General features: G+C 39.3%; 2 protein-coding genes across 3 annotated transcripts; both read left to right on the top strand.

The window, feature by feature from the left end:
• Positions 1–14,565: 14,565 nt before the first annotated feature.
• LOC147623138 (uncharacterized) lies at positions 14,566–25,236 on the top strand. Its single transcript, XM_086821737.1, has 4 exons — positions 14,566–15,367; positions 19,164–19,357; positions 19,441–19,503; positions 25,129–25,236. Exons 1-4 carry the CDS (start codon positions 14,566–14,568, stop codon positions 25,234–25,236), a joined length of 1,167 nt encoding a protein of 388 aa, XP_086677863.1.
• Positions 25,237–38,395: 13,159 nt separating this feature from the next.
• LOC147623137 (BURP domain-containing protein 16-like) lies at positions 38,396–40,244 on the top strand. Of its 2 annotated transcripts, XR_015269406.1 has the most exons (3): positions 38,396–38,656; positions 38,752–39,994; positions 40,135–40,244. XR_015269406.1 is itself a non-coding variant. In XM_086821819.1 (2 exons), the coding sequence occupies exons 1-2, from the start codon at positions 38,570–38,572 to the stop codon at positions 39,721–39,723; spliced, it is 1,059 nt and encodes a 352-aa protein (XP_086677945.1). In that variant the 5' UTR covers positions 38,396–38,569; the 3' UTR covers positions 39,724–40,020. The 2 variants fall into 2 exon arrangements, 1 of the variants encoding a protein (XP_086677945.1); XM_086821819.1 differs by lacking the exon at positions 40,135–40,244 and having other exon boundaries at positions 38,752–40,020.
• The last annotated feature ends 31,845 nt before the right edge of the window (positions 40,245–72,089 follow it).

The following is a 72,089-nucleotide window of genomic DNA, read 5'->3' as shown; positions in this document are numbered from 1 at the left end:
TGTCCTCATCTCGCAACTTGTGATAATTTCGCAAGATTCACGAATATGAGACTTAGAGAAAAATTTTAATCAAGATTAACCACCAAGATAAGTCTTAAAGAGAGCAAGATTCAAAATACGAACAAGATTTAAACTTTATTCATTCTCGGAACTTATACAGTAAAGATAGAGGAACTCTTTACACTTCCATAAGCCCGTCCATCATATGGTCACAAAAGCAGTCCTCACAAGCTGCACAAGTATAAGGTAACTCATCTATGGGAATGATTCTGTGGGTTATTGCTGCGCCTATCTCAGTGGTATGAGGTGTTCTAACAAAAGGACCTCTGAGAGGCAAGCCAAAAACGGGGTAAAGGCATATCTTCTCATGAGGAAGAAAACACGCCAGTAAGAAGACCCGCTCAGAAAACCCAGGATGCCTTGATCTCATGATGCAGTAGTATCGGGGACCCAAACCCAAAGCTTCAATAACCATGGCCAAGCGGACATTGTTACGAAAGTGCTGCTGACCCCAGGGTGTTACCCTAGTTATGTTTTGATAGGTCCGCCATTTTGTCTGCGCTACAGAAGTTCCCAAGTGAGGGAAAAGTGAGCGCTCATACTGCTCTATAAAATCTTTCTTCACAGACTCCCTTGCGTCTTGAAGGTGAGAAATCATCATGGATAAAACTAGTTCTTGTTGCCAAGCCATGAAGGAGATTAAGAAAGAAAGGAGATCGATGGAAGTAAGATTACTGTGAGCGACAAGTAAAAGTTACGACTTATATAAAGGAAGGAGCTAGCGTAACTTAGAAGCCAACGGTAACTTGCCACTGAAGTTTTACCGTCTTTCCATGATTTGGGTTTGGCACAATTTTCTATAGAAGGCATTAAGAACTTTGAGATGAGGAGATAAAAGAAGTTCGTAAGTTAAATCACCTACTTTCTTTGGTCCAATATCTGGGAGATAACTTCTTCCCAAGAGATAAAGAACTCCTTTTGGGCCGTACTCGAGACCAAAACCTTGATATCCAAAACATCGATTCTCACTTCTGAATCCTTAAAACAGGTGGGACTCTTGAGAAGTATCCAGGAAAAGGTTCTTCCTTTTTTAAACAGAATCTTTCTTTTATTTTAGAGATAGAATAATTATAAGATCAGAAAGGGAGATTCTTACTCCTGTATACCTCTAAGGCTGGGGGAGAATCTTACATTCTACCCCACTTAAAAAGTGCGAGATGTCCTCATCTCATAAAGTAGAGGACAACTCTTTTTCTTAAGATCCAATTTTATTCTGGGGTTCCTTATATTCTGGTCAACCCAACAGAATACTGGGATAAATATCCCTTAGAACTCATCATTAAATAACAATTCATTCAGATCATATCATTCATATCTTTAACATGATAAAGGTCCATTAGACCGAAAAATTTCCTTCTGAGCATTCCTCCACGGGAATTTCAGTCAAGTAAGTTCTCAATTTGTCATCCCTTAACTTGATCTAACGGTCAAGTGTTAACAGTAGCAATTTGACAGCACAATCCACTAATCTCATAGTGATTTGCTGAATCATTTTCATCATTTATCATTACAGGGACTCGTCCCATTCATCCTCATTGCGGTTTTGCTCAAGTTATTATATTTCAACTAAATTTCAAAAATCATCATTTTTCAATCAGAATCCCAATCAATTCATCAGTTCCCAAACAGAATTAAAAATCATATCAACCACATTCAAATTCATCATCTGGATAGCATTAACGCTTATAATTTCAAGTCTTAGATTTACTCGTATATACTGTCAGTAAAGAGCTGCAGTTATACTCTCGGTATATACGGATAGTCACGGCCCTTGGAATTATAAGGTAAATACCATCATGTCTAGGCCTCAAGCAAGTCAAGGATTCTATATAATTGCGGTACTTCCATCTGAAGACCCAATTACCAAATTACGAATTTCAATTTGAATATCAAATTGTATGAATTATATCACACAATTACAACCTTTTTGTGTTTCTTGATAAATTTCTGACCTATTTGTCTTCTCAATTGATCTTTATTAACCAAATGCTCTGATACCAACTGTGAGATCCCCCTGTACCCACCGAGCAACGGATTCGGGTACTAGCAGCGGAAGTAGCACTTCTCGCACGGGACAGGGGTCCCACATTCGGGGCCTCGTCCACGGATATCCGGACAAGAGACTAATCCGTCGGTTTTTCCAAAACCGAACCCGAAAAAAACTTCCCTTACCCGGAAAGCACGGGCGATTCCACCAGGATAATTTTTTACTCTAACGTAGTCAAGATCATTACTGATCACGCTGATCCAACTGCACCTATAAAGATACTCGGTCGGATCAAGGAAGAAACTTGCACTTGGATCATTGGGATCAACGCTTTTTTCCCCATCAAGAGGCACAGCCGTTGATTCCTATCCATAGAACAATTACTATCCGGGACTTACTTCATCTATCGTAATAACAGAAATTGAGTCTCGGTTTACGGATCCATCAGTCCAGCCTAACCCCATCCGATCCCATGGGTTAGCCAACCGCCCAACCACTGTAGTGATGGGATCCAATTTGGAATTTGGTTAAGTTTTGTCCCGGGTACCAAGGAAGAGAGTTCCAAGGCCCCCTAGCCGGAAGTTCATGCAACATAAAATTAGGCACACCACTTACACACCCAATATGAAATTGCCTTTTTCTTATCATTAGTTAACTTTAAAACAATCCTTTAATGAAACCATAGTACCACTGATCACAGTCTTCCAATTTATCCGGTTGATCCTTAAATTTCCCATCATTCCTTCATCAGAGTATCTATGGCATCATTGGCAACTAGAACGCTCACCACCTGTCCACTCAGAGGCCGTTTCCATAGTTCCTAGCCCATAATACTCGGCAATATAATCACTTATCAAGATGGACTCTCGTTGAAGATCAGCAAGATCAACCAACAGATCCATATAAAAGAGCCATGGACTCATCCGTTGAGGACCAGCAAGGTCAGTCAACCAGATCCATGCCCGGTTTCACAAAACAACTCTTACTCCTTGTTCCAATATCTTCCTCGACGCACGCGTGGGTATCCTGGGCGACCCAGAGCCCGAGCACCGTATGGTCAGCACCCTCTAGGATCCTTCGCAGGTGACCTAGCGCTTCACTCATAGGCCGCTTCCTTGGTCCCTCATCCACCGTACCGGAAGCTCACCATTTTAATCGAACCGAGGCTGGTCAAGACCTCGGTCGACCTTGCTACGCGAGACGTCCTCCATTGACTCTCCGTCAGCAGTTGCAACTTTATCAGTTAGGTCTCCACGACCTTAATCACAAGACGGTCAAAATGCTTCCCCAGCATTCTTGACATAAAACAGCCATTTACAAACAGCATTTACAAACAGTTTACAAATACAGTTTCTATATTAACTCTCATTTTTCCACATTATCCCTCATTAATCCACATTACTTATTCCACATTCCATGTATATGTGTACTCATCCAATCACCTCCTTTTCCATCTCTTCACTTCAGATTCCTTCACATCACATATCATATATTCACATCCATATCCACATCCATACATCCACATCCACATCCACATTCACATCCATACATCCACATCTACATGCTTATCTCCATTTTCACATCCTCATTTATACATCCACATCCCATATCCACATTCATACATACACATCCATATATCCACATCTACATCCACATACATACATACATCCACATCCACATTCCACATTCACATCTATACATCCACATCTACATTCACATTCACATACATCCACATCCACATTCCCATACATCCACATCTATACATCCACATTCCACATTCACATCTACATTCACATTCACATACATCCACATCTACATTCACATTCACATACATCCACATCCCCATTCCCATTCACATCTATACATCCACATCTACATCCACATTTACATCTATGCATATACATCTTCATGCATATATCCATTTTCATGTTCATACATCCACACTCCCATCTCCATATCCACACATCCACATACATACATCCATTTTCACATTCCCATTTATATAACCCCATATACTTTCACATCTAATCTTTTACATCACATCCATTCTCGCCCTATCACAACTCATATACATCTTATCCTATCACATACACTTCTTACCTCATCCCCCCATACACATCTTAATTCATCTTATCACATCCTAACTTATTTCATAAGCATCTTATCACCTCTTATCACACCTCTTATCACATCCTATCACTTTCCATACGCATCTTATCAATTCTTATCACATCTCATACACCTCTTATCACATCTTATCACATTTCATATCTTTTTTTTTTTTTAAGAGAATTCTTTTATTTGATATAAGATTTCTCTACACATTTATTTATACATAAATTCCATTTAAGGAGACTAACACTTTCGAAATTAAAATCAATCTTTTATACATCTTCTTATGCATGATTTCAATTTGGTAGGGAATTATACTTTTAGAATAAAAGAATTTCTCTTATGCATCTAAGTTAAGCATAAAATCCATTTATGAGGAAAATCATACTTTTAGTATAAAAAGAATATCTTTGATTCATACCTATATGCATGAAATCCAATATGATAAAAGTAACACTTTTGATATAAAATTTTTTCCTTTATGCATACTTCTATGCATGAAAATTAAAAATGATAAAAGTAACACTTTTGATATAAAAATTTTCCTTTATGCATACTTCTATGCATGAAAATTAAAAATGATAAAAGTGACACTTTTGATATAAAAATTTTCTTTTATGCATACTTTTATGTATGAAATAAAAATGATAAAAGTAACACTTTTGATATAAAAATTTATCCATTATGCATACTTCTATGCATGAAAATAAAAATGGTAAAAATAACACTTTTGATATAAAAATTTATCCTTTATGCATACTTCTATGCATGAAAGTAAAAATGATAAAAGTAACACTTTTGATATAAAAATTTATCCATTATGCATACTTCTATGCATGAAAATAAAAATGGTAAAAATAACACTTTTGATATAAAAAATTATCCTTTATGCATAATATTAAAATTCAATTTCTCCATGATTATAATGAAATTCTTTCAATTAATCTAGGATGATGATTCCTAGAATATGGTAGGAAGTCCTCTTTTTATGCTTTGAATGAAAATTTTTTATGCATAATTTTTATAAAAATTTTGCCATAGCTCCGCTGCTATGACTGATAAATCTCAATTTTTCTAAGGGATAAAGCTTATCATTAAGGAAATAATTAAAATGATTCTCTAATTGGATCCTTAATCCATAATGGATTGAATCATCAATATACATAAACTAAAAGCATAAGAAAAAGCTATTAATTTGGCCTCAAGCATAGCTTTATCTTGGGTTAAGGAAAAGCTTTATGAAAAGCTTGATTTGGATTGAGAATGGGTCATGAGTATGACCATTTCTTACAACTTGCTTGATTCTTTGTTCACGGTAGAGGCCCCCAACCAATCAATTGGTTAAGTATGTTGATGGAGCCACTAAACGGGATTGAAGAAAGAGGGAAGCTCCAAAAACTAGTGAATTATTAAATGAATTCACAGTTCTTGACTTAGGTGGAGTAGAGTAACGATGCATAAACACTATATATTTTTCAACAAGGGTGAGGCTTCTATTTATAGGAAAAATTGAGCTCCTAACCAAACAAACTGATTCTAGAATTTTCTAAATCAGTTTGGTCAATATTTGACCATTTTTAGGTCAGTTAAGCTAACTTTTTGGAACTAGACTTGAATGAGGAGAGAGGAGAGATGAAATATCTCAATTTTTATGAGTTTAAAACTCATTCAAGCATGTGAAATATGCACCTCCTTTAAAGAACTCCCCTTCCTTACATATGTCATATTTTTAATATTGCTCATAGTTTTTTTACTAATAAACCTTGTACATTTTCAACTCTTCATCTTATGTGAAATATGCACCTCCTTTAAAGAACTCCCCTTCCTTACATATGTCATACTTTTAATATTGCTCATAATTTTTTATTAATAAACCTTGTACATTTTCAACTCTTCACCTTATGTGAAATATGCACCTCCTTTAAAGAACTCCTCTTCCTTACATATGTCATACTTTTAATATTGCTCATAATTTTTTACTAATAAACCTTGTACATTTTCAACTCTTCATCTTATGTGAAATATGCACCTCCTTTAAAGAACTCCTCTTCCTTACATATGTCATACTTTTAATATTGCTCATAGTTTTTTTACTAATAAACCTTGTACATTTTCAACTCTTCACCTCATGTGAGCATTTACTCATTTTTGGGTATTTTCTTTTTACAAGTTGGATTTATCTCCTCCCTACACATGGATTGATGCTATTGGTCCATAGGAACCTTAATTGGACCATAGTCTAAAGATTTCTGAAAATCTAGACCCTTAGGCTAAGGTTCTTTATAGCTATTTTCAATTAATTCCAATTGCACATTGGAAAATTCTTTTTGAATTTCTGTTTCAGGGGAACTCATCTGAATTAGAAGAGATATTTTTCTATCCAAAAATATTCAAAATCTGAATATTCTCTCTCTAGAATATTTTCTCTCTCTAGGTTAAAACAGTTAGAAACAAGTCTTTTATATTTCTGAAGAGGGATTGATTACAGGGGAAGATACTAGACATCAAAAAGGGTTTGGGGGAGGAATCTTACACCTTTAGGATATATGAGATATACGATTTTTCTAAATCGTATGAAGAGATAATGTATTAAAAGAAATAAAAAAAACAAACCACTTATCTGAAGGTTTACAAGTGTAATTTTTCTTGGCTTTATTTCACTAATCTCGAAAGCCGCTTCGCTGCAGACTGTTCGATGAAGGAAGCGTAGAAACCAAAAAGCATCTCCTATTATAGTACTCAAAACCCTCTTCAAATCTAACACCTACAAGCCATGTACAGTAGGTATATTCTTGTAATGAAATTCTCTGGTCGATTGGGCACTGGTTCCCTCTGTTTTCTGCAGACCCCCCACTCTCTGATATGCGCCGCTTATACTCTGGTTTTTCTCTTCCCTTTCCCGCAAGGAATGCGGCGGCCTCACCACCTTTTGCAGCTTATGATTCGGAATTCCCTTTTTTAAAAAAGCTGCGCTCGTTTATATTTTTCCTAACATCCAGAAATTTCCCAAAAAAAGCTGCGCTCGTTTAAATTCCCTTTTTATACACATATGCTGCCACCCGCCAATCGTGAACTCCTTAGACATAGATCTAAGGTCTCCTTCAATGACCTCATCGCATGAACCTAGCACGTAGTCGCTTGGACTCCTCTACTGATTACGATTGAGATTGAACAGAGTAATCAAAGCGCATTCCATGTGTATATTAATATATCCATCCACTCCCACAGAATATTCTGGTGGTGATTTATCATGTCCATAAATGGCATAAGCACATACGAAGCATACTCGTCATCATCGTCCACAAGCAGTGTAAAAGCTCGACTGTGCACCATTGCAACTGCCCACTTATATAGTCAAAATCTGCCCATGCCAGCTCTGGACCAACAAGCTGAGAGAAGCTCTTTTTGATGGCTCGACGGACTTGGATGAGTTCTCGCAACACTGGCTCCCACTGAATTTCTTTTAACTCATCTGGCATCAAACCTTTGCATTTCCATACATGTTAAGAAGGTTGTTCCCTACTACAAGGTCCACCATATGCATAAAACTCCATAATTCACACCACACTCATGTACAGAGGCTTGGCTCAGCCTCAGCTCATCTTATTGAACCTCAATTACAATATGAACATATGTACTCAGGCATCATATAATGACTCATCATGGCACTTAACCCATGCATCTGGATTTGCATTTGATGGCCTCACATGCATAGTTTCACACCATAGACGTGCCATGGCACGACATCCACCCCCTCTAAACCTGCACATCCTCTGGAATGTGCCAAATCATCATCATCAAGATCCACATATAACTGGATGTCGTCTTCATCTTCTGCATTACCAGGAAGATCATCCTCTTCCTCTTCAACCATATCCATACTACCACTGTCAAACCTCTCATCCTGAGTCTCCTGTGAGTCAAAAGGATCACTATCATGCCTTCTTTTAAATATCTTGATTCTTTTGTCTGCAAGATTCTTTATCTCTGTTCCATCAAGCTCACACAGAGTATACGTGGCATTTCCACGCACATGCTTGACAATGTAAGGGCCAAACCATCTTTTTGCAAATTTTCTTTGAACAGTGAATTGGTTGTCAAGGCTACTATCATACATTAGAACCCAATCACCTTCTTCAATAGGTTTTGGCCGGAGTCTGTGTCTTCTATCAAATCTTTCTTTATTTTTCAACCTTGCATCTTTTAAGCGAGCTTTAGCAAGCTCTACATCTTCAGGCCTCCTTTCCAACTGTCTTATTCGCAATGCAAGGAGGTCATCTCTGCTCAATCCTTCCACCCAGGGCAATACATTCCAAGTTAGAACTACTTCTTCAACTGGCATCACTGGCTTCTGACCATACATTAATTCTGCAGGCATGTATCCTGTCACTGAGCTATGAGTTGTACGGTCAGCCCACAAGGCATATGGTAGCAGCTTTGGCCACTCTCGCATTCTTTCTCTGCATGCCTTAGCCAAAGCTTTAATGATTGGAGGATGTCCTCGCTCACTTTTCCCATTGCCCTTAGGATTGTAAGCACATGTTAGGGACAGTTTGATACCAATTCTAGAGAAGAATCCCTTGCTTCTTCAACATCTAGCTCACCCCTATCAGCTGTTATTTTCCCAACACAACCATACCGGGCAGATCACATCTTCCAAGAGAAATTTGCATACTGCTTCCGTACTCTTTGTTCTAAGAGCACGCCCCTCTACCTGATTTGTCAAATCTTCTCTTGCAAGTGCTATATACCGCATCTGCCAAATTCCCAAAGGCATTGTAACTAGATCCACTACCCATTTATAGTGCATGGCAGGTGGGTAGGTTGGTTGCAAGCCATCACGATGCCTCACATTTGAGTACATTTGGCATACCATGCATGTTTCCACATATTGGGAAATATCCTTGTACATTCCTTTCCACCAATATTTTTCCTTTATTTTGGTAAAGGTGGCCCACACACTTCTATGTCCAGCCCAGAGACTCTCATGGAATTCTTTCACAAGCTTTCCTTGAGTCTCTTTATCACATATGACTCTCTGTGGCATAGCATTCCTCTGCTTAGGATGCTTCCAGAGGTACCCATCCTTTAGGAAATAACCATATGCTTTTCTGCGGATCCTCTTAAATTCTGAGTCAGACCAATTTTCTTGCCTTGTCAGAGTACTCAAATATTGACCAATAAGCAACCAATCTCCTTCATACATTTCCTCAGTAAAAGACTCAAGTGCATTTGATAGGCAAATATGGTCCCCCTTTGCATATGCAGTAGTGTAGAACCTTGTACCCACATCATCAATGTCACTAATCATCTCTTTCTCATCTTCATACCTGGCTCTTGATAGCATATCTGCAACTGAATTATCTTTTCCTGCAATATGCTCAAACTCAGGATTTAGTGACTTGATATAAGCAATCCATCTAAGCATAGCAATATCTGGAGTGGTACAACTTGCTATCATCCCAAGAAGTGGCAAGTAATCAGTTTCCACAAGTACAGATGCCCCAATAAGATATTCTTTTTCACATTTTAGAGCAGTGACTATTCCCCATAACTCTCTCTTGATCTGTGGATACTTTCGTTGCCGAAAGCTTAATACCTTTGCTCCAAATCTAATTACATACCTATGATCATCCTCATCATCTTGTCCTACTGCCCATCCTATCCCAGTAGGACTAGTATCAACTGTAACAATCACAGGTCTGCCACACTCATAATCTGCCTTTCTCAGAGTAGGTGATGATTGGAGCAAACATTTCAGCTTCCGCATAGCTTTAATATGTACTGCACTCCACAGAAATTTTTGATTTTTCCTCAAAAGTTGATAAAGAGGATCTGCTACATGTGCATAATGTGGGATCCAAATAACATAAAAGACACATGCTCCAAGAAATCTCCTCAGCTCTGTAACATTAATGCATGTCTCTTTCATTCTTTGTATTGCATCTATCTTGGCTGGACAAGGTCGGCGTCCACTAGTACTACAAAGATGTCCCACTATTAGCACTTCACCAACTCCAAACACTGATTTCAGCCCAGATAAAGTAAGATTCAATTCTTCAAGCCTGGATAGAATCATATCACAATCCTTTATATGATTCGCCACAAACGAAAAGCTATTTACATTGATTGAGTCCTGCGAGAACTCATTTTCCCTTGTACCATTGGAATCCCGCTTTACAATGGCACCTGGCCAAAATCCCTCATCTCCCTGTAATTCATGAATTCTCTATTTATCTTTGGGAGTGACTGTGCTCGAAGAGACTCACGATTCCTTTCATGGTTAATGCAAACTGTCAAAAATTGAACAGCTTTTTTGCCATCTTTACTCCTTATTCTTGCATATGCCGAGCCATCATCCAAAACCTTTGTTTCCATCCTCACAGCTGTAATGTAGGGTTGCCTAAGGATAAGGGGATACGATGACATCTCCTGAACAAAGAAGTTCTGATCATCTTTCACATCCCCTATAGTTACCCTTACATTTGGGCATGCTGCATAAAGCTCTCCAGATGAGTTATTAGCTGCTTTAATCATCCACCCATGATTCACATCCATTGGCCACTTACATTTGTTGTAGAGATTTTTAGCCATAAGATTTATTTCAGACCCATGATCAATTAGAGCGACATATGGCTCTTCCAAATCACCTATCTTGACAAGGGTTTCAGTGGTTGCTCTTGCCCAATGGCTCCTGGAGTAATGACTCTTTGTAAGAACTTCTTTTTCATCATCCTCTTCCACAAAGCGCACTTGTCGTGCCCCATCAGCAGAGTGATTACATTCCACCACATTTTCTCTCTCTTCCTTTTTCTGTACCTGTACTCCATGAGTCTTGGAAGTGCTTGCCTCCCCTTGCGATGGAATAGATTCAATTATGGACTGCCTTTTTCTTCGTATAATATCAATTATCTCATCATGAAATTCGTTCTTTGCAATCCCCAAGACTTCCCCTAGTGTAAATTCCACCCTGCTGTTTAGAATCCTCTCTTCAAGCACCTTTTTGAGATCTGTTGCAGCTTCAATATCAGATTGAAGCTTGTAGAGTGGACTTTTCCCTTTACCCTTCTCCTTCATTTTTGCTGGCACCTCTTCCATTGAAACTTCCTGTGGAGGTCTGCTATGCTGTGGAGGCATATGTGATGGCCCAGGATCCTTCTTTTCACTTCTACGTGTAACTCTTTTTGATGGCCCTCCTTCCTCATTTTCCCTTTTTCGCTTCTCCTCTACCTGTGCCTCATTATTCTGGCATTTAGCAATGTAGGCATGAACAGATAAAGAATCCACAGGCTCCTCCCAGCCAGTCTCAAGACGTATACAGTCACCTGCCTCATGCAAAGCTTGCTTAGACACCTTCTTTGACGCAATTAATTCCATTGTTGATGGCCAAAAATCCTCATTCTCATAATCCTCATCATTCTCAAATCCCTGCTTTAATTGACCAACCTTTAATCCATAGGTTGCTGCTTCAACCATAGAAATGGCATGACTAGCAGCCATATCCTCAACCAGCTTTTTCATCCCTCCTTTCCCAAAGTTTGTACTCAATGGAAGACCAGTCTCTGTAAGATGGATTTTCCCATCTTTGAAAAACACAAGTTGATTTTTAAGAGCTTCTTTATAGCTAGCACAATCCTTCTTTGCATGTTCTGGGTCATCACACCATATGCATCTGTATGTAAACCCTTCTTTGCTTTGAGGCCTTTGCATAGAAGCCTGCCCCAATGGTAGACCCTTTTCTTCAATCCTGGACATCTTCAATTTTAGATCACGCATACCTTTAATAAGCTCATCCATCGGCCCATCTACCTTTGGAATTGTAGCAGCTGGTTTTGGTAGATTCTCAGGGGTAACAGCAGTTATGGGGGTTGCAGAGCCCATCACCATTTTATCCCTCCTCCGCTGCCGCTTTGCTAACATGGTGACTGCATCCTCAACATCATTCCAATCACTCTTTAATCCCTGCTCTGTATCCTTATTCTCAAGGAGGATTTCCAATTTTTCTTGGAGATCTTTCCCAGCTGCTTGTAGGAAGAGCTCTGTTTTTTCTCTGTCCAAAGTTGTACGCTCTATCCTTGACAGCTGGGCATAGCGCTTCTCAAACTCTCTTAGCAATTCTGTGGCAGAAATTCCCATTTTAGGTTTTGTGACCCATTCCAAGAAAGTTCGTTTGGTCACTCGCTCAGAATCCTCCATGAAATATTCATCCTTTAAAGCAAGCTTGAACTCCTCCCAATTTCTGCCACCATGTGCTGTCTGCAATCCTCTTATGCGCTCTCTTATTTTAGGAACACATACCAGCTCGAAACTTCGAACCATATCCTCCTCAGTCACCCTGTTTAGCTCCATCTCCTTTATATAATTGCGCAGGTACTTTGTGATGTCCTTCCCATCAAATTGATCCACCTTTTTCACAATTGATTGTAATGCTTTGGTCGTGGAAATTTGTCCCCTTTCAGCAGCTTGTTGCTGTTGCATGTACATGGTAAACATCTGAAACATCTGCATAACTCCGGGGTCAAAATGAACCCCCTGACCCTCAGAATTCTCAGCCATAGCTTCCCTGTATACTTCACCACACTCTCACCCCAGCAGTTTCACGTCGGGTTCACCAAAGCTGTCGTGACGTGAGCGGTATAGCCAGGAAAGTACGTGACTTCTAGCTGTGAGAGTAGGTGCCAAATTTAACAAGGAAACTCGCACACAAAATTTCCCCAAGGAGCATAGGACATATCCATTTCTAACGTCATTTACATGTGTCAATTCACTTTAATACATCCTTGAAATCATCCTGATGACTGCACAAAATTGTGTACCAAGTGCTTGTTCCTTTCCAAGCATAGATTCACTGGCTCCCTTTTCCAAATCCCTCGAACTAATCACATGTAGGCATAACATAACCTTCAATTTTTTCCCAACATACATGTGACCATTTACATTCTATACATCCGCCAGTGCCTTCAAATCCATCATTCCAAGATGTCCTTTATCACCTGAAAGCCTGCTTTTAAATTCTAACATTTCACAAACAAAAGATAGCATACGGCATAACTATAACATGCTCATGAATTCCAAAATTGGATCGAGTGAAGTGAATCCAACTTCCCACAGCTTGAAAGTATTTTTGATATCCTTTTTCCGCAATTCTACAAGTTCCAAACCTTTAATTTTTTCTCCAAAGCATTTTACTCGTTTCCAAATCCCTTTAGGATATATGAGATATACGATTTTTCTAAATCGTATGAAGAGATAGTGTATTAAAAGAAATAAAAAAAATAAACCACTTATCTGAAGGTTTACAAGTGTAATTTTTCTTGGCTTTATTTCACTAATCTCGAAAGCCGCTTCGCTGCAGACTGTTCGATGAAGGAAGCGTAGAAACCAAAAAGCATCTCCTATTATAGTACTCAAAACCCTCTTCAAATCTAACACCTACAAGCCATGTACAGTAGGTATATTCTTGTAATGAAATTCTCTGGTCGATTGGGCACTGGTTCCCTCCGTTTTCTGCAGACCCCCCACTCTCTGATATGCGCCGCTTATACTCTGGTTTTTCTCTTCCCTTTCCCGCAAGGAATGCGGCGGCCTCACCACCTTTTGCAGCTTATGATTCGGAATTCCCTTTTTTAAAAAAGCTGCGCTCGTTTATATTTTTCCTAACATCCAGAAATTTCCCAAAAAAAAAAGCTGCGCTCATTTATATTCCCTTTTTATACACATATGCTGCCACCCGCCAATCGTGAACTCCTTAGACATAGATCTAAGGTCTCCTTCAATGACCTCATTGCATGAACCTAGCACGTAGTCGCTTGGACTCCTCTACTGATTACGATTGAGATTGAACAGAGTAATCAAAGCGCATTCCATGTGTATATTAATATATCCATCCACTCCCACATAATAGTCTGGTGGTGATTTATCATGTCCATAAATGGCATAAGCACATACGAAGCATACTCGTCATCATCGTCCACAGGCAGTGTAAAAGCTCGACTGTGCAACATTGCAACTGCCCACTTATATAGTCAAAATCTGCCCATGCCAGCTCTGGACCAACAAGCTGAGAGAAGCTCTTTTTGATGGCTCGACGGACTTGGATGAGTTCTCGCAACACTGGCTCCCACTGAATTTCTTTTAACTCATCTGGCATCAAACCTTTGCATTTCCATACATGTTAAGAAGGTTTTTCCCTACTACAAGGTCCACCATATGCATAAAACTCCATAATTCACACCACACTCATGTACAGAGGCTTGGCTCAGCCTCAGCTCATCTTATTGAACCTCAATTACAATATGAACATATGTACTCAGGCATCATATAATGACTCATCATGGCACTTAACCCATGCATTTGGATTTGCATTTGATGGCCTCACATGCATAGTTTCACACCATAGACGTGCCATGGCACGACAGCGTGGTATGCGTCAATATGTACAAAATGTACAAAAAAGTTTTGAACAGTGTGGTCTTTTGGAGAAGGATGAGTTTATATCAGGTGTCCTTGATGAGGTGTCATTTGTGGATACTATGGGTGAGCTTTGTGCCATGGAAAGTTCATGCTTGCAGGGTGGGAATGAGATGGTGAAAGTATCGTCTGTGGGTATGTATGATGTAATCAAGGAATTTGAAGAAGTGGAATGCAAAGGTATGTATTGTGGTATAGATGTTGGAGTTGATACAAAGTATAAAACGGTTGCAAAGAAGGTGAAACCAGTTGCCTTGCCCCTGCCACAAGAAAGCAAGGAGAAGATAGATGAAGCCTCTATGCAACCGAATCTCAGAGATCCAAAGAAAATTGGGCATAAGTTTACACAGGAAACCCTAAAAGAGCTGAAGATCGGTGACAAGGATTTCTTGTTACCAGTTGAAAAGGAATGCTTTGAGGAGATGCTTGTAAAACATGGGAAGGCCTTTGCTTTTCAGCCGCATGAGATAGGCTGTGTTGATCCAAGCGTAATAGCGCCAATGGTGATCTTCACTGTTCCACATGTGCCCTGGAACCTACGGCCGATTCCAGTACCAAAAGCTCTCTTGCCAAAGCTGATGGAATTACTAAAAGAAAAGATCAAGATGGGAATTTTGGAGCCATCATGCGCTCCATATTCCAACAGATGGTTTACCATGCTAAAGAAAAATGGAGCATTGTGCTTCATTCAAGACATGCAACCTGTAAACAAGGTCACAATCAGGAATGTGGGAGCAGGTCTGATTGTGGACGAGTTTGCAGAAGCATTTGCAGGGAAAGCTATATACTCTATGGGTGATATGTATTCGGGATATGATCAGTTCCAATTGGATATACAAAGCAGGGACATGACCACAATGAAAACTCCTTTGGGTGTGGTAAGGATGTGCACCTTACCACAGGGAGCCACCAACTCAGTGGCGCATATGATGAATGGAATGAATAAAGTCTTACGAGACTTCATACCACAAATAACTATGCCTTTTCTGGATGATGTGCCCATAAAAGGCTGTGATGAAAAAGATAAAGATGGGGATTTGGATTCAAAAGGGTGCCACAAGTTTGTGGCGAATCATATAAAGGATTGTGATAAAATTCTATCCAGGCTTGAAGAGGTGAATCTTACTTTGTCTGGATTGAAATCAGTGTTTGGGGTTGGTGAAATACTAATCGTGGGGCATCTTTGTAGTACTAATGGGCGCAGACCATGTCCAGCCAAGATAGATGCGATACAAAGAATGAAAGAGATATGCATTAATGTTATAGAGGTGAGGAGATTTCTTGGTGCATGTGTCTTTTATGTTATATGGATCCCACATTATGCACATGTAGCAGATCCTCTCTACCAACTTTTGAGGAAAAATCAGAGATTTTTATGGAATGCTGCACATATTAAAGCTATGCGGAAGCTGAAATGTCTGCTCCAATCATCACCTACTCTAAGGAAGGTAGATTATGAGTGTGGCAGGCCTGTGATTGTAACAGTTGATACTAGTCCTACTGGGATAGGATGGGCAGTAGGGCAAGATGACGAGGATGATCACAGGTATGTAATCAGGTTTGGAGCAAAGGTACTGAGCATTCGCCAGCGAAATTATCCGCAGATCAAGAGAGAGTTATTGGGAGTAGTCATTGCTCTAAAATGTGAAAAAGAATATCTTATTGGAGCATCCGTGCTTGTGGAAACTGACTGCTTGCCACTCCTTGCGATGATTGCAAGCTGCACCACTCCAGATATCGCTATGCTCAGGTGGATTGCCTATATCAAGTCACTAAATCCTGAGTTTAAGAATATTGCAGGGAAGGATAACCCAGTTGCAGATATGCTATCAAGAGCCAGGTATGAAGATGAAGAAGGGATGATTAGTGACATTGATGATGTAGCCTGCACAAAGTTCTATACTACTGCACATGCAAAAGGGGACCATGCTTGCTTATCAAATGCACTTGAGTCTTTTACTGAGGAAATGTATGAAGGAGATTGGTTGCTTATTGGCCAATACTTGAGTACCTTGACAAGGCAGGAAAATTGGTCTGACTTAGAATTCAAGAGGATCCGCAGAAAGGCATATGGGTATTTTCTAAAGAATGGGTACCTGTGGAAGCATCCTAAGCAGAGGAATGCTATGCCACAGAGAGTTATATGTGATAAAGAGACTCAAGGGGAGCTCATGAAAGAATTCCATGAGAGTCTCTGGGCTGGACATCGAAGTGTGTGGGCCACCTTTACCAAAATAAAGGAAAGATATTGGTGGAAAGGAATGTACAAGGATGTATCCCAATATGTGGAAACATGCATGGTATGTCAAATGTACTCGAATGTGCGACATCGTGATGGCCTACAACCAACCTACCAACCTGCCATGCACTACAAATGGGTAGTGGATCTAGTTACAATGCCCTTGGGAATCTGGCAGATGCGGTACGTAGTACTTGCAAGAGAAGACCTGACAAATCAGGTGGAAGGGCGTGCTCTTAGAACAAAGAGCACGGAAAAAGTATGTAAATTTCTCTTGGAAGATGTGATTTGCCGGTATGGTTGTGTTGGGAAAATAACAGCTGACATGGGTGAGCTAGATGCTGAAGAAGCAAGGGAATTCTTTTCTAGAATTGGCATCAAATTGGCCCTAACATGTGCTTACAACCCTGAGGGCAATGGTAAAAGCGAGCGAGGACATCCTCAAATCATTAAAGCTTTGGCTAAGGCATGCAGAGGAAGAATGCGGGAGTGGCCAAGGCTGCTACCATATGCTTTATGGGCTAACTGTACAACTCATAGCTGAGTGACAGGATACATGCCTGCAGAATTAATGTATGGTCAGAAGCCGGTAATGCCAGTTGAAGATGTAGTCCCAACTTGGAATGTATTACCCTGGGTGGAAGAATTGAACAGGGAAGACCTCCTTGCATTGCGAATGAGGCAGTTGGAGAGAAGGCCTGAAGATGTAGAGCTTGCTAAAGCTCGTTTGAAAGATGCAAGGTTGAAAAATAAAGAAAGATTTGATAGAAGACACAGACTCCGGCCAAAACCCATTGAAGAAGGTGATTGGGTCCTAATGTATGATAGTAGTCTTGACAACCAGTTCACTGTGCAAAGGAAGTTTGCAAAAAGATGGTTTGGCCCTTACATTGTCAAGCATGTGCATGGAAATGCCACGTATACCCTGTGTGAGCTTGATGGAACAGAGATAAAGAATCTTGTAGCAGGCAAAAGGATCAAGATGTTTAAAAGAAGGCATGATAGTGATCCTTTTGATTCGCAGGGGACTCAAGATGAGAGGCTTGATAGTGATAGCATGGATATGGTTGAAGAGGAAGAGGATGATCTTCCTGGTAATGTAGAAGATGAAGATAACATCCAGATATATGTGGATCTTGATGAAGACTTGGCACATACCGGAGGATGTGCAGGTTTAGAGGGGGTGGATGTCGTGCCATGGCACGTCTATGGTGTGAAACCATGCATGTGAGGCCATTAAATACAAATTCAGATGCATGGGATTAAGTGCCATGACTTAAGTCATTATATGATGCCCATGTACATATGTTCATATTGTAAATGAGGTTCAATAAGATGAGCTGAAGCTAAGCCAGGTCTCGAAGCCTCAGTACATGAGTGTGGTGTGCGGGTGGTTGCTAAATGCAGGGCACTAATCTAGAATGGCCGTGTCTTGGTAATAATGATGCTGATGATTATGGCCGGGGGCAGCATTGTATTGGGAAGTCGTGGGCGCGGCGTGATGATCCGAAGCATAAGGAAGGAGGGGCTCTTTTAGCATTAGTGTGTGGCCATTATTGAGGCCTGAGAAAAATAAATGAAATATATGATACAAGTGGCCAATAATATAAAGAGCCACATGGAGGCTTTGTTAGCGGCCAACGTAGCCGCCAGCACGTGAAGAGAACTGGCTAGAAGGTTGGCGAGCTGGTGCACAGGCGTGGAGGGGGGGGCGTGTTTATTTTTGGGGTCTGTATAGCTGCTACAGAGCTGAGGGATATGGGTTCTTGTTGAGTACACCTCTAAGCGCAGAGTTTTGATGCTTGTTTGTATAGCTGTCGTAGAGCTAGTGTTTGTGTGTTGTTTTGTTTGTTTGTTGCCGTGTTCTCTCTACTGAGTGAGCCTTTGGCCGTTGATAGAGGGAGATGCTGCTGAAGCTTGTACGAGAATGGAGAGAGAAAAAAAAACCGGCAGCTAAACCAGTTAGGAGAGCGCTTTTGTGCATGAGAGCATTCGGGTTGGGAGTTTGTTACAGTGCTGAGGCGAGGAAGGGCCGCCTTGTAGCTCTAGAGTGATGCTGTGGTGACCCTCCAACCAGCGAGACAGAGAAGGGAGAGAGGAGCCACCTTGTGTGAGTAAAGCGCCAGGGAGGGAGAAAGAAAAACCGCTGGGGACTGAAAGGCACACACAGAAAAACCTGGACGATGTTTTGAAGGAGAGGAAGTCGAATTCTTTGCTGCACTGTGAATACTCATGAGAGAGAGAGAGAGAGATTCGTTTGTCCCCATCACTCCTACTACTGAGGGCTAATGCCAGGCTCTTCCCTGGAGATAGGCGACCATCTTCTTGACGACAGATTTGCTGGATTTTACTGTTCTGGACAGCTTTGCTGCATTCTCCTACAGTCGCCTTCTCTTTGGAGCTGCCTTGGATCTTGGGCCCTTGCCCCTATTGCTGGAGTATACTGGATGAAAATTCCGCCTGTTTCTGGAATTAAATGCTGCTTGAAGGTATTTTGTCTATTATCTATCAGTTCTGTGGCTGCTGGAGGCTACCCGAGTATTTATTTGTTGTTTTAAAGGTGATCCTGAAGGTAATTTCAGAGCAGGCTGGGCGTGTTTATGGTTCATATTGCCCCAGATTGGTGGTTGACCTGGTTTGACCACTCCTATCTGGTGTTTATTGCAAGTTGGTTGCTGCGTGAAGGAGTTCTCCCTAATTATGATATATCTGGTGACTGGTTTTATTGAATTCAGCAAGTATGTGGTGATATTCTTACACTACTGAGTGGCCATTGAGAGGACAGGTACACCGGTAGGTGGTCCTTCTCATTTGGATAGTTGTGTAAGGTTGGTTTGGCTGAATCTAGCAAGGATGCTGTGGATTCTTACACTGTTGAGTGGCCAGTGAGACGATAGAGCACCTGCAAGTTAGCTCTACTCACCTTGGACAGCTGTGAAGTCTTTTGCTGGTGGTGCCCTTTGAAGAGATATATGTTTTGTTTCCTTGCTGGAACTAGAAACGACTCTCACAGCCAGAAGTCTTGCACTTTCCCAGCGATACCGCCCACGTCACGACACCGCACAACTATTGGTGAATTGTCCCAGCTAGTGGCATGCACCGGAACCTCCCACATGCCGGGTGCTACCTAAGCACGCTAATAGTTACTGGCATGCGCACTAGAAGCATCCAATGCATGCCAGGAGCTACCTAAGCATTACAAATGCTTTTGGCATGCAATGAGACCTCCCAATGCATATTAGGTGCTACCTAAGCATGCCGATAGCTACCAGCATGCACTCAAAGCTCTCAATGCATGCCAAGAGGAGCTACTAGCATGCATTGGGAGTTCCCAGTGCATGCCATTAGCTCCTGAGTGTTACTGATGCTTGCCACCACTAGCATGCGCTAGGAGCTCCCAATGTATGCAGGGCCCTGCCTAAGCATGCTAGTACAACTTGAGCATGCACTCGGAGCTCCCAATACATGCGGGGTCTTACCGAAGCAACTTGACCATGCCGAAAGATACCTAAGAATGTCGGGTGCCTCAAGCATGCAACTAGAGTTGTCAATGCATGACGGTAGCTCTCCTAATGCATGCTTTAATACTAAAAAGAAACATATATCACTTAAGTATGCCGGTAGCTACCGGCATGCACCGGGACCTCCCAATGCATATCACGTGCTACCTAAGCATGCCGATCACTATCGGCAAGCGTCACTAGCACTTGGGAGCTAATAGCATGCAACGCGAGTTCCCACTACATGCCGGGTACTATCTAAGCATGCCTCTAGCTACTACTGACATGCATTGGGAGCTGTGGGTGCATGCCATTACCCCACGGTGATATTGACGCTTGTCAGAAGCTACTGGCATTCACTTGGATCTCCCAATGCATTCGGGATCCTACCTAAGCATGCCGGTACAACCTAAGCATGCCGGTAGATACCTAAGCATGTCGGGTGCTACCCAAGCATCCCAGGTGCTATCGAGATGTATCGACACTTATTCCCAATGCATGCCGAGTGCTACCTAAGCTCATCTGATAGCTACCGGAATGCACTAGAGGCTCCCAATGCATGCCCAATGCTACCTAAGCATACTGAAAGCTATCGGCATGCACCGAGACTTCCCAATGCATAGTGGATGCTACCTAAGCATGCCGATAGCTACCGACATGCACGAGTAGCAACCGGCATGCACTAGGACCTCCAATGCATGCCGGGTGCTACCTAAGTATGTTGATAGCTACCGACATGCACTGGAAGCTCCCAATGCATACTAGGTACTACCTAAGCATGCTGAAATCTATCGACATGCATCGAGACCTCCCAATGCATACTGGGTGCTACCTAAGCACGCCAATAGCTATTACAAAACACTATCCCAACTCAAGTTCTTGCCATACCTGTGCTATAACCCAGTGGTTTCCTCAGAATAGTGGCTACTTGGATGAAACAACCCAAAATAGTCTAAAAATTGTCTTCACCTACTCTCTACAGAGTGGCCCAATACCACTTCCACTTGTCTAAATCCACAAATACTTGATAGGAGTGGCTCCCTACCTCTTGTTTACTTGTACAATAACACACCCAACTCAAAATTCCCTCAGTAACCCCTTCATAAGTTCACAAACATGTCCGCAGTGTTAGCATCTTTAGACCCTTGGACAAGACACTAATTCCACTGTTGCACCTTGTGAGTAGACCTAGAAGTGATGAAAACTATTTAGATCTGTCCATAGGCATGTATCACATGCTCACCTAAATTTTCATGTGAATCACCCCAGAGGAAGGCCTCCAAAAGTCAATAAGATCCACTAGGCCGTAAGCAGTTCAAAACTACAAGAGTGGTGAACTAAGCAATTTTCACCCTTGCAAACACTTGTCTCTCCTGATGTCAAAACCTTATGAGATCTGGTATGATTAGAGAAAAGTAAATGTAAATATGCCACCGTGTGGCCTATATCACTTCCAGTAGAGACAAAATAGGGCTAGAACAAGACACTTTGACCATGTTGAAATTTCAAAAAATAAGCAATAATACCAAATCTAGACCCTATCTTCTGTACTTAACCAACCGTAGAAGTTGTATTTTCATTTTTCCGTATTACATATCACCTCTGGTTGCACTTCTGCTCCATACCACTACTCCGCACAACTATTGGTGAATTATCCGAACTCACGAGTGCAGTCGGTAGCTACCGGCATGCACCAGGACCTCCACCCAATGCATGCCGAGTGTGCTACCTCTAAGCATGTCGATAGCTATTGGCATGCACTCGAAGCTCCGCATGCATGCCAGGTGCTACCTAAGCATGGCAAAAGCTATCGGAATGCACTGAGACTTCCCAATGCATACCCGGTGCTACCTAAGCATGCTAGTAGCTACCTACATGCACTCAAAGCTCTTAATGTATGTGGGGTGCTACTTAAATATGCCAGTAGTTACTAGCATGCATTGGGAGCTCCCAGTACATGCCATTAGCTCTGGGGTGCTATTGACGCTTGTTGTTGCCAATAGCTACTGGCATGCACTGTCCATGCACTTGGAGCTCCCAATGCATGCGGGGTCCTACCTAAGCGTGTTGGTACAACCTGAGCATGCATTCAGAGCTCCCAATGCATGCAGAGTTCTAGCTAAGCATGCCGGTATAGATACCTAAGCATGTTGGGTGCTATCCAAGCATGCCAATAGAGTTGTTAATGCATGACGATAGCTCTTAATGCATGCTTTAATAGTAAATAGAAACACATATCACTTAAGCATGCCTGTAGCTATCGACATGCACCGAGATCTCCCAAAATATTTCGTGTGCTACCTAGGCATGCCGATAGCTCTATCGGCAAGTGTCAGTAGCACCTGGGAGCTAATGGCATGCACCGGGAGTTCCCAATGCATGCCAGGTGCTACCTAAGCATGTTGGTAGCTACTAACATGCTTTGGGAGTGCTTGGTGCATGCCATTAGCTCCCAGGTGCTACTCAAGCTTTGCGAGTTAGCTATCATGTCATGACAATGGGATTTAGTGGGAATCTAAAGAGTTCAACCATCTGGGCAAGGCTTGTGCATATAAATACATAGCCTCCTAAGCACATATATACTTATGCTACACGTGCATGCATAAAAAGCAATATGGATACTCTAAAGAGCAATGCATGTATATGCTTGTACAAAAGATTTAGCTTATGTATATGCATAAGCTTATGCTTGTGCATAAACATACATAGCCTCATAAGCACATACATAGATAAGCTTATGCTTATGCTATATATGCATAAGCATAAAAAGCAATACAAAATCAATCATAACCTCATAAGCCAATACATACATAAGCTTATGCTTATGTTATATGTGCAAGTATAGAAAACAATACATGTACTTCAATATGCATGAAAAAAATAATTAAATAAATAAATTTACACGAAAAGAGGACTTACGGTCGTTTAGGTCAAAGCTTCTTCTTTCGTTGCTCATCTATAGCCACCACTTTGCCTTTGCCACTTGTTGGAGGTGCATCTCCAACTCTTTCTGATTTCCATATGGTCAAGGGAGCTTCCATTGTGATTGGCCTCTCTCATGATGTCTATTGATGCTTGGATCTATTCGATAGTGGCATCTTGCATAGTTGTTAATGTGAATCTCTCTCGTAACTTGCTGAAAATGCTTTGCCAGCGACGTTATTAGTGACATAAATAGTATGACGTTAAACGTCATTTTGTCCTGACATTTAACGTCTCCCGTCATATCTCCATCATATGGAGAAAAAAATTGCTAGATTCTTTTGTTATTTGAGTACATGGTTGGGTGTGACGTTAGGAAAGCGACGTTAAGCATGGTGTTTTCTTGTAGTGTACTTGGGAAAAGATAAGCACACTCAGACGAAGGTTCTCAAATTTCATTTTCGAGGACGAAAACTCTTAAGGGGGGAGTAATGTCACGACAACAGTAGGTATGGGAGCCTAGATAGCTCAACTGTTTGGACAAGGTACGGGCGAGCTTCAGTGGGAGCCAGCATGGCCAAGCTAGAGGACATGCAGTGGTGCGCACTAGGGAAGTGTTCACACACATTTAAAGAGGTGTTGGCTAAGTGTGGCCAAAAGCCTAGAAGAGTAGGTGTCCAAAAATAGCTAGAAGAGTTGTGCAGATGTGGCAGTGGTTGGGTGTAGAAATAGAGAGCTTTCAGTCCCTTTGTTTTGGATATGGAGGTCGTTTGGCTATGGCTACAACTCCTCCTAGTGCTCAGTGCACTCCTATCCCATCTATGGTACCATCTCCCAAGCATATGACATTCTCATTTACGCCACTCAAGTTGTGATGGGTGAGGTTAGTGTGGCAAATTCTTTAGGGGAGGTGCATGGTCACCTTTGCCTATGGCGACACTTGACGTGCCTGGGGAGGGTGGTATGATTTACTATATCCTTAATGACAAGGGTGGGCCTTATATGGACAACATGGGATGGAGGGTTTATTATACCTTCCCTCATTTAGTCAACCAAACCTAATAGGATGCCTTCAAACCATGGGGAGAACAGAAAGATAGAGATTTTATGTAGGTGATGTAGTGCATACGTAAGTGGTTTCCAAACCCACCACACGTGAGTAAGCGAAGAATTGCATAGTAAAGATCATTAATAATAGGAAGACTTACACAAGGAGGTGCATGAAAGATGGAGAACAAATGCCTCCCAATTGCACTATTGAGGACTAGACAAAGGCGAAGAAAGAATCCAAGGAGGATACTCAACACCCTCAACAAAAGGCAGTGCATGCAAGTCAACTGCTGAAGTACAGTGCGACAAAGTATGGATCCAAAGGAAAGGCGGGCTCGCTTGCATAGTTTGTAAGTTTTTGCTTTGCCACTTTTCACTAGGCTTACTTCATTTGTTGTCGTGATTTTCATATCTCATGCATGTTATAATTTATTGTAGGAAAAGGAAATAGGTTGCCCTCCAACGTTTAGGGAGAATAAGTAGCACAAGCATCACCACAAAATTGACACTTGGGAGTGGCTCAAACGTCACGGAGTGGTTCCATTGCCGATTCGTTAGAAATAAGAGTCCCAAAGCAATTAATCATATACCATTATGGCAGAGATAGATAGGGAGGCGAGTAAGATCGCTCAGACGACGCCAACTGTAGGGGAAAATTAGAAAGCTTGGTCACTAAAACGGATATCCAAGGAGCTCGGTAGGGTAACTTGGTGAGAACCTAGACTTGAATTTTAATTAGCCCCCAACTTCTTCTATTTGTGGCTATCTTTTTTAAATTATATCACTAGGAAGATGATCCTGAAAGTAATAGTAATAATGAAGGTGGTGAAGATGCAGATGAAGATGAAGATGAAGATGAAGGCAGAGACAGAGAAGAAGATGATGCATTCATTTAATTAGTCTTTGATGTCTTCATTTTTAGACATGAACACCTGATGTAATTTGTAATTATATATGTAATTTATAATATAATCCATGACATTATTGTATTGTAAATTTTTTGTGTTTTAAGTGTTTAAGTGTTCTAAAAAATGTGATAGAAATTATGCATCTTTCTATGCATAGAAATTAATTTTAATAATTAATATCAGTGATATCCATGACATTATGCATCTTTCTATGCATAGAAATTAATTTTAATAATTAATATCAGTGATATCCATGCATATTCATAGGTGAATATGTACATGGAGTAAATTGGAATATTTCTTTTAGAATGCACAAACGGTGGGAATTACTCTTTTGGAATAACATAAAAATAAACTTTCTTTTCCACAAAATTTTAAATTTTTTTGCCATAACCTCCTTTGTATGGCTGACCATTTCTCATTTTTATCATTCTAATTTTAACTTAGTTTAACCCAATCTAGATGTATAGGACTCTAATCTACTCAATTTTTAGAAGTCAAGAGAGTAAACAATAAGAAAGTTTAATTAATCTTTTTGTTAATCATTCTAGGATAAAGAAAGGCTGAATTGTAAAGAAGAGAAGGGGGTGGCCTTTTCATCAAGGCATAGCATTAGAATTTACTTCAATTAATTATAAAACAAAAAAATCAAGAAAACCATAGATTTAAACTTAAAAGTAAGAAAAAATTAGCTTACATGTGTTACCATATTATAGTAGTGATGTGTGTGAACACACTTAGGACCGCCGGGGCACTTTTTCCCTCACTAGGAGGTTTTTTCCCCCGTGCATTGTATATACGCCCATTATCTTCTAGGGCTTGTTATCTTTCTATTTTGGCACTCATAATACACTACTGTGTTGTGCTCAAGCTTCCTCATCTTCTTGAAGTTGTGTGTGCATTCCTGCAACCCTAATTCCAACAATTGGTATCAGAGCAGGCTTCCTCCTCCCGGGCAGCATCACCGGCACCTGCCGCTTCATCTCCTCCGATTGCGACGAGGTTTCACGAGCGTCTGCAGGTTAGTATATGCCGTGGGAGAGCCCGTAGGGCTTGGTCATTTCAGAATTTTGATCTGAAGTCATTTCGCCCTCCGTTTTTGCATTCCAAGTACTGCGCAGGCAAAATCGTCCTACTGTGCAGATTTTCTGTCAAGATTAAAATCTGCAGGACAGGTGCCCATTCGTCTGTTTTGGGCTGTGCTACATAGCACAGGTCAATTTTATACAGGTTTTCCTCTTACAGACAGCATTTACATCTAGTAGTACAGTCATTGGCCATGGCTGACAACAATGATGTATTCCGCATGTTGGCTGCTGAGGATAAGTTGGATGGCACCAACTATCCATTGTGGGCATATATGATGCGACATGTATTGGTAGCAAAGGGGTTATGGAACATTGTGCAGGGTATTGATGCACGTCCTATTGTGGCTGGGAATGCTGCAAACACATCAGAAACAGGTACTGTTGATGATGGTGCAGGCACAAGTGCTGTAGCAGCTGTTCGAGAACCACCACTTTCAGCAGAGCAGATTCGTTGGGATGGTAGAGATGCGCAGGCTCATGCCTTGATTGCGCTGTCTGTCAAACGTACCATTATCCCACATATTCGCTCCTGCAGGACTTCTAAGGATGCTTGGGATGTACTTGCCACATTGTATCAGGCAAGAAATGAGGCTCGTGTTGCTTACCTCCGAAAACAGTTGGAGAGTGAGCATATGAACGAAGGTGATTCTATGGATAGCTTTTTGACAAAGATCAAGGATTTCAAAGAGCAGCTCATTTCTGCAGATGAAATCCTGTCAGACAGTTCTCTTGTGCAGACTGTTTTGAATGGTCTACCAGATTCTTATCAGGGTTTTGCTTCCACTCTTCGCTTGATGATGAAAGGCAATCCCAATGCCTTATCATTTGAGGAGTTAGTTTCTGTTTTGCTGCAAGAAGACCAGTCAAGGCAAAACAGGAATATTATGCGTGTCGCAGATCAAGCTTTCGTTGCTAGTCAGAGAAGCGGGAAAGGTAAAGCTGGCTTTTCTTCTAGTAAGCAGAAATCTGCAAATGCTGCGCAACCAAAGAAGGAAGACAAAGATGAGAAGAAGGGTGACAAACAGAAGACATTTTGCAAGTACTGTAAGGGAAATGATCATGTCATCAAAGCGTGTCCTAAGCTGGCTGCGAAAGAGGCTAAGAAGAAAGAGGCTGGTATGGCTGTTGCAGATGCCTCTCCTTCTAACAATGAATCTGCTAATGTTGTGCTAGATACAGAATGGGCATTCAATGCGCAGTGCAGTTATGACCCATCTTTGCATGACACATGTATGTCTGCAGTAGATTCAGATGTATGGTACTTTGACAGTGGTGCCACTAAGCATATCACCTCGCAGCGCAGTTTATTCACTTTCCTTGAGTCTGCTCCCACAGGGAATACTGTCACTTGTGCCAATAACTCCTCTTATCCCGTTAAAGGAGTTGGACAGATTGTGCTGAATGTTGCAAATGGCAACACCTTTACACTTTTTGATGCATTGTATGTGCCAGGGATCAAAAAGAATCTGCTGTCAGTCTCCGCATTTGCCAAAACAGGTTTGGTTGTTAAATTTGTGGATGACAGATGTACTGTTCATGATCTCTCTTGTGGTGACATCATTGTAGCATCTGGTTCACTATGTCGAGGGCTGTATAAGCTCAATATGGATGGCAAATGTGTAGAGGATTCAGCATGTGCTATTATGGATACGCAGGCTATTTCAAATGCAAAACTGTGGCATGCACGTTTTGGTCATCTGAATTTTGCAAGTTTGCTGCGCCTGCAGAAATCTGAAATGGTGTCTTCTTTGCCTAAGCTTGAGGCACCTGTCAAGCATGTTTGTGAGGGCTGCATATTGGGTAAAATGCAGCGTGCTTCCTTTCCCAAAGATGGATCAGTGAGAGCTGAACGCAGATTGCAGCTTGTTCACAGTGATGTTTGTGGTCCCATGCAAACTCCATCATTTGGAAACTACCTTTACTTCGTGACTTTCATTGATGATTTTACCAGGCATGCATGGGTATATCCTTTGAAGGCAAAGTCCGAAGTGTTTTTGTGCTTCAAACAGTTTTTGGTTATGGCTGAAAATGTGTCAGAAAGTAAGATGGGCACCCTCCGTTCAGATCGAGGGGGGGAGTATATGTCTTCAGAATTTAATGCATTTCTGGCTGAGCGTGGGATAAAACACCAATGTACAGTGCCGTATACACCACAGCAAAATGGTGTGGCTGAGAGAAAAAACAGGTCTCTCATGGAAATGGCAAGATGTATGGTTAAGAGTCAAAGTCTACCACATGGTTTTTGGCTTGAGGCTGTCATGTGTGCCACTTATGTACTAAACAGGTGTCCCACCAAAGCATTACAGGTTGTCACTCCATATGAGGCTTGGCATGGCCGCAAGCCATCTGTTGGCCATTTACGTGTTTTTGGTTGCCTGGCATATGCATTAGTGCCTGTGCAACATCGCAGAAAATTGGATGACAAAGCTGTCAAATGTATTTTTGTTGGATATAGTGCTGAGAGCAAAGGCTATCGTTTGTATCATCCACAGACAAAGCGCATTTTGGTTAGCCGTGATGTTGTATTTGTGGAAGATGCAGTTCAGCCCTTGGTTTCATGTACTAAGGAGACAGATATCAGCTCACGTGATGTCTATGATACATTGTTGCCTCTTTTCAGTGGTGCACAGTCAAGTGCAATACCTCATGAGGCAGTTTTTCAGCCTATGCAGGTTTTAAATGATGGCATAGATCAGCCTATATCTGATGCAGATGTGCATGATGCACTTGAGGATGAGAGACAAGAGATTGAGGGCTCTAGGAACATGCCTAGATGGCTGGTGCAGACTTTGCGTGACAGCAAGTTGGATGCCCCTTTGTCTAGTCGCACTCGTTCTGGCTCTCATGGTGCCTCTTATGCGTCAGATTGTTATGCATTGGCTGTTTCTAGTATGTGCGATGAAAGTGAGCCTGTTTCATTTGATGAGGCACAAAGTTCAGAAAATTGGATGGCTGCTATGCAAGCAGAATACGATGCTATTATAAAGAATAGTACATGGTCTTTATGTGACTTGCCCCCTGGCAAGAAGGCCATTGGCACTAAGTGGGTATACAAATTGAAGCGTAAGCCTGATGGCACAGTGGATCGCCATAAGGCTAGGCTTGTTGCAAAAGGTTATGCTCAAGAGAAGGGCATTGATTTTGATGAGACTTTTGCTCCCACATGTCGTATGACCACTGTTCGTAGCATCTGTGCATTAGCAGCTCATAATGGTTGGAATGTACATCAGCTGGACATAAAGACTGCGTTCTTAAATGGAGATTTGCATGAGGAGGTGTATGTATCGCAGCCTCGTGGTTTTGTTCAAAGAGGGCAGGAAAACAAAGTGTGCAGGTTAAAAAAGGCTTTATATGGTTTAAAGCAAGCTCCACGAGCTTGGTATGAAAAAATACATGCATATTTGACTGCACATGGGTTTCAGAATAGTCCAACAGAAAGCACTTTGTATGCTAAACGTGTGGATGGTGTACATCTAATCATTGCTCTCTATGTCGATGACATGCTGCTCACAGGACCAAATGAGAGTCATATTGCTGATTTTAAGGCTGATTTGAATGCCTCTTTTGAGATGTCAGATTTGGGGCATTTGCATCATTATTTGGGGATACAATTTAAGCAGTGTGATGGAGGTATTGCTTTGTGTCAGACAAAGTATATTGAATCATTGTTGCGGAGATTTGGCCTTGAAGACTGCAAGCCTATTGCTACTCCAATGGAGACAGGTTTGAAGTTGAGTCTTCATGATGCTGGAGATCACTTTGATGTCACACTCTATCAGACAGCTGTTGGTTGCCTCATTTATGTATGCATTACGAGGCCAGACATTCAGTTTGCAGTCTCACAGGTGAGCAGATTTATGCATAGCCCAGGCATTAAGCATTGGCAGGCAGTGAAGCGTATCTTTCGCTATTTGAGTGGTACTCGGCATCTTGGGTTGTTTTATCCCAAGGGGGGATCATTGCCGCCAGATTTACATGCTTTTTCAGATTCTGACTGGGCTGGTTGTTATGACACACGCGTGTCCACGAGTGGTTTTTGCTTCATGCTTGGAAGCTCATGCATATCATGGTTGAGCAAGAAGCAGCCTACTGTGGCCACTTCTAGTTGTGAAGCTGAGTACAGGGCAGCTTTCACAGCTACGGTTGAGTGTGTGTGGCTCAGACGCCTTATGGCTGATTTGGGTGTTGGGCAGCCATCTGCCACCACCATCTTCACTGACAGTCAGAGCGCATTGGCAGTTGCGCGGAACCCAGTGTTCCATGCTCGTACGAAGCACATTGAGGTGCACTACCATTATGTCAGGGAGAGACTCTCTGCAGGAGAGATCAGTTTGGTTTATGTGCCAACACAGGATAACCTTGCAGACCTTTTCACAAAGGCTCTGCCTCGTGAGAAGTTCGAAGCTTTTCGCAAAGCTTTGGGCTTACTCCCTTTTGTGGATTCGTCCACATAGCTAGACACTTCCCTATACATGAGTGCTAGCTCTTGTTCACCGCATCACTCCAGGGGGGATTTGTTACCATATTATAGTAGTGATGTGTGTGAACACACTTAGGACCGCCGGGGCACTTTTTCCCTCACTAGGAGGTTTTTTCCCCCGTGCATTGTATATACGCCCATTATCTTCTAGGGCTTGTTATCTTTCTATTTTGGCACTCATAATACACTACTGTGTTGTGCTCAAGCTTCCTCATCTTCTTGAAGTTGTGTGTGCATTCCTGCAACCCTAATTCCAACAACATGGAGTTGTAAGCTTTCCTTTGGCTTGAGGGATTGAGGGTTCTACTCTTGTTTGAAGCAAGAGTGGCCACCAATTGCTTCGGAGAGGATTAAGCAAAAAATAATTGAATTATTAAGAAAATTTAATGTAAATGGCTCTGGGTAGAAGTAGAGTAACAGTGCATAAACACCATTACGCTTTTACAAAGGATGAGGCTTCTATTTATAGGAAAAAGTGAGCCTCTAACCAAGCAAACTGATTTTAGAATTTTCTAGATCACTTTGGTCAAATTTTGACCATTTAAGGTCAGTTTAGCTTACTTTTTAGATCTAGTTGAAACAGGAGAGAGGAGAGATGAAAATATCTCATTATTTTTTAGTTTAAAACTCCTCCACACATGTGAAATAGGTGCCTCCTTCATGAGTGCACACTGAGGTGTCATCATTTCCTCTCTAAATATCTCTTAATTTTTAACTAATAAACCTTGTACTTAGTCAACTCTTCATCTTATGTGAGCATTTACTCATTTTTTGGGGGTTTTTCTTTTGTCCTTCAATTTATCTCCTCCCTACATTCGGATTAGTCTTATTGGTCCATAGGAACCTTAATTGAACCAGAATCTAAAATTTTCTGAAAATATGGACCCTTAGGCTAAGGTCCTTTTTACTAGGTACTACCTAAGCATGCTGAAATCTATCGGCATGCACCGAGACCTCCCAATGCATACTGGGTGCTACCTAAGCACACCAATAGCTATTACAAAATACTATCCCAACTCAAGTTCTTGGCATGCATGTGCTAACCCAGTGGTTTCCTTAGAATAGTGAAACAACCCAAAATAGTCCAAAAACTGTCTTCACCTACTCTACAGAGTGGCCCAATACCACTTCCACTTGGCCAAATCTGCAAATACTTGATAGGAGTGGTTCCTACCTCTTTTTTACTTGTATAATAACACACCCAACTCAAAATTCCCTCAGTTACCCCTTCATAAGTTCACAAACTTGTCCGTAGTGTTAGCATCTTTAGACCCTTGGACGAGACACTAATTCCACTATTGCACCTTGTGAGTAGACCTAAAAGTGATGAAAACTATTTAGATCTATCCATAGGCATGTCTCACATGCTCACCTAAATTTTCATGTGAATCATCCCAGAGGAAGGCCTCCAAAAGTCAATAAGATCCACTAGGCTGTATGCAGTTCAAAACTACAAGAGTGGTGATGAACGAAGCAATTTTCACCCCTACAAACACTTGTCTCTCCTAATGTAAAAATCTTATAAGATCTGGTGTATGATTAGAGAAAAATAAATGTAAATATGCCACACCAGACCGTGTGGCCTATATCACTTCTAGTAGAGACAAAACAGGGCTAGAACAAGACACTTTGGCCATGCTGAAATTTCAAAAAATAAGCAACAATACCAAACCTAGACCCTATCTTCTATACTTAACCAATCATAGAAGTTGTATTTTCATAGATGCTACTTTGCAAACCCTTTTCCCTATTACATATCACCTATGGTTGCACTTCTGCTCCATACCACTACTCCGCACAACTATTGGTGAATTATCCCAACTCACGAGTGCATGTCGATAGCTACCTGCATGCACGAGGACCTCCCAATGCATGCCGGCTGTGCTATCTAAGCACGTGGAAGCTCTGCATGCATGCCAGGTGCTACCTAAGCATGGCAGAAGCTATCGGAATGCACTGAGACTTCCCAATGCATACTCGGTGCTACCTAGCTACCGGCATGCACTCAAAGCTCTTAATGTATGTGGGGTGCTACTTAAACATGCGAGTAGTTACTAGCATGCATTGGGAGCTCCCAGTACATGCCATTAGCTCTGGGGTGCTACTGACACTTGTTTTGCCAGTACCTACTGGCATGCACTTGCAGCTCCCAATGCATGCGGGGTCCTACCTAAGCGTGTTGGTACAACTTGAGCATGCATTCAGAGCTCCCAATGCGTGCAGGGTTCTAGCTAAGCATGTTGGTATAGATACCTAAGCATGCTGGGTGCTATCCAAGCATGCCAAAATAGAGCTGTTAATGCATGACGATAGCTCGTAATGCATGCTTTAATAGTAAATAGAAACACATATCACTTAAGCATGCCGGTAGCTATCAACATGCACCGGGATGATCTCCCAAAATATGCCGTGTGCTACCTAGGCACGCCGATAGCTATCGACAAGTGTCAGTAGCACTCCAGAGCTAATGGCATGCACCGGGAGTTCCCAATGCATGCCAGGCGCTACCTAAGCATGCTGGTAGCTACTAACATGCTTTGGGAGCGCTTGGTACATGCCATTAGCTGGTGGGTGCTACTGATGCTTTGCGGGCTAGCTATCGTGTCATAACAACGGGATTTAGTGGGAATCTAGAGAGTTCGACCATCTGGGCAAGGCTTGTGCATATAAATACATAGCCTCCTAAGCACATATATACTTGTGCTACACGTGCATGCATAAAAATCAATATGGATACTCTAAAGAGCAATGCATGTATATGCTTGTACAAAAGATTTAGCTTATGTATATGCATAAGCTTATGCTTGTGCATAAACATACATAGCCTCATAAGCACATACATAGATAAGCTTATGCTTATGCTATATATGCATAAGCATAAAAAGCAATACAAAATCAATCATAACCTCATAAGCCAATACATACATAAGCTTATGCTTATGTTATATGTGCATGTATAGAAAACAATACATGTACTTCAATATGCATGAAAAAAATAATTAAAACAATAAATTTACATGAAAATAGGACTTACGGTCATTTAGGTCAAAGCTTCTTCTGTCATTGCTCATCTATAGCCACCACTTTGCCTTTGCCACTTGTTGGAGGTGCATCTCCAACTCTTTTCGATTCCTGTATGGTCAAGGGAGCTTCCCTTGTGATGGACCTCTCTCATGATGTCTATTGATGCTTGGATCTATTCGATAGTGGTATCTTGCATAGTTGTTGATGAATCTCTTAGTGTGTCTCCATCAAACCATAAGTCTTGCAAGATTTGGGTGAGAAGAACAAGCAAAAGTTGAGTTCTTGGGTCCATGTGAGAAAGAGTATTGGCAAAATAATATGTGAAAGAGAAGAGAGACAAACTCTTGGCAAACAAGAGGCAAACCCTAGCAAATAAGATACAAAACTTAGGTAAGCATAATGCAACAAGAGCAAAGAAAAGCACAGCAAATAGATAATTGTGATTCCCAAATTCAAGCGGTGGGCTCTTCTAGCAGGTTTTTTTATAAAACAAGCAACGTTCAACGTCACAAATTCATGAAAAATTGAAGTGACTTTAAACGTCACTATTTTGAGGGACGTTTAATGTCACTAAAAATTTAAAAACTTAATCTATGTGTAATAAACATTTTGACGTTAAATGTCACTTAGCTTTAGTAACGTAAAATGTCACAAAAAGAAAAAAATTGAATCTCTCTCGTAACTTGTTGAAAATGCACTTTGCCACAACGACGTTATTAGTGACGTAAATAGTATGACGTTAAACGTCAATAAAAATGTCATTTTATCCTGACGTTTAATGTCTCCCGTCGTATGGAGAAAAAAAATGATAGATTCTTTTGTTATTTGAGTACATGGTCGGGTGTGACGTTAGAAAAGCGACGTTAAGCATGGTGTTTTCTTGTAGTGTACTTGGGAAAAGATAAGCACACTCAGACGAAGGTTCTCAAATTTCATTTTCGAGGACAAAAACTCCTCTTAAGGGGGGAGTAATGTCAGGACAACAGTAGGTATGGGAGCCTAGAGAGCTCAACCATCTGGACAACGTATGGGTGGGGTTCAGTGTGGGAGCCAGCATGGCCAAGCTAGAGGACACATAGTGGTGTGCACTAGGGAAATGTTCACACACATTTAAAGAGGTGTTGGCTAAGTGTGGCCAAAAGCCTAGAAGAGTAAGAGAGTAGGTTTGGAAGAGTCATGTAGATGGCAATGGTTGGGTGGAGAAATAGAGAGCTCTCAGTCCCTTTGTTTTGGATATGGTCGTTTGGCTATGGCTACAACTCCTAGTGCTCAATGCACTCCTATCCCATCTATGGTACCATCTCCCAAGCATATGACATCCTCATTATGCCACTCAAGTTGTGATAGCTCAAAGGCTTCTCCAAGCTGTCGGTGATTTAGTAGTGGGTGAGGTTAGTGTGGCGAATTCTTTAGGGGAGGTGCATGATCACCTTTGCCTATGGCGACACCTGACGTGCCGAGGGAGGGTGGTATGATTTACTGTATCCTTAATGACAAGGGTGGGCCTTATATGGACAACATGGGATGGAGGGTTTATTATACCTTCCCTCATTTAGTCAACCAAACCTAATAGGATGCCTTCAAACCATGGGAAGAACAGAAAGATAGAGATTTTATGTAGGTGATGTAGTGCATACGTAAGTGGTTCCCAAACCCACCACACATGTGTTTTTCGATGAGTAAGCAAAGAATTGCATAATAAAGATCATCAATAATAGGAAGTCTTACACAAGGAGGTGCGTGAAAGATGGAAAACAAATGCCTGCCAATTGCACTATTAAGGACTAGATAAAGGCGAAGAAAGAATCCAAGGAGGATACTCAACACCCTCAACAAAAGGCAGTGCATGCAAGTGAACTGGTAAAGTACAGTGCGACAAAGTATGGATCCAAAGGAAAGGCGGGCTAGCTTGCATAGTTTGTAAGTTTTCGCTTTGCCACTTTTCACTAAGCTTACTTCATTTGTTGTCGTGATTTTCATATCTCATGCATGTTATAATTTACTATAGGAAAAGGAAATAGGTTGCCCTCCAATGTTTAGGGAGAATAAGCACAAGCATCACAACAAAGCCGACACTTGGGAGTGGCTCAAACGTCATAGAGTGGTCACTGAAACAGATATCCAAGGAGCTCGGTAGGGTAACTTGGTGAAAACCTAGACTTGAATTTTAACTAGCACCCAACTTCTTCTATTTGTGGCTATCTTTTTTAAATTATATCACTAGGAAGATGATCCTGAAAGTAATAGTGATAATGAAGGTGGTGAAGATGCAGATGAAGATGAAGATGAAGATGAAGACGGAGACCGAGAAGAAGATGATGCATTCATTTAATTAGTCTTCGATGTCATCATTTTTAGACATGAACACCTTATGTAATTTGCAATTATATATGTAATTTATAATATAATCTATGACATTATTGTATTGTAAATTTTTTGTGTTTTAAGTGTTTAAGTGTTCTAAAAAAATGTGATAGAAATTATGCATCTTTCTATGCATAGAAATTAAATTTAATAATTAATATCAGTGATATCCATGACATTATGCATCTTTCTATGCATAGAAATTAATTTTAATAATTAATATCAGTGATATCCATGCATATTCATAGGTGAATATGTACATGGAGTAAATTGAAATATTTCTTTTAGAATGCACAAACGGTGGGAATTACTCTTTTGGAATAACATAAAAATAAACTTTCTTTTCCACAAAATTTCAAAAAAATTTGCGATAACCTCCTTTGTATGGCTGACCATTTCTCATTTTTATCATTCTAATTTCAACTTAATTTAACCCAATCTAGATGTATAGGACTCTAATCTACTCAATTTTCAGAAATCAAGAGAGTAAACAATAAGAAAGTTTAATTAATCTTTTTGTTAATCATTCTAGGATAAAGAAAGGCTGAATTGTAAAGAAGAGAAGGGGGTGGCCTTTTCATCAAGGCATAGCATTAGAATTTACTTCAATCAATTATAAAACAAGAAAACCATCGATTTAAACTTAAAAAGTAAGAAAAATTTAGCTTACATGGAGTTGTAAGCTTTCCTTTGGCTTGAGGGATTGAGGGTTCTATTCTTGTTTGAAGCAAGTGGCCACCAATTGCTTTGGAGAGGATTAAGCCAAAAATAATTGAATTATCAAGAAAATTCAATGTAAATGGCTCTAGGTAGGAGTAGAGCAATAGTGCATAAACACCATTAAGATTTTACAAAGGGGGAGGCTTCTATTTATAGGAAAAAGTGAGCCTCTAACCAAGCAAACTGATTTTAGAATTTTCTAGATCAGTTTGGTCAATTTTTGACCATTTTTAGGTCAGTTTAGCTTACTTCTTAGATCTAGTTGAAACAGGAGAGATGAAAATATCTCATTATTTTTGAGTTTAAAACTCCTTCACACATGTGAAATAGGTGCTTCCTTCATGAGGGGAGATCCCCACACTGAGGTGTCAAAAATGCATCATTTCCTCTAAATATCTCTTAATTTTTAACTAATAAACCTTGTACTCAGTCAACTCTTCATCTTATGTGAGCATTTACTCATTTTTTAGGGTATTTCTTTTATCCTTCAATTTATCTCCTCCTTACATTTGGATTAATCTTATTGGTCTGTAGGAACCTTAATTGAACCATAATCTAAAATTTTCTGAAAATCTGGACCCTTAGGCTAAGGTCTTTTTTACCTATTTTCAATTAATTCCAATTGCACATTGGAAAGTTCTTTTTGAATTTCTGTTTCAGGGGAAACCATTTTTGACACTAGAAAGATTTTTATATCCAAAAATATCTCAATTTTGAATCACCTCCCTCTAGACATTTTCTCACTCCAGGCCAAAACAGGATCTTTCTTTTATTTCAGAGAGGGGAATAATTATAAGATCAGAAGGAGAGGTTCTCCTTGTGGCTATCTTTTTTGAATTGTATCACTAGAAAGATGATGCTGAAAGTAATAGTGATAATGAAGGTGGTGAAGATGAAGACGGAGACGGAGACGAAGATGATGCATTCATTTAATAAGTCTTTGATGTCTTCATTTTTAGACACGAACACCTTATGTAATTTGCAATTATATATGTAATTTATAATATAATCCACGACATTATTGTATTGTAATTTTTTTTTGTGTTTGAAGTGTTCTAAAAAAATGTGATTAAGTAGTTTTTAGATAATGTGATTTAAAAAAAAATGTTTAAACAATATGATTAAGTAGTGTTTAAATAATGTGTTTTGTAACTGTGATGATACAAAGGAACATTAACTCGGGTGGCAAGTCCAAATCAATGTTTCGCTTGTCGAATTGGCGCTAATCCAAATCAATAGCTAGCGTGAAGGGGCGCTCTTTTGTGACTCATGATCATTCATGCACTGATTGCAAAGGAGGCCGGGAGCTTGGCTGCAAAGGAAAGACGTAGCAGCAGGTCCAAAATGAATACTTGGCTTCATTGCACTGATTGCAAAGGAGGGTCTGGGGCCCGATGTTTTGTGAATCATTGCACTGATTGCAAAGGAGGGTGTTTGGGTTGCATACGACTCTTGTCTTCCCTTAACACTATAAAGAGGAGACGTTTTTGTTGGAAGCAGCAGCAGGTCCAAAATGAGTACTTAGCTTCAAGCAGCTGCTGGGGTCCGTTGTTTCGTGAATCATTGCACTGATTGCAACGGAGGGCGTTTGGGTTGCTTACGACTCTTGTCTTCCCTTAATACGAGAATCAGTTTGGTATACATTATGTATCGCAGCAGCGTAGCGCAGTATAAGTCGTCCTGCATGGCGCCGAAGAACGTATTAATGGCGCTAGTTCTGATGATGATTGAAGTAAGAAATAATTAGTTGCCGTCGATTCGTGTACATAATTGTTGTTTGTTTGCGGATCATCATGTCATGTAACTACGTTTTTGGTGTTTTGGCAGGTGCACCTGATATTAACGGCGGCGGCAGACGCAGCCGATCAGCAATACGATGCTGGGCGGGCGTTCTGGGAGCAGTCGCTGCCGGGAGTGCCGATGCCCTCCACAGTCGCGGCCAGGCTCTCTCCTCTCACCGCTGCGCGAGCTGCTGAGTTTGCGGCTATGGTGTCCAAGGGCATCATCTCGCCCTTAAACGCTGCCAAGCTCTGCACAGAGGGCGACTTCTATTGCAAGAACGACGTGGCCCCGGCGCTCTACGCCTACGGCTGCATCCAGTGCGTCACCACCGAAACAGCTGTGGACCCCAATCTCTTCCTGCCCAACAAGGAGCTCCGCCCCGGCGGCCGCTTCACCATGCCCGACCTCTACGACCCGGAGCCAATGAAGGCCTTTCTGCCGCCTTCCCTCGCCCAGGCCTTCATGCCCGCCTTCTACACCAGCTCGCTGCCGCAGCTCCTCCGCTCCTTGCACCTCCGCAAAGGCTCCAACATGGCTCACAACATGGCCAACGTCCTGGCCACGTGCCGCTCAGCCAAAGAGCAGCACGTAGACGATCGGCAGGAGTGCGTCACCACGGTGCAGTCTATGGTAAGCTTCGTTGTATCAGTGCTTGGCGGGTCTAAGCTGGCGCCGCTGCAGGTGATTTCGGAGAGCAGCCATGTCGGATCTCAGCAAGAGGTGGACGTTGTGAGCTTGCAAGAAGAGGAGCTGGCCATGGCTCCTGTAACCTGCCATAGCTGGGTTTTCCCCTTTGCCGTGTATTACTGCCACTACGTCAAGGACGTCAGAGTGCTGCGCATGCGCATGCGAACCCTTTCGGGCGGGGAAACCATCGAGAGGAGTGTGCTGTGCCACCGTTGGAAGGAGCTGCTCCGCCCCAAGTACGAGGCTCTCGGCCTAGCTCCAGGTCAAGAGGCCTGCCACTTCATCTATGCCAGCAACCTCATGTTCGTTAAGAGAGCTTCCTCTACCTAGTGGTCTCAGCAGTTGGTGATCCACTAGTAAGCTATTAATTAAATCTATCATCATGCATAACTCGAATTATTGTAATTTTCTGCTAATAGCGTGTCCAAGTGCCCCGTCTTCCACCTCCTCTCTCTCTCTCTCTCTCTCTCTCTCTCTCTCTTCCTTCTGCTTGCCCAAAAAGAAAAAGCTTTGTGGTGCTTTTTCAAACCGTATTATTCAGAGTGTGCATGTGCACAATCGGCTCTACTTGTTATGTGATATAACACAACTGCTTGCTCTTGTAATTAATGCATATCTTTAAACTCATTCGTACCAATGGTCTCCCATCTCTATCAATTAATTCCCATACCTAGTCTCGAGTCCTTACTCTATTACCAGAATGCTTATATTGTCAACTTGATGCTTAACTTTCTATCAAAGAATCTAAAGATCAATGCAAGCTGTGTACAAAGTCTGTGGTTTTTATGTTTAGGGAGAGATTTCACTAATATGGAAAATCATTTTCCACAAGAAAAAACCCCTAGTATGCCTTATCTTCTCCACATTATTCTCTTGCCTTTTCTGGTGGTGCATCTTATGTCTCTTACTTATGTTTCTTATGATTTAATGCGTTTTGTGATGCTATGCCCTCATTTGTTCATAATGTTCTTAGCCCCTATAATGAAGACATACACATAAGAAGCACACTCTATTGAAATAGTTCTCTTGAATGTTCATACACTAGAACTCTTACACTCTATTGAAATAGCTCTCTTGAATGTTCATACACTAGAACACTTCTTCACCAGCCTTCTACATAGGGATTTTCTCAATGTATTTTACACTTCAAAAAGAGTCAACTCAAAAAAACATTTTTATCACCTAATCAAAATAAAGACAGCTTTCTAAGAGAACCAATAATTTAAAATTCCAACCAACATTTAATTTTCAACCGATCTTTTAAGGCACATATTCTCATGAAACCTTTATAAAAGGAGAGAATTGATTTTGAATTCGCCTTTTAAAGCATACACCTGCATGAAACCTTTTTCAAATCTATTAGAACACTTGACTAACATGTAACCCTTGACACTATAACTGTAATGTATCCCATATTCAATTCCATTTAATTAATCAGAAGAAAATCACAATATTTCTCAAATATTCATAAATCATAGCACTTGACTAGATCTAACAGATTACTTCACACTTCATGAGAAAGAAGAAAGAGATTTATCCAATATCTTTAATCGATTCTAAGTTTGATCAATCCAAAAACAAATATAATAATCGCTAATATAATTACGCAAATTCAGAGAGATATATAATCACCGATATAAAATTGAGCCAATCTAGGGCTTTTCTCTGATGCCCATCCACCCAACCTCCACACTGGAGGTTGCGGCTATCCCGGGTATGCCTCCTTCTCGATCTCGTCTTCTCTGGATTCTACCACATGGCTCCCAACGAGCTTCAATCTCGTTCTCTGTCCAACGGGCAAATAGTATCGATCGGCCCGAATCTCAAATCTCTCTCTCTCTCTCTCTCTCTCTCTCTCTCTCTCTATCTCTCTTCTTGCATAGTCTCTCTCTCTCTCTCTCTCTCTCTCTCTCTCTCTCTTCTTGCATAGAATCACATCAAAGCTCTAAAAGAATAGCACAAAAAACATCCCACAAAAATTAGTTAGATTACCATATGAAGCCGTTATCTACCCCCTCATACGAAGCCGTTACTGAAAATTGAGGTCCAATTTGGTGTCTGGACCCTGTTTTGGGCGCCCGTTGTATGGCTATATTTACTATATAAACCCTCATACGAGTTTCCTTTAGTCTAAACTATCCACAGTGACCCTCTTATATGTTATCTAATATGGTTAGGTATGGTATAGAAATCACGTACAAATGATAGCACAAAACAGGGCATTTAAACTGAGTAAAAACCCCAAAATTGACAAAAAAATCGATATCTCTAAAATCACTCAATTTTGACCAAAATTAATCTTTTATGTTGTCCAAGTATTTCCCACTTATAAACATTAACTATAGATGCTAAATATCACCAAGTCAATTGGACCCAAAAATACGTACATATGAGTATGTTACAACAACCTCCACATTACAATGGGCATTGTCTACTTTTTAGTTTGAAAGAGGATTCTTTTTTTTGAATTAGATCCCAAATTTATTTTTGATCCCTCTTCTTAACTCTTATAACACTTTCACATGTATGGTTCCTTTGCTAAACACCTATGAAATCTTCTTTCAAATCTCTTGAAAAGTTATGATCTAAGTGAGACCAACCAATATGATCTCAAAATATTTGAATATTATAATAACCAAGAAAATTACATATATGTTTTAGTATTTCTTAATAACAAGTTGTTTCAAGAACTATGCATGCCGAAAACTAAATCAGTTAAAAAGTATAAGCTACATGCAATGTTTGTCCAAAGGGAGACTTTAGATGCATGTAGCATGCCCTAATCCTACATTTTCACTTCATGTTATACTAAACAGGGATGGCATGGCATGGCTTGTACAAAGGCCATAATCCTATGCATTTCATGAAAGATCTCTAGTTACTTGTCATTAGTGCACTTTTTACGTGTTGGGCACCAAACTTTAGTGTGTGAATATTCATGTCCAATAAGTGGTATGAATATAAGTGACTTTAACTAATGAGAAAGGGACATTCCCTTAAGTGTTAATTGAGAGTGTGCTCTTGCTCCTTGTGCTCTAGCTCTCTACCTATGCTCTTGTTCTCTTGGTAGTGCTTATGTGAGAGTGTGTATGAGAGTTCTACCCTCTTGCCCTCTTTGTCTTGCCATTTCTTGCTAGTGAGAGAGAGAGAGAGAGAGAGAGAGAGAGAGACTCGAGAGAGAGAGAGAGAGAGAGAGAGAGAGAGAGAGAGAGAGAGAGAGAGAGAGAGAGCTATTATCTTTGCATGATGGAGCATGGTCTTGCAACAACAGGAAGTGCCCAGCTTTACATAGGCAACTTTCATGGTGATAGTAGGAGGTGGTTCTTCTCAAGTGCTAGCTTGCATTCATGCGGTAGCCTCTTCCACAAGTTGGCAGGTAAGCTACTAAGTTTCCCACGACAAGAGAAAGGTGAGTACTCTTCAATGGTTAGCTTCTTGACAGTTAGTGTTGTGTATTTGGGCTTTCCATTAGCACTGCTGTAGTGCTGTAGGAAGCAAGGTTGCCTTCCTTTGTGTTTATTTAGACTCTTGGGTAGGGCTTGTTCTTCTTCTTGCCACATGGTGAAAGACTCATGTGTGTGTACGGAATTTGTTAGATTTGGTGAATTGCTAGGTTTTGAGATATTTTTCTTGGGAGATTTGAGTGTATTTTTTGTTGGATTTATAGCTTAGGAAGATAAGGAAGGATAAGTTTTGATAAATTTTTGATTGTCATTGTGTTGTGATTTATGGTTTTTTGCCTTTTTTTTTCTTGATAGTTAGTGTTTTGCAGTCTAGGGTTACTATTAAGGTTAGTATTTTTTTTTCTTGATAGTTAGTGTTTTTGCAGTCTAGGGTTACTATTAAGGTTAGTATAAAGTAGTATTTATTTGATCAATTAGCTAGTATAATTCATTTAAATAAGATTTAGTTAGCTAGTGTTATTAATTGATTTGTATTACTTTGTAATAAGTATTCTTATTAATTTCATCAATTTATTTAATAGTAGTAATGGTGTTAATATTAATTAAGTCTATCTAGCTAATAGTAGTGATGGTGTTAATATTAATTAAGTCTATCTAGCTAATAGGATAGTTGTATTTGGGCTAGATTGGTCTAGCTAGTGCTAATTTAAATTGTTTTAATGGTAAGGTTGGTCACAATAGTGTAATTAGATGGTTAGTAGGATAACATATTAAAGAATTAATTTATGTTAGTTAGGGTTTTCCCTCACAAAGAATGGTTGTCATGCCTCAACCAAGACCACCACTTGGTATGCCATTCATACCTCGGTAGTATTGACACCTCTAGTTCCACAAGGACCATTAATGGCTCCTCTTGGGCCAATGGGGATATCGTTGGAGATGCTGGCCTTTGTCAAAGCTATGGGAAGAGGGTTAAGGATGAAAATGTCACATATTGTTCCTTGAGAACCTCGTGTGAACAATTTCGATCTAAGGCCCATCAAGTTTGAAGACTCATGAACAAGTCTAATGGCAAGTATTGTTGAGATTCAAGCTCGATGTCAGCTTATGCCAGTTGCACTATATGCTGGCATGTTAGGTAGTAACATGTGTGAGACATAAATAACCGCATCCAGTGGTCATGAGATGGCTTCCTTCTATGGTTGGGGTTTCATAATACATTAGTGTTTTCTCCCGTGTGTGTGTCTCCTCTCCCTCTACCTGTTTTTTATCATGGTATCAAAGCCTGGTGCTCTCTATTAGGGTTTATGAGTGAGTGAGAGAAGAGGGAGAAGAAGCTGTGAAGAAAAGCTGTGAAGCTTGCCATTGGAGCTGTGAAGCTTGGAGCACACCAATTTTTATCAAATCTGAGAGCTTGGCCTACCGGCTAAGGACTACTAAACATCCTTGAGTGGATTGCAGGTGCAAAAACACAAACAACACCAGATTTGAGTTGTCCAAAGCAAAGAAAAATTCTGTTTTGCAAGCTCTCCATTGAAGCTTGAGTGTGGTGAATGTATGAGGTAAATAGTTGAAAATCTAACAAAGAATCATGTATCTGGCAGATGGGAATGTATTGGCAACTCATGTGCAAGTCCTACATTGAATTTGGATCAAAGATAATGCACTCGGGGGGGGGGGGGGTTCACTCGTATAAATACGTAAGTATCACGTGGGTTCAACAGAAGGACATTTTAAATATTTAAAACTTACAGAAATATATTTACAGAGGGGATTTATTTATTGTATTTTAAAAAAAAATACAGATTTGAATAGGAAAGGATGCATTATATTCACTAAAAAATTCACAGATAAGGGACTTTGTAAATAGGCCTTGAACGCACGTGATCTAGAGGATTTACATATAGTGACCCCTCCCTCCCCCCCCCGCCTCCCCCGCCCCCCCCCCCCCCCCCCCCCCGAGATAATGCATTTAAGTGAGTGGAAATACACTATTAAATGAAGCCCTCACGAAAACAAAGAAGAGATGTTCATTGTGGATGAAATTAGAGCTGGTTTTTTACAAAAATCACTACATTGATTGATTGGGTACATGCCTAGGAGTGTTGGGCATCTACTTATTCTTTCAATAGCCATTATAAACTTGTCAAATCACCCCTATAGCAGGCGGCGCGCAGACATAAGTGAAGAAACAGAGCAGATTTTTTAATATTTTGAAAAGTAGAGGTCAAATGCTAGTTTGGTGATTGATTAAATTCAGGATTTACTTAGCAATTTTGTGGTACACACACTTGAGAAGGTTTATATGTGGTTGGTTGAAGCAATTATGCTTTTTGGAGCTGATTAAATAGGCTGCTGTCTATAGTCATTAGTGAAACAGAGGGTCATTAATTGGCTAATTACTCTCTCAACTTAAACTATTGGTCTAACTCCTTTTACATGGAGTTAGTAGACATCATTGCTAAGCTAATGAATGCCTGGTCTCTCAATTTGGACAAGAATCAAAGGAACTAGAGCACTTTTACTACTCGTTTTTACTGGTTTTCTTGGTTTTTCTCAAAACACAGAAGGGGATTTGATATTTTTGGTATGTACGCACCTTGGTTGGTGTTAATATGCAACATTGAGCTTGTTTAGGTGTCAATGCAAGTTATACACACTTGATTGAACCACTACATTGCAATTTGAAGCGTTGGAAAGCACGACAAAATAGGGTACTTTGGACTGTGTATGCTAGTTCAATTTGAATGCAATCAGAGTGAATTTGTACATCAACAGTGAAGTTCATTGAGTACTTTGGAGTATCTGGAACAATTATTAGAGTGTGGTTGAGCTGAGGAAGGCTCATTTACAGAATTGGATGTGTTTGAAAGGTGCATTTGCATTGAGCAAATATGTCAGACAACCCAGTACAGATTGTGGGTGAGAAGTTGGATAGAAAGAACTTCCAGGAATGGGAGTACAAGATTAAAAGCTTTCTGAAGGGAAAAGGATTTTGGAACCTTGTTATAGGTGCGGAGCCAGAGCTAGAACTACCCCAACAACATACACAACAATAGGTTGTAGCTCATAATAAGCAATGGTCAGAGAGAGCATACAAAGTTTTGCATTACTTGTCTATATGTATCTCGGATGCTATACTCATACATATGCATGATGCTGAGAACCCCAAGGATGCATGGGATACATTGGTAAAGTTGTTTGATACAGATACTAGTGCTCGTAAGTCTCAGTTGAGACAACAGATTCATAATGTGAAGTGGAAAGGAAGGAGTATTCATGATTATGTACAAGAGATAAAGAAGTATGCAGATGCATTGGCAACTATCAATGCCCCCATGCCTGATGATGATTTGGTAGACATTGCCTTGCGTGGTCTCGGTGGCAAGGAGTACAAGTCTTTTGATACATCTATCTCTATTCGGAGTACATGTTTACTAGATTTTGATGAGTTGGTTTCACTCTCTTGCTCTCCATACACTCCATACACAGATAATCCCTCATCAATAAGAGTGAATGCCTTAAACTCTGCCATATCAAACCCTGTGCTTAGAAGGCACTCCTCATCACCAGAAACCAAGTTCATATAAACCTCATCTTTAGATTCAATCTCTGTGTGACAAATGAAGCTTGTGAAACCTTATGACCCTTCTGAACTTCCAGCTCATCCTTTGTGTAATCCTCTTTGTCTACATAAAGAAATAGATAAGCAACAAACCCAAAGTAGTACTCAAGAACCTAGCACTTTTTCTTGTGCTGCAGAGGGCAGTTGTCAAGACAAGTCTTTATCCTTTTATCTTCTGAATAGGCATCCCACCTTCTTGACATGCTTTTCTTTTCAGATGAGGATAGGGAAAGCTGGACTTGTGAACATATTGTGATGATCCCTCATTTAATGTACGATGGACGTGAAGGGCTGACATCACCAAAGTGTGCCGAATCATCACGTGTAAGGATGACATCATCACCAAATTGCCATGTGTAGGGCTTATGTCATCCTAGCAAAATAAAGATGTCGCACTTTTTATAAAGGAGAAAATATTCTTTTTTTTGTCGGGTTCCATTGACGGCACGAGAGCTATTTTTTATTTTTTCTTTTTGCTCTGTGGATGATTCTTGCATCGACCCATTCCTTCAAGGGCACGATTTTGAGGATTGTCTTCAACAGGATTTCTTCTATCACTCCGTGGACAGAAGGCTTCTCCTCCTCCTCACCCAATTCCGTCACAACGTGATTTGACATCTTCGAGTTAGGTTCGATTTGATTTATTGCTTCTCATGGGTGGCAAGTCCCATTTCTTCGATGGCATGAGGATTTCTTCTATCGCTCTGGCTTCTCCTCCTTGTTCGATTCCGTCGAGACGGCATGATTTTAGACCTTCGAGTTAGGTTCGATTTGATTTATCGCTCCGTGTGTGGCAGAGCAATCTACATTTCTTCAACGGCACGAGGATTTCTTCTATCGCTCTGGCTTCTCCTCCTTGCTCGATTCCGTCAACAACGCTGCGATTTCAGATCTTTGAGTTAGGTTCAATTTGATTTATCGCTCCTTGGATAGCAAGCACCATTCCATTGACGGATCTTGATTTGGTTTTTCACTATCGCTCTGTGGTAAGTATGACTCGTACAAAGCAAACTGAGGATGATGTACCTTGATCCCTCCCTTCTAAAACAACAGCAAGATTTAGAGCTAGAACATTAGGAATTTTTTGGACCCAAAGAGGGCCTCTTGGATTAACTTTTGATTAGGAATGGACCAATAGGAAGAGGGTGGGTGCACATTTTTGACTTCTTTGACCCTAGGGGACCTAGGCTTTGGTTTGCTAATGGGGTCTAATTACTACTCTTGTCCCCTTACCTCATGGTCCCAAACTTAGAGGTCCCCATCTAGAATCGCGTAGATTAAAAACCCTAAAAATTGATTTTTTTTTAATTTTTTCCCAAAAGTGTGTTTTCCCTCTCAAACTTCCCCCCAACATACTTTAGGTTTGGAAAGCTCATTTTGAACCTCTTTCTTCCTCTTCTAAGCTCTCCATTGCTATAGAAGCTCCATAGCTCTCAAGCTCTCCCTCCTTGTCAAGCTCCCTCTTCCTCTTTCTTCCTTTTCTAAGCTCTCCATTGCTGCTGCAGAAACTCCATCCCTCTCAAGCTCTCCCTCCTTCTTCTCAAGCTCCCTCCCTCTCAATCTCCCTCTCCCTCTCCCTCCCTCCCTCTCTCTCTCTCTCTCTCTCTCTCTCTCTCTCTCCCTCCTTCTCAAGCTCCCTCCCTCTCAATCTCCCTCTCTCTCTCTCTCTCAAGCTCCCTCCCTCCCTCAAGCTGCAAAAACTCTATCTCTCTTTAGTTTACTCTAGGTTCAGGAAGCCTATTCTCAAACTCTAACCCTCTTTTAAGATTTCCATTGCTGCACTAAAAACCCTGAACTTTCTCTCCTCTCCACTCCTCTGTTTTGCCAAACAAGCTTTTCTTTTCCCTTCTTCTCTTTTCTTACCACCACCATGGCCTCCAAACAAAAATAATGTATATTTGTAAGGAGGTACGGTCTGACCTCATTCAGGGATTACTAGGAGAGGGTTGGGAGGTTAATGAGGGGTCACATCAAGGTGATGTGTACAAGTGCAATGTAGTAGATTCTACAGTGTTTTTCAGGTTCTTGAATGCACGCTCTATTTTGTACATGCGTCTGCACTACCAAAGATAGATATAAAAGCACGGGACATGGATCCCACTTCAAGCCTCATAAGAAGAAATTATGCCTATTGAGGTAGCTGTGATGATGCAAAATGGATGGATTGAGCCATTGGTGGTGGCAGCAAGCAAGCATTGAAGCCTAGCAGACCTATGTCAAAACTTTAGCATAATGGGCTTTGACAATGTGGAAGAGTCAAGTTTCAAGTTGATGAGAAGAAAGGTATATCTGATTCCACTACATGTCTAGAATTAACCATTACACTTTCTGGTTATTGTGCCACTTTCTATATTTTTACAGATTGGGAAGCGAAAGGAGGGGACAACCATGGGAATTATGTATAGGAAAATATTTTGATTTTTCCTTTGATTGCAGAGGGTGGTTGAAATTGATGCATTTGTTGGGAGAGGCGGCGGCAGTGTCAAAAAGTAAGAGAGAGAGTATGAGAATATTCCCTTTAAAAAGTGAGAGAGAGAGAGAGTATGAGAATATTCCCTTTAAAAAGTGAAACTAGGGGGATATGGCTGATGTGTCAAGGCAAAAAATAGGGGTCATCATAGCCTTTGTATCCCTTAAGCCTAGCTTTTTAAGCTCTAATCCCTTAAAATGAGGAATCCTTATTTAGGAGGCCCTTTTTGGGTCCAAAAATTTCCTAATGACCTCAAACTGAAGCTAAGGTAATAACATCTAAGCACCACTAGAGAAGAAACCAGTAAAGGAGAGAACTAATATATCTAAGGCAAGAACTTTCCTTCAGAACAAAAGAAATTGTTTGCTGAGAGAAGACAAGCACAAGAGTCTACACATCTTCTCATCCCTAGGGCACCATTCCTAAGAATTGTAAGAACAATAAGTGACTGTATCAAAGGACAAGGACATTATAGATGGCAGAGTAGTGCAGTGGCATGTCTACAAGAAGCTTGTGAAGACTTCCTTATAGACTTTATGAATGATAGCTTCATACGTGTTGCCCATGCAAGAAGAGTCACTTTGATGGACAGAGACGACACTTGTAAAAAGCAAGGTGAGATACAAGTTCAACAAATATCTTCATCCCTTGGCCAATGAGGGATAGGAAAGCCTTTGAGATCCTCACAATTCCCCCACCATTGAAAAGGAAATCAAAGGAAAAAAATATAAAATTTGAAGAAGTCACTTCCCCTCCCAACAAGAAGAAAAGAAATTTGGTTCAGAAATTGAAGCTAGACGACAAGAGTTCTGGGGAGGAGGAGGAGGAGGAGGAGGAGAAGGAAAAGGAGAATATCTCACATGTGCATGATAGCTTAGAGACCCTAGTGAAATTTGAGAAAGCTAATTCTCAGAGGCTTGCCCAAGTACTAGGGCAACTCATCTACAATGTTGGCACAATGGAGGAAGACTACCTCTATATTGCACCTAGGGAGATTTACATGCTTGTAGAGAAGGATAGGGAGATCAATGAAAGTGTTGTTCTCATGTGTTTAAACTTTAAGGTATGAATACATTTTTCACGTATGTTTAATGTATGAATATTTTTTATTTTGTTTATTTTTCCTTTTGTTAATAAACTCTTTCAAGGTACTTATGAAGGAATTGCTTCCAAATCAAGCAACGAAGTATTCATTTGTGATCCCTTAGTGTCGCCACCATTGATTGATATGAAGAAGAAGACCTCTGAGCTCGCATCCTATTTTAAGCCAATGAAAAATAAGAACATTTATTTTGTTGTTTTGCCGTATGTAGAGAGGTTCGTCTCTAACTAATGTTTCTTATGTGTTTACTATATGAAATATGTGTAGAATTCTTTTAAAGATATTCACTTTCTTAAATATTTCTTTTACTTTTTCCCAATGGACACTAGAGTGCTTGTGTTATCAATATTTTGAAAAGAGGTGTTATTTCTGTAAATGGCGTGGCTGGCATGCATGGGTAGATTAAATTATAAGTAGTTCTCTTAAATATTGATCTTCTTACTAAGCTTCATACTTTATTTTTCCCTTACTTTTTTGTATATAATCAAATTTAATTTTTAATAGGGCATGTAAGAGATGTAATTTTTCTCCTTAGCCTGAATAATGAATAAGCTTTTACCTAAATCCCCTATAATCATTCCCTATTTTAGAATGCAAAAAAATATTATTTTTTCTTGTTTTAGCCTAGAGAGAAGAAATATTCTAGAGAGAGGTAATTCAATATTGAGATATTTTTTGATATAAAAATTCTCCTAATATCTAAAATATAATTCCTTGAAACAGAAGTTCAAAAAAATTTCTCCAATGTGCATTAGGAATCAATTAAAAATGGTATAAGGGACCTTGGCCTAAGGGTCTACATTTTCAGAGATTTTTGGATTATGGTCCAATTAAGGTTCCAATGGGCCAATAGGATTAATCAAAGTGTTGGGATGAGATAAATCCAAAGAATAAAAGAAAATGCCCAAAATGAGTAAATGCTCACATAAGATTAAGAGTTGACTGAGTACAAGATTTATTAGTTAAAAATTAAGAGATATTAGTAAAAAATGAGATATTTAGGAGAAATGATGCATTTTTGATACCTTGGTAAGGAGGGAATGCCACATCAAGGAGGTTCCTTTCTCTTCATGATTACTTGAGTTTTTTAATGCAAAAATGTGATATTTTCTCTCTCCTCTCTCCTAGAACAAGTAGATAAAAAAGGGAGTCAAACTCGTCCAAATCTTGTCCAAATTGAGTCAAACTGAAGCTGGAAAGCTCTAGAACCCAGTTGGACTTGGTTAGTGGCCTCCCTCACCTACAAATAGACCCTTATTCCTTTGTATTCTCATCTTTGAGCTATACCATGCCAGTATTACCTTGAAATAATCATGTTTCTATTATCCCTTAATTTTTCTCTTCTTTTGGGGAGCCTGGAGCTTCTCTCTCTCTCCAACAATTCTTGAAGTTCCTCTTCTCCTCTTGTGACCCATTGATTGGTTGGGGGCTTCACTACTAAGAAAAGAATCAAGCCAATCTTAGAGGTAAGATTGATTTTTATGGTTTTTTCCAATTTCCTCAATGACTTTCTTCTTCTCAACCCCTCTCAAGCTTGAGAAGCTTTCAAAATGATTGTTTCTATTCAAATCAAGCATTCCCTAAGATTCTTAATGTTTAATTTGAATGAAGTTAATCTTTATGCTTATTTGTAATGCTTTCCTTAAGTAAATCTCTCTCTTAAGAAGAATAGTCATCTTTATGGCTAAACCTTTAGCAAAAGAATGTTTCTCAATGATAATCTCTTATTTCAAAACTAAACTCTATGCTTGATGAGCTAGAGATTAAGAAAATGATATTTTCATGATTTTGTGCTTAGTAAAAATAATGGTTATTTCTTTTTAGATTGTTTATGAGTAGATAAAAATTACTTTAATTCATTCTAAAGGAGAAAAGGATTATCCTAGTAAATTGGAAAAAGAGGAATGTCTAAATTAGCTTAATCTAGTGGAACAATCATAATTATGTTTATAAATATGGTTAAAATTATAATTTGAATACATAGTTTAAATTTAAGCTTAAAAGAAGAACATTTATCATATTTTCATTACAATCTTTTATTCTTTTAGAAAATTTGAGAATTATCAGTTATAACAGTGAAGCTATGGTAAATTTTTCAGAAAAAAATACATATCTTATTTTTATGCATAACACTAAAAGAGGAATTCCTACCATATTGTAGGTTTAGAAATTTTAAGCAAAAAATAATGATTTTAACCGTATTCATGAAAGAATACTTTTTTTGTACTTATGCATAATTATTTAATTAAGAGAGAAGAGGAATTTTTGATAAAAATTTTTATGCATATGAATTGTTAAATGTTAAAAGAAGAATTCCCATGACGTTCGGGATTCAATCATTTAAATGCTAAAAGAGGAATTTTTGGCATATTAAAAAAATGGATTTTTTATTTAAAAAGAGAAATTTTCTTGGTATTTAAGTAGAAAAAAGTCTAAATTAATTTTGATGATAAAAGAGGAATTTTCACCATAATTCCACATAGAAAATTAGGGATACTAATGTTGATGATTAAAATGGTGGAAATAATATTTTTAGATATTTTTATGTGGATAAATCAACAAATCGGTATACACCCAAAATTAGATTAGTGGAAGAAGAGTATTTTTAAAAAATCCCGATATTCTTGTATAGAACTATTTTTTTTAATTCTATTGTGGTTATAGGAAGGAAATAAACTCATAAAATTAGAATTTTTCTTACGATTAGAAGTTTCGTTAATTTATCTGAAGAAAATCCTTAGGAATCAAAGTTAGAAGTAAACCGAATAATTTTGGTTAGACCACGACTGTGAGAATGGAAGCTAGTAAATTACTTGCCCATCTATGGAATCTGAATCAAGCAAAAATCTCATGAACCAATTCCAAATCTTGACACAAAGAATAGATTACCGTTGAATTAGAGTAGTTTTTCCTTAATCGAAATCACCAAGAATCAAGTTGGAAATTCAGCCAAATGATGGGGGTAGATTACCTTGATGTGAGATCAATGATTCTCATTAAGAAAATTTGGATTATGGGAAAAAGGGTTTTGTGGAATCAAACTCAAACCGGGAAAACTACTTGCATAGAACCTCTATTTTTAAAGGACTGTTTTATGCAAGAACGGAGGAAGCATTTGGTTTGTGATTTAACTAAGGAGAGACTCGTTGCAATAGCAGTTGGTGGGGAGTCGTCGAGGGATGTCACTCGCGGTAAAGCCTGCCGAGGTCTTGAGCAGCCTCGGTACGGTTCAAATAGTGCGCTTCCAGTGTACGATGGGCGAGGACCAACGAAGCGGTTCCTGAGTGAAGTGCTAGGACACCTAAGTAGGATCCTAGAGGGTTCTGACACCAGGTGATTCACGGGCTGGCCGTTGCTAGGACACCCATGCGTACATCGAGGAAGATACGGATGAACTAAAAGGGAATTACTTTTGTGAACTGAATTTTGATACTCGATCTCGTTGGATGACCAGCTGGTCAACAGAGAGTCCGAATGATATATTTTTGTGAAACAATGGACTCAATATTTTGGAGGATTATGATCAGTAATACTATGGTTTCATTGAAAGATTGTTTCAAAGACAACCAAATTTGTTTAAATGTCAATTTCATATTGGGTGTGTAAGTGGTATGACTACCTTGAATTTTGCTTGAAGCGCCGGCGGTGCGGCTAGGGGGCCTGGAAACTCCTTTCCTTGGTACCAGGGAAAAACATAACCAAATTTTTATAAAGGAATCCCAACAGTACAGTGGTTGGGCGGTTGGCTAACCCATGGGCCAGTTGGGGCTGGATCGGGGGATTCCTGCGATACAAATAGTTACGATTAAGTTACGTTAGTTAGATCAAGTCCTAGGAAGACCTTGTTCTGTGAGAGGAAATCAGTTGGCTATGCCTCACTAAAGGGGGGTAAAAGCGGTGATTCTATGGACCAAGTGCACATCTCTTCCTTGATTTGGCCATGTGACTTTTGAGTTCGGTCGGATCAGCTGGTTAGTTAAGACTTGACTCGTTAGATGATTTTCCTGGTGGAATTGCCCGTGCCTTTTGGGGGCGGGGAAAATTTTTTCGGGTGCGGATTTTAAGGAACCGCCGAGCTAGTCTCTTGTCCGAACATCCATGGTGGGCGAGGCCCCGAGAGTGGATCCGTGCCCCGCGCGAGAGGCTGACGCTGCTTCTGCCGCCACAGCGCCCGCAGAGGGGGCATCGCAGAGGGGGGCGGGGGGTCTCACAGTTGGTATCAGAGCATTGTTGGAAGCTAAGAGGGAAAAATGAATTCTTATCAAAAATTTATAATCAAAACTCAAAAAGAGCATTTACGTATTGTATTGTCATTCCTTAAGCTTCATTAATGAAGACTTTTGATCCATGAATTTGGCTTTATAGATGGAAGTTGCATGTTTATTCGGTATTCCCGACCTCACTCAGTCTCAGGATATGACTGCGTTCGCCCCCTCGAGCATATCGTCTCCTCCGCAGCATGACTCGAACGAGCAGAGCCAGACTCGCAAACCATTTAAAGGATTTATATTTCTCAGACCTGCTAGTTGAGAGACGGCAGCATAAGTGGCACTCATCAAGGCAGTATGTCCACGCCTCTTACAAACCAGCACATGATGCTGAGGGAGAATATCTCGTTGGCCATGGTCCTTTTCAGGCTAAAAGTGATTCATGGTGTTATTTTGTATGATCCCACACCTCGAGATTTTAGACTTTCCTACCATATTTATAGACTTCTTAGATGTTTTATCCCAAGTAGTAAGATTGTAGCACCTTTAGCGATAAGGGAAAAATCGTATCGCGGCATGCCAATCGCCCAATGCCAGTCGCCCAGTATCACCATCTTATGCATTTCCCGTGGAGGTTTTGACTTTCTGGAGCCGAGATGCTCTATGAACATATTGCAACCTTTATATAAATAAAGAAATATTTTGTGGAAAATTCCCTATTATATAAGTGATTGTTTATTATATGACAAACTGAAGAAGCAAGATCTGTTCCTCGGACATATGTCATAGATCTCTAATAAGATTGATTATCTTGTTTAAGCAATTCATTTCCAAACCTCTTAAGTCTTAGGATCTCATTGACAAAATCAAAGAAAAATTTAATAATGTATCATTTTTGGTAGAATCATGAGGCGCGCCAACCGTGGTGGCCGAGAGCCAGATCCTCTCTCAGATGAGGAAGAGCTTGACCCCAATGTTCGCAAGGCCCTTCATAGAACTCAGCCAGGTCCCTTCAAGGGTGAAGGGGAGAACTGGGGCGAGGCTGTGGAGAAGTGGATCGAGGCCATGGAAGAATTCTTTGATGTCGTCGGATACAACGAGAGGAGCAAAATGGCTCTTGCAAGGCTGAAGATAGTGGAAACAGCCGGGGTGGCATGGAGAAACCATTGCGATACCAACTAGCTAGATAGGAACACCCAGTCCTGGAATGATCTCAAAGCTTATCTAAGGAAGAGATTTTGTCCCCCTGAATTTTTAGAAACCAAGAAGAATGAATTCTTAGAGTTGAACCAAGGGAGAAAAACTATTGAAGAATATCACCATGCATTTACTCTTCTCCTCAAATACTCACCACCTCTAGACAAAGAGCAACTCATGGCCAGGTTCATTCAAGGAATGAATGAACCTTTGGACACCGTGGTCAAGAATGCCAGGCCAGTTTCCATGGTTGAAGCTGTAAGGATAGCGAAGGACTTTGCCAAAGCCTTTATCGTTAAAGTCCCACCAAAGCCAGCTCCCTCATCCTTTAAGAGATTCCAAACACCGAGAAGTTCTTCCAACCTTTTGCCTCTACTAAAGAGACACCAAGGTCCCAATCAGAATCTGGAGACAAGAATGTGAGAATAGGTGTTTTGGTTGTCAGGGGATTGGGCACTAGCTCAAGGATTGCCTGTATCCTTCTGTGGGCCAAGGAAGCCAGGGTCCTAGTGTTCAGAGACAGACTCCTTTGTATTAGTCCAATCAGGGTCCCCCACGCCAAAATCAGGGTAACCCCACAAGAGTGCCAGCTCAGCCCCTGCAGCCTCCATGCAAAGTAATCTCTGAACTCCCTCCCAAAATTGGGGAAACCAAATAGAGAGAGAGTTCCACCTCAGACTGAAGCAGCTAGAGCCATCCCTATAGCTGAGGAAGTGGAGGAGGAAAAAGGATAGATCTATGCCGCGATTGAGCATTAGGGGTAGAATCATCAATTCTAAGTCCTCTAGACTCCAACAGAGTACCAAGGTAAGCAATTCAAGCTTTTGATTGATTCAGGCAGTACTTTTTTTTCAGGATGTCTGTGTAAGTTAGTCCTAAATCAAAAATCAGAGAAACCTATGCAAGTGGAATTGGCCAGTGGTGGTGGAAAGATTATTTTCACACACCTTGAGACAGACCCTATTCAGTTTAGCCTAGATGGGAACGTAATAGATTGCCAGTTCAGAGTCCTACCCTTGGGAATCTATGATGGAATCCTTGGAATGGATTGGCTCCATAAGAATGAGGCTGACATTCATTGTCACAATGGAACCATCTCTTTCCTTGACCTTCACGGAAATAAAGTTCAAGGAACTGGAATTTTTGGATCCCCAGTGCTGCAATTATTCAAGGCTTCTAAATTGTTAAAAGGGCTGAGAAAGAGGCAAGTTGTTTATGTCGTTTTAAGATGAATCCGGTAGACATAAAATGCAAGGCTAAAGAACTAGAGTGGTTAAGTGAGTATGCAGATGTATTCCCTGAAGAGCTGACTGAGATGCATTAGGAACTCAATGGAGTCTTTTTGGGCCCTTTAATTTGCCATGAGGTTATCGAAACGTTTAACTTTTTGACAAATAGGAGCCCGCCATGTAAGCAAAAACCAGTTGTAAGAGAGGTGTAAGAGTGGTCAAAGGGTACACTTTTTTCCCCAAAAAGGGGAGGGGGCAATTTTACAATTTTCGGACCTCCATAACTTCTACATACAAGCTCCGATTTGAGCAGAGATTACAGATCCATGATCTACGCATCAAGAGCTTTCCATAGATATGTTACATGATATGGTTTTATCCGTTAGATTTTAAATTCCATTTTCCCCCCAAAATTCAAATTCGAATAAAGTAGCCGTTTTGAAGCTTCAAATTAGAAAACGTTTCTTCTTAAGAGAAAAGGTTTGACTCCCTTAAACTGCCAAATAAAAGGGCCCAAGAAGACTCCATTGAGTTCCTAATGCCTCTGACTTGCAAAGTAGATCATGACATCGAGTTAACCCCCGAAGCTTAGCGAGTATAGCCTAGCGTGCATACAAAATGCTAGTCCCTGAGGCCATAGAACTTAAGGATCAATTAAGCCAACTATAGAGCAAGGATGCGTTGGACCCAGTGTTTCACCTTGGGGTACACTCGTTCTCTTCTAGAAGAAGAAAGATGGAATGTTAAGACTCTATATTGATTACAGAGGATTGAATCAGTTAACAATTAAAAATAAGTATCATATCCCTAGGATCAATGAACTATTGGATCGGTTAAGTGGAACCTAAATGTTCACAAAGATAGATCTCAAATCTGGGTACTACCAGATCAGAATCAAGGAATAGGACATCCCAAAGACATCATTCAACACTCGCTATGGGTATTATGAGTTCACAGTCATGCCGTTTGGATCGACTAATGCCCTAACGACATTTAATCATCTTATGCAGGATATTCTCAGAGAATACTTGGATGATTTTGTTCTTATCTCCTTTGATGACATCTTGGTATACTCAAAGAATGCTGCAGATCATGAAGATCATGTGCGCAAGGTCCTAGAAATCCTAAGGAAGTACCAGCTCTTTGCAAAAAGAGAAAGTGTTCTTTCTCTGTTGACCAGGTGGAATACTTGGGATTCATAGTATCTAAAGATGGGATTTCTTCTGACCCCACAAAAATCCAAGCAGTCGTAGATTGGTCAGAGCCCAAGACAGTGAAACAAGTTATAGGATTCTTGGGATTAACCAGATGGTATAGAATCTTTATACCAAGGTATGCTCAGATAGAATCCCATTTAACTAACCTTCTCAAGAAGAGTACTCTATTTGAGTGGACTGCTATGTGTCAGAGTGTCTTTGATAAGCTGAAGACAGCCTTAGAAACCAACCTTGTCCTTAAATTGCTAGATTTTACCAAACCTTTTGAAGTAGTTACTGATTGCCAGTGGTTTTGCCTTAGGCAGTGCTCTTATGTAAGAAGGTTATGCAGTGGCCTATGAATCCAAAAAATTCCGAACACATGAGAGAAATTATGCCGTCCATGACTTGGACTTACTCTCAGTAGTTTGTGCTCTAAAGTTGTGGAGACATTATCTTTTGGGACATAGGTTCACCTTGATGAACAGATCATCAAAGTCTGAAGTGGATCTTCACCCAAAGGGATCTCACCATGCGTCAAAGGAGATGGATGCAGACCCTGCAGGAATTCAATTTTGAAGTTAAGTATTGGCCAGGAGGGAAAGAAAATGTGGTAGCAGATGCTCTTAGCAGAAAAGCCTCCTTGCTTTGCAATTACATTGGTGTCAAATCCATTGATCAGTGAAGCAAGGGAGAGAATCATGCAGGATAAATTCTTTGCCCCTATTCCTACCCTTCTGATGCAAGAAAGCAAGACTCCTCAGGAAATGAGTCAAGTTCTTGGGTACAAATTGGATGAAGGATACATGTATTATAATAATCGGCTATGCATTCCCAAGGATGAGGGAATAAAGGGAAGGAGTCTCAAGAAGTCCATGATAGCCTGATAGCTAGACATCCAGGGTTTATAAAAGCATATGTCAGTAAAGAAAAGCTTCTTCTCGCCAGGATTCAAAAAGGATGTACTTGATCAGGTGCGACAATGCTTAATGTGTCAGAGAGTCAAGGCAGAGAGAGTCAAGATGCGAGGAAAACTGTAGCCCCTAGACATTCCATAAATGAAGTGGGAATGTATCAGTATGGATTTTGTCACTGGACTACCTTCAATGCAATCAGGTTACAACTCCATTTTTGTGGTAGTTGACAGACCAACCAAAGTTGCCCATCTGATTTCAGTAAAAGAAACCTACACTGCAGTGGATGCTGCCAGAGTTTTCCTCAAGAAGGAGATCTTCAGATTGCATGGCTTACCCCCAGGAGGATAGTAAGTGACAGAGATCCTAAGTTCATATACAAATTTTTGACTGCATTCTTCGAAGCAATAGGAACTTTCTTGGATCTCAATATAGCCTATCACCCTAAGATATATGGCTAGACTGAAAGAGTATAAGTGGATAAATCAACAAATTGATATATACCCAAAATTGAATTAGTGGAAGAAGAGTATTTTTGTAAAATCTCGATATTCTTGTGTAGAACTATTTGTTTTAATTCTATTGTGGTTAGGAAGGAAAGAAACTCATAAAGTTAGAATTTTTCTTACGATTAGAAGTTTTGTTAATTTATCTGAAGAAAATCCTTAGGAATCAAAGTTAGAAGTAAACCAAATAATTTTGGTTAGACCACGACTGTGAGAATGGCGGCCACTAAATTACTTGCCCATCTCTCAAATCTAAATCAAGCAAAAACCTCGTGGTGGTGGCCAATTCCAAATCTTGACACAAAGAATAGATTACCGTTGAATTAGAGTAGTTTTTCCTTAACCAAAATCATTAAGAATCAAGTTGGAAATTCACTCAAATGATGGGTAGATTACCCTGATGTGAGATCAATGATTCTCATTAAGAAAATCTAGATTATGGGAAAAAGAATTTTGAGGAGTCAAACTCAAACCATGAATACTACTTGCATAGAACCTCTGTTTTTAAAGGATTGTTTTTCCGGTGTACGATGGGCGAGGACCGATGAAGTGGTCCCTGAGTGAAGTGCTAGGACACCTAAGTAGGATCCTAGAGGGTGCTGACCAGGTGATGCACAGGCTTGCGGTTGCTAGGAAACCCATGCATACGTCGAGTAAGATATGAATGAACTAAAGGGAATTACTTTTGTGAACTGAATTTGATATTGGATCTCGTCGGATGACCAGCTACTAGTCTGATACAAATAGTTACAATTACGTTACGTTAGTTAGATCAAGTCCTAGGATGACCTTGTTTTATGGGAGGGAATCAGCGCGGCTGTGCCTCACTAAAGGGGAAAAAAAGTGGTGATTCTATGGACCAAGTGCAAGTCTCTTCCTTGATCTGGCCATGTGACTTTTGAATTTGGTGAGATCAGTTGATTAGTTAGTGACGACTTGTTAGATCAATTCTCCCGTTAGATGATTTTCCTGGCAGAATCGCACGTGCCTTTCGGGTGAGGGAAGTTTTTTTGAGTTCGGTTTTGAAGGAACCGCCGGGATACTCTCTTGTCCGAACATCCGTGGGCAAGGCCCCGAGTGTGAATCCCTACCCCGCGCGAGAGGCTGATGCTGCTTCCGTCGCCAGCACCCGCGGAGGGGGGCGGGGGTCTCACAAGAGAGATATTACAACTATTGAAGACGAATATCTGAATTTGAAAAAGGAGGCAGAGTATAAGTTTCTAAATCAGCCAATTGCTTTTTTAAAAGATTGTTGGTTATGTTAAAAACCCACTATTTTTGCTATAAATCTTTACCCAGATTTTTAACTTGTTTTCTATAGTTCCAGGTTCTTAAATCTGAGAAATTTTCTGAATTTGACACTCTTGTAACTCATGAGTTTTGGATCTGGTGTGTTCGTGTAAGAGAAATCAATATTATTTTTAATAATTCAATTACTCCTAATGATCTAGACTCTCCACTCCCAAGGCAAACCTCTCCATCTATAAGAAGAAGAAGAAGAAGAAGATGCATGTACACTCACCACTGAAGCATTTTATGTTTAAGAAAGGAACTTTACATAAAGAAACCAAGGGTTCTCCTCAACAAGGCACTCATAAAGAAACCAAGGGTACTAAACCAGGAAGTACCTCAAAGAAAAGTGGTCGTCAAGTGGGTGCCAAAAAGGGTGTTTGTTGCAAGAAAGCTAAGAAGGAACTCAAGCTTGCTCATAAGAATAACCAGAAGGAAGTCAAAGGAAAAGGGACATGGAGACAAAGGAGGAGACAAAACTAGAGCAGACAAAGAAAAGGGACATGGAGACAAAATAGAAAGCTTCATTCCTCCCTATTTATCATTGTAAATATTTATAAATTTTCTTCTAATTTTATAATCTTTTTTATAAATATTGAGAAATTCTCTTCTCATTTTATCATGTTTTGTACTCAGAACACATTTGTACTTCAATTTTTCAAGGTAGGAACATGTTGAGTTTGTAATGGGTTGGCTATGGTTTTGAGATATTGTTCCATAATTGCCTTCAAATGTCATCTCGTGACTCAAGTACATCTCTAAAAGGAAAATATTAGAACTCTAAAAGGACTTCATAAAAAAACTCCAAATATTGTAATTCTAAATGAACTTTGTAAAAAAATCCAAAGGCATGGCAATCACAAGACAAAACTTTTCATTGATGAATTACATAAGTAAATTTACAAAATTGGTTTGAGTGGAGCCCAAGAGTTGAAGGAAAATATTATAATTCTAAACAAACTTCATAAAAAAACTCCAAAGATTTCTTATTAAGTCATGCTTATACCATCAAATTCCTAATCAGCATCTACCAAGGTCTTCGGCTCCATTTTGATTCGAATTTTTCTATTCTTCACCTTGAACTGTGCCCGACTTATATCCTCACTTCCCATGATATTGAGGTGCTCCCTAATATTTAGGAGACTCCAATGCTTGATTACACTTACAATTTCCACCACACCATTGGGCAACCTAACACATATGTCAAGAGGCAAAACAACTTGTTCAACTGCTTGCAATGGGACCCAACTACTGTTTTTTCTTCATCTATTGTTCGTAATAAAAGCGAATATATAAGGTAGCACAAGATTTAAGATACCAAAATGTAACACTGGACTCTCTACTATATTACACTTGAATGTAGCATCCTTATGCTACCCCTCCACAATGTTCCACTGCTCTCCAAGTAAGGAAACTATGTCATCACCTATTACTTTATTGCACACAAACATGGTAAGTGTTTGTGAGAAAGTAAATTGATTGAACATCTTAGCAAAAAGATGAATTGAGCGTACCCAGCTGAGACCAAGAGATCGAGATGGCTTTGCAAACTTCAAAGATCCTTGTATGTCACAAAGCATCTTTGATTTCATGATCATAACCATCCAAGCATCAGGAGTTGGCCATTCAACATAAGAGAGGAGAGGAGATGTGATGATCTCTAGCTTACCGAACCCATTGGCACCACATAGGAGTGCTGGTAAAAGAAGATCTTTTTCATAAGAAGGTCTGTAGTGGTTTTACAAGAAAACAGTGCCTCACCAATGTCTGCATCATGCAGTGCTTGATAAGGCTTTGCAATGGTTGCTCCTTTGCCAAGTTGGAAGGAAAAATATCTGCAACCCAAAAATAAGATTGTTAAACATGAAAGATGTAGCTATCATAATATCTGCAACCCAAAAATAAGATCATTAAACATGAAAGATGTAGCTATCGTAATATCACATGCCTCCTTCCTTCCCTATGATACTTACAGTTGCATGGGAATTGAGTTTGTTGGTGAAGATGGATGTCTCGTGCCTTGTTCACATGTTTTACAATGGCCACCAGGTCTCCATTGCTTGATTTTTTGAATCCCTGTAAATGACCCTTCCAATGAAGCTCCATCACATCTCGTTGTCAAAACGGTGCGGACCAATAGTAGTAGGCTGCAAGAAAACACAAGCACCCTTGCGAAATGCCTCTCTCACCCAAGCACAACCATCGTCCCTCTTATTATATATAGCGAGATCTCCTCAATCTCATCTTTTGGTCTTCTTCCTGGTACAGCCATATCAATCGTTTTCTTAACGAGTTTTCTAACGAGATCAAAATCTTTACTATCCTCCACCTAAATAAACTAGATAGAAGGTAACTATCACTGATATAATTTTATCATCTGAGCAATTCAACGCTTTTTTCCTAATCAAGATTAGGCACAGTCGTTGATCCACTCAATCGAGAAATTTATCAGGGCATTAACTATCTACTCGAAGCCTAGCGTAATCCTAAGATTTTTCAGTTTGATTATTAAAACTCCATGATTCCAACCTAACCCCATCCGGCCCATGGGTTAGCCACCACCCTACCACTGGAATCGGTGGAACCAAACAAGTACTCACCCACCCATAATTGAAATGCTTTCCTTAACTTTAGCTTTAGAAAAACAGATATGCACACGCTCCTCTTTAACTTTAATAAAAACAATCCATTGACAAACAATTTACTGGTTACACATGTCATACTTTCAAATTTCCATTGAGTCTTTGTTTCTCACAAAACAGTATCACTATGGACTCTCCGTTGAGACCAGTGAGTCAACAACGACATCCAGTGATAGATTACAATAACATTGGTCTGTCATACAATATCTTCCTCGACATACGTATGGGTGTCCTTGGTACCGCGAGCCCATGTATCGCCTGGTCAGAACCCTCCAGGATCCTCCTTAGGTGTTCTGTCACTTCACTCATCAGGGACCGCTTTGTCGGCCCTCGTCCATCGTACCGGCGGAAGCACACCATTTTAACCATACCAAGGCTGGTCAAGACCTCGACAGGCTTTGCCGCGTGAGCTCTCCCTCAAACACTCCCCGCCAGCTGTTGCAACCGAACTTACCTTAGATAAACATATATGCCAAATGCTCCCTCCAGCATTCTGGCATAAGATAGTCCTTTAAGAAAACAGGGTTTCTATGCAAGTTTTCAGTTTTGATTTTTGTTTGAAAACCATGAATAATCTTAAATCCGTATCTCAATACTTCTAGATCCAGGTCTGAATTCCAAACAGAATTCCTCGAATTCTGTTAACTTGATCCTCAGATCAAAATCAAAAGTCTTAACTAGTTTCAGATTCGGTGGGTGTTTTGAGTGTATTTTTCTTGAATTGATCGCATCGTCATTGACGAAGGAATTAGGTCTTGGTCAATAGTCTGAATCAGAGTTTGGGTGGTCTGGAAAGGTTCTTCCTAAACTATCTTTCTTGAAAGGTACTATTTTAATTTCTCTTTTTCTAAGTTTCGTTCGACGAATATTTGCTTACAGATTTCTAAAGGATGGACTTCTTAAAAGGAATAAAATAATCATTTATCTCGATCTCCGACTTCGATAGTTTAATTAAATTTTCTCATTACCATCTTAGTGAATATGAAATGGTAGAATCTCCTCCCACATTTTATCTACCTATTCATTTTTTTAATTTTTACTACGAAAATTAACAGAAGATTAAGGAGAACCCTTATTTAATTATAAAGATTCTATATGCATCTAATTATGCATAAAATCCAATTTTGATGATGAAAAGTCACACTTTTAAAATCACTCTTTTAATAAAAAAATATCTTTTATGCATCCATTTATGCATAAAAAACCATTTATGATGAAAATCACACTTTTAATATAAAAAAATATCTTTTATGCACCCATTTATGCATTAAAATCATTTATGATGAAAATCACACTTTAATATAAAAAAATATCTTTTATGCATACTTCTATGCATGAAATTCAAATATGATAAAAGTAACACTTTTATAATAAAAAATTATCTTTTATGCATACTTCTATGCATGAAATTCAAATATGATAAAAGTAACACTTTTATAATAATAAAATATCTTTTATTATTATAAAAGTAACACTTTTATAATAATAAAATATCTTTTGTGCATACTTTTATGCGTGAAATTCAAATATGATAAAAGTAACACTTTTATAATAAAAATATCTTTTATGCATACTTCTATGCATGAAATTCAAATATGATAAAAGTAACACTTTTATAATAAAAAAATATCTTTTATGCATACTTCTATGCATGAAATTCAAATATGATAAAAGTAACACTTTTATAATAAAAAAATATCTTTTATGCATACTTCTATGCATGAAATTCAAATATGATAAAAGTAACACTTTTATAATAAAAAATATCTTTTATGCATACTTCTATGCATGAAATTCAAATATGATAAAAGTAACACTTTTATAATAAAAAAAATATATTTTATGCATACTTTTATGCATGAAATTCAAATATGATAAAAGTAACACTTTTATAATAAAAATATCTTTTATGCATACTTCTATGCATTAAATTCAAATATGATAAAAGTAACACTTTTATAATAAAAAATATCTTTTATGCATACTTTTATGCATGAAAATGATACTTTAGAATATAGAAACCATAAGGATTACTTTTTTAGAATAATAAAAGATGAAATTTATTTCACTAATTTTCAAAATTTTTGCCATAACCTCCTTTGTATGGCTAACCATTTTTCAATTTTTAAGTCTTTAAAATTAATTAAAAGTGCACCAAGAGTATTTTAGATTCGGTGGGTGATTTAAGTGTATTTTTCCTGAATTGGGCACATCGTCATTGATTGAAAGTGACGAAGGAATTAGGTCTTGTTTAATAGTCTAAATCAGAGTTTAAATCTGGAAAGGTTCTTCCTAAACTATCTTTCTCGAAAGGTAATATTTCAATTTCTCTTTTTTCTAAATTTCGTTCATTGAATATTTGCTTACAGATTTCTAAACTAAACATTAATTCCTATGAGGAATAAAATAATCATTTATCTCGATCTTCGACTTCGATAGTTTATTTGAATTTTCTCATTACCATCTTAGTGAATATGAAACGGTAGAATTTCCTCTCACACATTATCTACTTATTCATTTTTTTAATTTTTACGAAAATTAAACAGAGGATTAAAGAGAACCCTTATTTAAATATAAAAATTATATATGCATTTATTTATGCATAAAATCCAATTCTGATGAAAGTCACACTTTTATCATCATAAAAATCATTTATGAAAATCACTCTTTTAATATGAAAGAATTTCTTTTATGCATCCATGTATGCATAAAAATGATTTATGATAAAAATCACTCTTTTAATATAAAGAAATTCTTTTATGCATCCATTTATGCATAAAAATCATTTATGATAAAAATCACTCTTTTAATATAAAAGAATTTCTTTTATGCATCCATTTATGCATAAAAATCATTTATGATAAAAATCGCTCTTTTAATATAAAAGAATTTCTTTTATGCATCCATTTATGCATAAAAATCATTTATGATAAAAATCACTCTTTTAATATAAAAGAATTTCTTTTATGCATCCATTTATGCATAAAAATCATTTATGATGAAAATCACACTTTTAATATAAAAAACTCTTTTATGCATATGTTTATGCATACAAATCATTTGAATTTCTTTTATGCATCAATTTATGCATAAAAATCATTTATGATGAAACTCACACTTTTACTATATAAAAGAATTTCTTTTATGCATATGTTTATGCATATAAATCCTTTATGATGAAAATCACTCTTTTAATATAAAAGAATTTCTTTTATGCATCCATTTATGCATAAAAAATATTTATGATAAAAATCACACTTTTAATATAAAAAAACTTTTATCCATATGTTTATGCATACAAATCATTAATAATGAAAATCACTCTTTTAATATAAAAGAATTTCTTTTATGCATCCGTTTATACATAAAAATCATTTATGATGAAAATCACACTTTTAATATAAAAAAATCTTTTATGCATACAAATCATTTATGATGAAAATCAGTCTTTTAATATAAAAACAATCTTTTATGCATATATTTATGCATAGAAATCCATTTATGATGAAAATAACACTTTTATGATCAAAATAAAAATTTCAATATGGTTCCTTCTATGCATAGAATTTAATTCTAAAGAAAGTAACACTTTTTAATAAAATATTTTTAGTATGCATTTTTCTATACCTAGGATGAAAAATAAAACTTTAAGAATACATATACGATGGGAATTACTCTTTTTGAATAAAAAAAAGTAAAACTTATTTAACACAATTTTAGAAAATTTTTCCATAACCTCTTTTGTATGGCTGACCATTTTTTAAATTTTAACTCTCTAAAATTAATTAGAAGTTCACCACGAGTATTTAAATCATTCTAATGTAAACATTTTCTACTTATTTAAGAGAGACATTATGAAAAACTTGATTTTATCCATTAATCATTCATCTAGGATAAAGAATGGCTGGATTTACTAAAGAGGAGAGGGGAATGCCTTTTTTCAATGAGGCATAACATCATATTCATTTTAGAGAAGACAAAAATCATAAAAAACCATAAAATGAAATAGAAAAGAGAAGAATCTTCAACTTACAAGGAGAATTTGAGAGCTTTACTTTGGCTTGATGGTTTGAGGGATCTACTCTTGTTTGAAACAAGAGTGGCCACCAATCTTTAGAAGAGGGAAGGTCAAAAACTAATGAATTATGAGTAAATTCACAGTTTTTAGCTCTTGGGACAAGAAGGGTAACAGTGCAAAAACACTATTAAGCTTCAACAAAGGGAAAGGCTTTTATTTATAGGAAAAAGTGAGCTTCTAACCAAGCCACTTGATTCTGGAATTTTCCAGATCAGTTTGGTCAAATTTTGACTATTTTTTGGCCAGTTTAGTCCACTTATTGGATCTAGTTAAAACAGGAGAGAGGAGAGATAAAAATATCTCATTATTTGAGAGTTTAAAACTCTCCCACACATGTGAAATAGGAGCCTCCTTCATGAGGGGAATTCCCCCATACTGAGGTGTCAAAAATGTATCATTTCTTCTAAATATCTCTCTTTTTTTAACTATTAACCTTGTCCTTAGTCAACTCTTCATCTTATGTGAGTATTTACTTATTTTTGGGTTATTTTCCTTTTATTCTTCCATTTATCTCCTCCCTACATTTGGATGAATCTTATTGGTCTATAGCAACCTTAATTTAAAATTTCAACAAAAAATCATGACCCGAACAGACTATCCTTGATTTCTAATGCACCTTCTGAAAATCTTTTTGAACTTCTGTTTTAGGAAAAATTATTTGAATAATATGAGATATTTTTCTATCCAAAAATATTTAAAAACTGAATTATCACTCTTTAGAAGATTTTCTCTCTCTAGGCCAAAACTGGTAGAAACAAGATCTTTTATATTTCTGAAGAGGGATTTGATTATAGGGGAAGATGCTGGACATTTTGAGAGGCTAGGGAGGAATCTTACATGAGGGGTAGTAGCATGATAAGCTAGCTACTTCAGGGCATTTTGGCAAGAAGTGGGACATTTTTTAGCTTCCTGAATCCGTGTCCGCCGGGGTATCTCGGGTGAGTTAAAAATGACCAATCACACACTGCCAAGCTGCCACCACCATCACATATCTCAGTCGAGATATATGTCGGCCACGTAGGTTCATGAATATTAGTCACGCAATATCTAGGGCGAGATAAATGGCATCATGACTGAGCAATCTAGTCAGCATCTCAACATATCTTGGGCAAGATAAGTGGATTTGCTGACTAGATTGCCTTGTCATGGTGCCATGGCAACTCAATATGTATATTTATCTCTCTGGCAAGATATGAAAATTGGAAAAAAAAATCTCGAGAGAGACACGAAAATTTATTTAACATATCTTGGGTGAGATATCAAAAAATAAAATTGAATTAATAATATATAAGTTAAATTGAATTATCATATCTTGGGTGAGATATCGAACAAGAAATTGACATAATAATATATACATTAAATTGAATTATCATATCTCGAGCGAGATATCGAAAATGAAATTGAAAGCATATCTCGGTTGAGATACCAAAAATGAAAATTGGATTAATATATACGTTAAATTGAATCATCATACCTGAGGTGAGATTTCCAAAATAAAATTGAAAGCATATCTCGGTTGAGATACCAAAAATGAAATTGGATTTATGTGTGATACATGAATTACCATATCTCGGGCGAGATAAGAAAATTGAGAAAACATATCTGAGGCAAGATACTGAAAATGAAATTAGATTAATATATATGTGAAATTGAATTACCATATCTCGGGCAAGATAAGAAAATTGAGAAAAATATATCTGAGGCAAGATACTGAAAATGAAATTAGATTAATATATATGTGAAATTGAATTACCATATCTCGGGCGAGAAAAGAAAATCGAGAAAATGTTTCTCAAGCAAGGTACTAAAAATGAAATTGGATTAACATATGCTTGAAATTTATTTACCATATCTCAAGCGAGAAACATAAATTTATTTAACATATCTCGAGCGAGATATGGAAATGAATTAATATTTATCGCGTAAGAGTGAAAATGAATGTCAGTTTGCCCGAGATATTTGTACCCTAAAATTCCTAAACTTTTCACATCTTTCATTATGTATTGAATTTTTCTCATCTTTTTCTCTCCTTTTCATGAGCACCTGTCATCATCCCTGGATCTCAATTGAGTTGTCACCTGCTGTGCTATCAGTCTCGCCCGAGCTGCCCCATCAATCACTCGACCTGTTGCCTATGTAAGCCTCCTTGATTATTTAGTTAATGGTTTTTTAAACCTTTGATAAAAATAAAAAGATGTAGGGGAGAAGAGAGCTTGAGCTCTTGCAAGTGCACACACACTCACACAAACCCTAGAAGAGAACACACAAGGTGAGAGGCTGAAAATTCTTCTTTTTCTTCACATAACAAAATAGGTCTACAAAGAAGATAAAGTGACTAACACAAATAATAGAGTATATACAAGTGGTCCATAATGTGAACACGCTAAGTGGAGTGGGTAGGTGTGGACTAGTCAGTGTGGTCTAGCTATAGAATCTCTAGCGAAGATATGTCAATGCCAGCTACCAAATCCACTGGTGATGTAAATGTTGAATGGTCATGCAAGTGCCTCGTGATTGAGTGTGTCAGCTCATGTTGAGCTTGAACTCCAGCAGCTCATGAACTCCAAGCATATCTCAAAATCTATGGAGCTTCGCATCTCCCAAGGCCTTCATCGATGTCGCCTGCCATGACTCTCTCCCTGTTTGATAAAGTGGTAATGTACCTCAATGTGTTTTGTCCGTGCATGGAAAACTGGGTTCCTGGCCAACTGTGTACTGCTAAGATTGTCACAATATATGATAACCTTTCTCTCCACATGCAACCCCAAATAAACAAGTAGCTTGCATAACCAAGCTACCTCACATGCTGCCACCACAGCTCCTGTGTCAAACTGAAGTTGGAAGGCTCTAGAACCCAGTTGGACTTGGTTAGTGGCCTCCCTCACCTATAAATAGACCCTCATTCCTTTGTATTTTCATCTTTGAGCTAAAACATAAATCCACTGGTAGATCTCCTGTCTGAGATGCTACCGACCCGATCTGCATCTGTGCACCCATAAAACTCCAATGGTACACATGCTGCATAAAACAATGCATAATCAACAGTGGCCCTCAAATATCAAAGTGTGCATCGCACACTGTCGAGATGTAATTTACGTGGAACTTGCATAAATTGGCTCTCTAAGCTAACAGTGTAACTCAAATTTGGCCTGCTGATCATGACTTAGATCAAACTCCCCACAATCTTCTTGTATATAGTGGGATCCTCCAACACATAACCTGCATCCGCACTAAGCTTGCCATTTTGATCTAATGGCACTGAGATTGACTTACAATCAGCCATCCCATACTTGGACAACATGTCCAATACATATTGTCTCTGGGATAGCCAAATAACATCAGGTGTGTGAATGACCTCAATTTCCAAAAAGTAGCGCAGATCTCCCAAATCCTTCATCTCAAACTTCCTTTTAAGAAGACTTTTCACATGCTCAATCTCATCAAAGTTGTCACACCCAACAATAAGATCATCTACATAGATGGTGATGATCACAATACCCTTATCACTCTTGTGCACATACAAAGAGTGACCTGCATCTACCATATGAAAACCAATAGTGACAAGATACTTAGCAATCTTGTCATGCCATACTCGTGAAGCTTTCTTTAGCCCATACAAAGCCAAAATTTACATACATACTCCGGGTGACCTGTATCCTCAAAACCAGGTGGCTAATCCATATACACTTCTTCTTGCAAGTCATCATGCAAGAATACATTTTTTACATCCATCTGATGTAAAAACCATCCTGCAGGTAACGTAATCACACCTCTCAAAGTTGCCATCTTTGCAACCAAGGAAAATGTCTCCTCATAATCAATCCCATGTGTCTGCGCATATCCTCTGGCTACCAATCTAGCCTTGTACCTACTTATGCTACCATCACTGTTATGTTTCACCTTATACACCCACTTATTACAACCAATAGCTTTCTTTCTTTCAAGGAATGGCACCAAATCCCAAGTCTCATTTCCATACAATGCATCCATCTCCTCATCCATATCTTTCTCCCAACACACATTTCCAATAGCCTCATCAAAACATGTGGGTTTTACAACCTGCACAACTTTTTCCATAATATAAGCATAGTGATGTGCCACATAACCATCATAACTCAACCTATGTACAGAGTTTTTGACTCTCCTATATCTTTGTAACTTTGCATTCATGGCTTCCATAGCCTTCTTCACACCATGTGTCCTCATTGTTGGAATCCCAAGCTTCTCATCAAGGCTCGACTCCAAGCCACTAGTCTCTCCACCAACAAGAGAATTCCCTGCAGAGATATCAGGAATACCAAGGGGCTCAACCACTTTCTCTTTGCCTTTATGTGATGTACCAACTACATTTCCAAGACTGGTATTATGATGTAGCCTGGCACTCCATGGTCTATTAACATAACCGTTGGAGGACTCTCCTGGTCCACTCAATGACTATGATTGTTGTTAACTTGCATTTTGTGCAACCACGTTTCCACTTACATCAATCTTAAACATCTTTTTCAGTAGCATACCGGCTGCTCATCTCCTCAAATACAACATCCTTGCTTACCCTCAATTCACGTTCCCTCAATTCACGTGTAGCACGATTATAGCATATGTATCTCTTTTTCTCAAGGGAATACCCAATAAACTCACATTTTTTTACCTTTAGATCCAGCTTAGTATTCAACTCATCTGGCACATGCACATATGCAATACATCCAAAAACATTTAAGTGAGACAAATCAAGTTTCTTGCTACTAAACTTCTCCTCTCGCATTACATCAGTAGGAGTCTTGTGTTCATGATATAAACTGCTGTAGACATGGCCTCAATCCAATGGCTATACGACA

The sequence above is a fragment of the Cibotium barometz genome, chromosome 27 (genome assembly GCF_041138505.1).
Source record: "Cibotium barometz isolate CiBa-2024 chromosome 27, ASM4113850v1, whole genome shotgun sequence".
Lineage (NCBI taxonomy): Eukaryota > Viridiplantae > Streptophyta > Polypodiopsida > Cyatheales > Cibotiaceae > Cibotium > Cibotium barometz.
Note: the sequence above shows the minus strand (reverse complement) of the source record. Positions and strands in the feature narration are given on the sequence as shown.

Coding starts and splice junctions, on each gene's coding strand:
- LOC147623138 (XM_086821737.1), top strand. CDS start 14,566: ATGGCACGACAGCGTGGTATGCGTCAATATGTACAAAATGTACAAAAA. Junction 19,358..19,440: donor GAATTAAATGCTGCTTGAAG/GTATTTTGTCTA, acceptor GTGATCCTGAAG/GTAATTTCAGAGCAGGCTGG. Junction 19,504..25,128: donor CCAGATTGGTGGTTGACCTG/GTTTGACCACTC, acceptor TTATATCACTAG/GAAGATGATCCTGAAAGTAA.
- LOC147623137 (XM_086821819.1), top strand. CDS start 38,570: ATGTATCGCAGCAGCGTAGCGCAGTATAAGTCGTCCTGCATGGCGCCG. Junction 38,657..38,751: donor TAGTTCTGATGATGATTGAA/GTAAGAAATAAT, acceptor GTGTTTTGGCAG/GTGCACCTGATATTAACGGC.